Consider the following 72089-nt stretch of genomic DNA (forward strand, 5'->3'; position numbering starts at 1 on the left):
TACTTTGCCTTTTATTCTTTTGATTGATTTTCTCATAAATAGCCATAAAATCGTTCTGCTATTGGTCACTTGGCTTCCTTCAGTCTCTCTACAGTGATAAGTCTCTCAAAGTCATGGAAACAAAAAAAAGAATGCAACACTTTGCAGCTAACGGCCTTCATCCGTTTGGTGTTCACAAATAGCTTCAGAGTTATCAGAGCCGCTACAGTTCAATAACTAATCCACGGATCACGTACTCTGCGTAGCTAACAGTACTATGGACAGGTCAACTTTGCTCTGTGCAGGAGCGTGATCTTCTGTCCGTACGCATACGTAAACCTGTCTTGCAGCTTCTCCACGTCACTACAGAATACACGCAGATCACCCTCTTCTACTGGGGACCATTAACCAGGAAAGTGTTATTCGTCCTGCGGTCAAGACGCGGCCGCCGTCCATTGCAGGTTTAAATACGAAAAGAAATTAAAGTCATTAGCTGCTATGGGCACTGATTTATACCAATGAGACAAGTTGAAAATCTGTGCCAGACTGGGATTCGAAACTAGTCTCCTGCTTATGAGGCAGATGCGCTGACCACTGCGCCATCTGGACACCGTGGCCACTGCTACTCCACGGACCACCCTAGCACGCTTCCATTCACCTCCAGATTCTCAATTTATACCACACACCACCGATGTAGTGTCTCTGCTCATTACCCTAATTGCTCGCAGCATTTCATTGATTCCCGTAAGAGTTCGGGTCTAGTGTGCATCTGCACTGAAGCGATCGTTGTCCTTAATTGTGTATATGTGGTGTCTGTTCTTTCGGACATGTACGAACCGGAAACAAAACGGCAATCCATGGAGTGTCACCGCAATCACATCTCCTCCGAATAAAAAGTTCAGAGTTGCACCATCAACTGGTAAAGTCACGGCTGAGGTCTCCTTGGACTCTGTCCTCTCATGGTGCAACGATCAGCTCTGAATTGTATAGTACTAGCCTCAGGAAGTTGAAAAGTTGACTTCAGCGTCTTCATCGCCACAAAAATGTAAACGAACTTCTCCTCCTCCAGAACGCAGCGCAAGTCTGTGCACCCAAGAGGAACTCACAAAACTTCATTGGACTATTTGTTCTCATCCACCCTACAGGTTGGATCTCGCAGCTTCCGACATCCATCCATTTAGCCCAATGAAAGTGCACTTCGCGCGAAACAGTACCTCGTTGATGGGGAGGTTATTGATGCAACAAGACATTGGCTTCGACGTCGACCACCAGAGTGGTATCATGCGGGCAGACGGTCACTCCCAACAAGGTGGCGTTAGGCCGTCGCACTGAACGTATATTACGTTGAAAAATAGGGTTTTATAGCCAAAAGAATGGTAAATAATATGGTGTATTGGAATCCTGTAGAAAACCAACCTGGTTTCAGAAAGAAATGTGTTGCATTATTTATCGAACGCCCCTCGTACATTGTAATAAAGTGAACCAATATTCTATATATCATACACTGACACAAAAAAATCGCAACACCAAAAAGCAAGCCGGCCGGGGTGGCAGAGCGCTTCTAGGCACTACAGTCTGGAACCACGCGACCGCTACGGTCGCAGGTTCGAATCCTGCCTCGGGCATGGATGTGTGGGATGTCCTTAGGTTAGTTAGGTCTAAGTAGTTCTACGTTCTAGGGGACTGATGACCTCAGACGTTAAGTCCCATAGTGCTCAGAGCCATTTTGAACCAAAAAGCAATTAATGTAGAGTAATGAAATTTCGAGAGTACATTTGTCAAGATAGCATATTTAAGCGATTAGCATTGCAAGATCGCAGTCAATGTAAGCGCGACGTAAGTCATTGCAAATGTGAAATGCTGGTAAATTAATAACCGATGTAACAACTATAATGTTGAATGCAAGCACGCAGAAGAGCTTTCATTGTGTTGTCCAGGTGCCGGATGTCACTTTGTGGGCTGGAGTACCATGCCTGTTGCACTTGGTCGCTCAATAGAGGGACGGTTAATGCTGTTTGAGGGCGACGCTTGAGTTGTCGTCCGATGATATCCCATATGTATTTGGCTGGAGACAGATCTGGTGATCGAGCAGGCCAAACTCTGTAGAGCATGTTGGGTTACAACAGCGGTATGTGGGCGAGTGTTATCCTGTCGGAAAACACCTCCTGGAATGCTGTTCACGAATGGTTGCACAACAGATCGAGTCACCAGACTGACGCACAAATTCACAGACAGGGTGCGTGGGATAACCACTAGAGTGCTCTTGCTATCATGCAAAATCCCACCCCAGACCATAACTGGAGGTGCATATCTATTGTATCTAGCACGCAGACACATTGACTGCGCCGGGCGCGGTGGCCCAGCGGTTCTAGGCGCTTCAGTCCGAAACCGCGCGACTGCTACGATCGCAGGTTCGAATCCTGCCTCGAGCATAGATGTGTGTGATGTCCTTAGGTTAGTTAGGTTTAAGTAGTTCTAAGTTCTAGGGGACTGATGACCTCAGATGTTAAGTCACATAGTGCTCAGAGCCATTTTGAACCACATTGATTGCAGGCCCTCAACTGGCCTGCTTCTACCCAACACACGACCGTCACTGGCACTGGGGCAGAAGCAGCTTCCATCAGGAAGCACAACAGACCTCCGACCTGAGCTCCAATGGGCTCTCGCTTGACACCACTGAAGTCGCAAATGGCGGTAGCTTGGAGACAGTGGGACGCACGCTACAAGGCGTCTGGCTCGGAGCTGTGCTCGAAGAAACCGAGTTGTAACAGTTCGCTGTGTCACTGTGGTGCCAACTGCTGCTCAAATTGCTGCTGCAGGAGCAGTGCGATGCACCAGAGTCAGACGCTGAACACGATGGTTTTCCCTCTAGATAACCCCACGCGGTCGTGCAGGGCACGGTCTTCTTGTGACCATACTTTCTCGTGACTGTCACTGCCAGCGATCACGTGTAGTGGCTACATTCGTCCCAAGTCTTTCTGCTATATCGCCGTAGAAACATGTGTTTGTAATGGCTTCTTTGTCGCCATACGGCATTCTTGACTAACATCATGCCACCACTCCCAATCTCAAAGGTAACCAAAGTTCACGTCTGTTGCAGCCTGTATTTAAAGCAAACCTGACTTGCATCCTCATTGTGCGCTACTAGCGCCGCTCTTAAGTGACTGGCGTCAAGTTGGAGTAGACATTATCTTTCAGATGCAGAAGTAAGTCTCGTTTATGTCGCACTGCTCCCTCTTGATCCTGCGATTTATTTTTCCGTCAGTCTAGTTCCGCCTGAAGATTGGAAAATTGCGATAATTTGTCCCATACACAAGAAAGGAAACAGAAATGATTTTGGAAATTGCAGAGGAATCAGTTTGCTGAACATAACATACAAAATACTGTCAATGACCATTCTGGAAAAACTTAAACCTTACGCAGAAAACATTATTCAAGATTACCATACTGGATTTCGAACAAACCGCCCACAACTGATAATTTGTTTACTCTATACAAATCTTTGAGGAATACTAGGAATTTAACAAAAACATCCACTGTCTCTTCATTGACTTCCAGCGAGCCTATGACAGCATCCACAGAAGTAGCCTCTACAACACAGTACGAGAATTTAGTATAACCAGTAAAATCATTAGGATGTTACAACTATGCATGGATGGCTCCCAGGGAGCAGTGAAGTTCAGAGGATCCATATCCCCCACCTTTCCAATTAAACCAGGCTTACGATAGGGAGACGCTCTTTCATGTGTCTTCTTCAACCTTGCATTAGAGAAAGTGGTTCAGGAGAGTAATTTACATCTATACGATGGTCTCCGATTCGAACACAGTGAAGTAAAACTCCTGGCTTATGCAGATGATATAGTGTTGCTGAGTGAAACTGAAGAAGAACTGAAGGACATGTACAGATCTCTCAGGCACAGTGCCAGCAAAATCGGGCTTTTGATTAACCAAGAGAAAACCGAATATATGGAAATAGGTCGAGTCATAAACCCAAATCCTTACTTTGAAATTGACCAACATTCTAAATTCAGAAAAGTTCTCCAGTTTAAATACCTTGGATCACGTTTCAACAGTAAAAATATCATAACAATGGATATAAATGAAAGAATAGCCTCAGGGTCAAGATGTCTGTACTCACTAAGCAACCCACTCAAAAGTAAAGCTTTGTCAGTCACCACAAAGATGAAGATATACAGCACTATTATCTGCCCCATAGTACTATATGGTTCAGAAAGCTGGACGCTTACAAAGAATGAAAGAGAAAAACTGAATGTTTTCGAAAGAAAAGTAATGAGAAATATCTGGGGACCAGTGTTTTAGAATGGCGCATGGAGAATCCGAAAGAACAATGAAATTTATCAGTTAATGAAGCAACCCTCTATCATCCGGAAATTAAAAAGTAGGAGACTACAATGGGCTGGACATGTGGGCAGAATGGAAAACAACAGGATCACCAAAAAAGCATTTGAAGGGACTCTCCAGGCAACAAGACCATTGGGCCGACCTCGTACAAGGTGGAAAGATGACATAGAGAAGGACATCGCAGCATTAGGAATTTCCGCAGGGTGGAGAGAGGCTGCGAGAGATAGAAGGCGGTGGAAGCAGATCGTTGGTGCAGCGCGTGGTCTACAAGGCCTGTGATCGCTGAGAAGATAGATAGATAGACTAGTTCCGCTCGGTCTCCTCTCGGTGGAAACCAAAGACCCCACCGTTGTGCTGACCAAGTGTATTTTCGTACAGCACAACAGTTGGCAATGTGCGTATTTCCACTATCCAGTTTTTAAATACAGGGCTTGTTCGAATTAGCGAGCAACGTAGTCTTAGAAATAGCACCTACAAGACAAAAACGAACTTAAAATGTAAATGTGTAACTGTGGCGCGACGTTCAGCACTGTGTTACAGAGCGTCACCGTCGCAGTGTGGTAGGACGGATATATTTTTAACCCGTGATCACCCGAGAAATTTCCTGGAAGGCGTTTGCGTTCTAGCGGCGTCAACACGTGGCGCCGGGTCGCGGCTGCCCCGTCACAAATAAGCGCGGCGCGTTTGCGCAGCGTTACTGCCTGTCGGTCAGGCAGGCGCCAGCGAGCCCGGCCGCTCCCGGCTCCGCAATATAACTAGGAGCGCGCCGTCTATCCGGCACCGCGTAGCACTCCGCCCGCGCGCAGCAGCCGCCGCCTCGTCACTTTCGCCGCTCCGGGAGATGCCTGCACGCAGCTAGCCGGCCCCGAGTCGGCTGCGTTTCTCCTGCCACTGAACAGGTCAGAGGGCGCAGTCTGCGCTGTCGGTGCTCGGTATTCGCTGGAAGCTCTTCGAAAGTGGTCTTGTAAATAAATGTTTGGATGCTTAAGTTCTCCCAACGTTATCCGAGGCTGCAGGATGAGTTTTCACTTTGTGTTGCGCTAGTCTCAATCTTGCTGAGAGCCTAAGACAGTGTGCTGGACCCAGGCCGGTTTAAGGACCAAGCGACACAAGCGGCTACTTGGGGCGCTAAGATGAGAGGGCCGCCAGAGGTGCCTACTGCAAACATTTTAAAGGTGTTATTAACAGTTCAAGGGAATAGAGGGGAGATGTCAAATGTCGTTTGTGTGCAAAAATCCTATCGAATCGGATATGATCCGACAGGGGCTCGAAACTGGAACTTCTGCAATCGAAAAAAAAAAAAGAAACACAGTCAAGCTGCAAAAGTAGCATAGGCCTAATTGACGCGTTTCGCCTTTTCGAGGCATTTTCAGAAGTCGTAAAGGAACTGAGGGTTACAATTTTGTCATAAGTAATCGAAAATTGTGGTGTGCACCTTCGGCATTGTGGTACGCACATTCGTCCGAACGTGCACACCAAAATTTCGACTGCTTGTGACTAAAGTGTTACGCGCAGTTCCTTTACGACTTCTGAAGATGCCTCAAACAGACGAAACGCGTCATTAAAACTTATACTATAAATACCTGACATTGTCAACTGGAGAGCGATCTGTTAATTCAGAATAAAGACAGCTTCTGATATGAAGTTTCTTGTTGCCTGAACCGCGAATATGCACTCTGAACTACTAGTTTCAACAGGACTAAGCGCCATCTTCAGATACACAGAGAACAGATTATGCAGTGGTACTGTGCGATAAACCGCAAATTTGTATTCCTACCATCTTCATGGAGAGCTGCATCAAACCAGTCTCAGGACTGAAGACTACAACAACAACAACAACAACAACCATCTTCATGGACTCATAATAAAAAGAGAGTTGCCGGTAGCCAAGTCAGAAACATGCGGCACTTCTTGATGTGTTGTACTTGTATGCCTCTGTCTTCCCATGAAGGCACAGCTATATTTTTTTAATGTTCCGCTCTCTTGAGTCCGTTACTATGGTACAGAAACGAACGTGTTGTTTATCACACACTATGATTTCGCAATCCGCTCTCTGTACATCTGAAGATGGCAGCTTAGTTTTGTCGAAACTAATAATCCAGTGTAGATACTCCTGGTCAAGGCAATAAAAACTTCATATTAGAAACTTTCTTTACAAATGGTAAGCTATTTTTGCAAGCTAGATTGCTTTTCCCTACAGAAAATATATCACGATTGCTTCACCCTGGCTATAGAGTGGGAGAATTGATATGACCTTTGCCTTTCACTGCCAAGTGCTCTATCGACTGACCTATTGGAAACCGACTCAAGCAGTACCCACACTCACAGCTGAATTGTCAGACGGAAGGTTTTGGAGTAAATAAAGCTGTTAGGGTAGCTCAGTATGTAGTGCACTTAAGTCCGAAAGGGAGAGGTCCTAGGTTCGAGTCCCGATTGAGCACGTAGTTTCAACCTCCCAGATTGTTTCATATCAACGCATATTGTGTTGCATTGTTTCCATTCTGGCACAGCCACGTGTCCGCAATATCCTCTCTTCCAGTAGTGCTAGTCCCGAAAGTTACGCAGGAGAGCGCCTGTGAAGTGTGTAAAGTAGGAGAGAGGTAATGGCGAAAATAAGGTTCTGAGGGTGAGTGGCGTTCAGTTGCGCTTGGGTAGCTCAGTCGGTAGAGCACTTCCCGGCGAAAACTAAAATTCCAGCAAGCGGTTTAAATCAGCCACGAAGTTTCTTCTCCAAGGTTGTTGTAGAGGTCTTAAAATCTAAAGATTCCTCTTACGCAGCTCTCCACGACTGTTTATCCTCTACAGGCCTCTTCCCCTCTTCGTATCTTCTACAATTTACAGATTTGAATTTCCTTACTTTAATCAAACCTTACTTTGCCTTTGCAGTTTTTACCCCTTACACTTTCCTCTGTTACTTAGTTAGTATTGCTTGACGCAAAATTGTAAGTCCCTTTGCTACTCACTTACCTCCACATTAATTGTCCAATAATCAGTATTCTTCTGTAACACAACATTTCAGTTGCTTCTATTCTCTTCTTGTCTGAACTGATTATCGCCACGTTTCATTGCTGTATAAGGCCACACCCCATACAGATACCATCAGAAATGAATTCCTAAGCCTTAAACTTACTTTTACAGGTAATAAATTTCTCTTCTCCAGGAATGTTTCTCTAGTTTTTCTCAGTCTTCATTCTATATCCTCTCTACTTCGGCCATCGATAGTTATTTTGCTGCCCAAACAGCAAAACTTACGAACTGCTTTTAAAGGCTCATTTTCCCGTCGTATTCTGATTTACTCCGACTAGAGTCAGTTAACTTTGTCCTACTTTTTTTCTCCTGCTCGATCTGTTTATAGGTCAAATAACACTGGAAAGGCGATTCAATACAACTACACTCTGTACTCAACTGCTGATTCCCTTTGATGTTATTAGAAACTTCTAACTGCAGTCTCGTTTCCGCAGAAATTACAGATAACTTTTCGCTCCCTTTATTTTATCCCTGTTGTCTTCATTATTTCAAAGAGTGTATTCCGGGCAATACTGTCGTACGTTTTCTCTAAATCGCAAAATGCTATGTGTATCTACTTCCTAAGTTTAGGTGTACGGTTAGTATTCCTTCACTTGTTCCTCCATTTCTGCAGAACCAAAACTGATCTACCCTGAGGTACGCGTCTATCATATTCCGATTTATATGTAGATAGTTCGAATCACTATTTTGCAGCCTGCCGCTGTAGCCGAGCGGCTCTAGGCGCTTCAGCCCGGAACCGCGCGACCGCTACGGTCGCAGGTTCGAATCCTGCCTCGGGCATGGATGTGTGTGATGTCCTTAGGTTAGTTAGGTTTAAGTGGTTCTAAGTCTAGGGGACTGATGACCTCAGATGTAAAGTCCCATAGCGCTTGGAGCCATTTGAACCATTTGAACTATTTTGCACCCATGACTTATTCAACTTATGGCATGGTAATATTCACATTTGTCAGCACTTGCCTTATTTGGAATTGGAATTACAACATTCGTCTTTAAGTTTGAATGTTTTTCCCCTAACTCATATATCTCCTATACCATGTGAAATAGTTCTGTCACGGTATGTTCCCCCAAGGATCTCAATAATTCTGACAGAATTTCGTCTACCCCAAGGGCCTTGTTTCAACCAAGTCTTTCAGCGCTCTGTCAAATTCATCTAGCAGTATCGTAGTTGTGTATCGTCTCCATCTATTTCCTCTACCTCTAGTAGATATTGTCTTCAAGTTTGTTTCCTTCGTATACCTTTCCTGAGTGCTCCCAACTATTTGTTGCAAATTTTTGAGAAGGATTTTCCATGGCCTAGGGGTTGAGTCTTGGGCTCTTTGGCAGAACAGCTGAACATATTCCCGCATATACTTGTGTAACACAAGGTGTCCCTAAACTGACTACCCTTTAAATTAAGACAGGTAGATAATTTTTGAGAACATGTCTCGTGGAGAGCAGCGGTTCCTTAGCACTTCAAAATTAGCTAAAACGGCCTCGTCCGCAAGAAACCTTTTGTTTTTGTGGTTACTGGTTTCGGTCAGTTTTTGACCATCTTCATGCCTCATACCACGATAGTAGGCGGTGGCGGTGAACGGAGCAGATGTTAAGACTCCACGAACGTCAACGCCTGAAAGCAGCTAAGCAGTTGACGTTCTTAGAGTCGTAAAGTCTGCTCCGTTCACTGCCACGACTACCATCATGGTATGAGGTCTGAGGATGGTCAAAAACTGACCGAAACCGATAACCACTAAATGAAAACAGTTTTGGTGTCGCGTACATCAAGGTTTAGGGAGTAAGGTGTGATAAGTGTTCAAAATGTCCACCTTCCACCGCAACGTAGGGTCTACAACGTCTTGAACATAGCGACATACTAACTGTATTATCCGTAACCGAATATTATTGCACATGTGCTCAATTTGCTTTCTAAGATAATCGACTGTTTGTGGTTTTGTGGGGTCACTGTATTCTTGGCAGTACCACACAAAAAAAACAAAAAAAAAAGGTTTAAAGAGGTTGAACCCGGAGATGGAACCAGATACAGCACTTCTTCTTCGTCCTATCTAAACCAGAAAGGAATGTTCGACTAAGAAATTCTTTCACATTAAGTTGAAAGTGAGTGGCACCCCACCGTGTCTAAAGTAATGATTTTCATTGAAACGGCTTTAAGACCTTTAGTTATCGTGTGCAACATTTTACGTAAGAGTCGCGTGTGATAGTCCCTTCAAAGATGTGCCGTCTGACTAACCCCCTGGAGTCCACCTGCTTAGCTGAATGGTTACGTGCTTGCCTCCTATGCAGTGAGCCCGGGTTCGATTCCTCGCCGGGTTGGAGATTTTCACCGCGTGTGGATTGGGTGTTGTGCTGTCCCCATCATCACTTCATCCTTATCACCGCCACGCAAGTCGCCCAATGCGGCGTCGACTGAAATAGGATTTGCACTCGGCGGCCCAGCTCCACCGAATGGGGCCTGCCGGCCAACAGTGCCACCCGCTCATTTCCATTTTCAACACTCTGGACAGCAGACCACGACAGACGAATACTCCTGGTGATTAACATGCCCTGCTTCAGTTACGGATAGATTTTCGCTGGTGTAGTACAAGCAGTTATGATCGATGATTCTTCCGTTAAGTTTCAAATACGCTTAATCCAATCAAACTGCTAGGTTGAGGAAAAGTTCATGTTCTTCACATTTGATGAAACACTCACAAAATTCAGTTGGCCTGTCGGTATGATCGTCGCTCAGACCATGGATAAGTTTCGGAATGTATGATTTCTGTTTCTGAGCCCAGAAATTAACGTCAACACTGGTTTTGTGGTTTTGATGATTTCAGTCTAAAGACACTGGGCGTTTTAGGGGTCTGAGTGTATGCCAGAGTCGCAACAGGAACAGTTTCGTTGTTTGATGAATGTCTCTTTTTTCCACTACGTCTCTTCTTCACAACAAGCACAGCTCCATCGACTTCAAACCTGTTTCTGTTTCTTGTAGTTATTAACCACGAGGTTGGTGGTGTTGAAATTCAACTCTCCAATGTCATATAACCTCACTCACATTGTCCGTTTTTCCAGTAACACTTTAGCAGAAAATTCCGTTGTTCAAACGGTAAGTGAATTGATGCGTTGCTGTTTTCTACTGCCTTCTGAATTAGGACCCACAAATAATTATTTTGATTTACTTTAATGAAAGTGAGATATAGTTTAAACGTGTACAGGCCACATTATTTTGGGAAACCCAGTACACCTAGTTCTACTGTAAACAGTTATCTATGGATGTTTTCTGGCTTTTCATTCTCGGTTCCACTTGAAGATAAGCTAGAGCTGGAATCTGGCCGTTACTGCTAAACGAAGTTCTTATTTTACAAAGCATCCTGGTTGAAATTATTTCCTTCTTCGGGCGTAAAATTGCGCATGATGTACACGAACCAAGTGGTAACAGTAAAAATGGAAAGACAATAGAGAGAAACTGTGATTGATAAAGGCTCGGATGTCTCCTTTTCCCCCACTGTTCAGCCAGTACGTCGAAGAAGCAAGGATTAAAATAACAGAAAATCTCAGGACTGAAATTAAAACCGATGTAAAATTATATCAGTGAGAAGAGTCATCGGTGGCATTCCTATTCTCAGATAAAGTAAGGCAGATTTACGGGATTTTTTGAATATAATGAACAGTCACGAGAGCACGGAATATGGAATGTGAATATACCGTAGAAAAACGAGAGTAATGAGAATAAATAGAAATGATTGTGGCGGCAAACTTAAGATTGAAATTAGGGATTGTTCAATGAGGACCTTAGCGACCTTGGAAGTAAAACGTCACTTGCCGAACGGAGCACGAGGGAGTATGATGCAGGCTAGCGCTGGCAACACAGCGTTCCTTGCCCAAAAAGAATGGTTCTGTGGTCCGTGCGACAAAAGAAAAATGTTTATAGCTAAAGTGACACTGATGCAGGTTCTTCGTGCGTCTACCAGAATCCATTGCATAACTCGATTTTGTGTATGTCTCTTTCGTAATGCCTGTGTTGCTGCAGCCCTATGGAGGACTATTATTTTCAGTCATGTAGCTACGGTACCGTCAGCAGCGATTTGCACGTCACAGCTGAAAGCCAGAACAGCGCTCCCGGCTATAAGCGGTCTTCCTTTGGTGTACGTAGTACAATATCAGACGGGGGCCTTAATTTGAGGAAGATATTTCTGAAAATATATGCCTGGAGCACACCACAGCATGGAATGAAATGGAGTTCTCCGCAAAGCCATTGAATAAAACGAGAAAAACATCAATTAGAACAGCAGATGATACTACAGGATGACGTGTGTTAAGCTATCAAAGAATTACTTCCATTGTAACTGAAGGAGTCGTTGAGGGAAACGACTGTATAGGAAGCCAGAGATGGTAATATATCCATCAAATTGTCGACAGCAAAAATAAATAAATAAATAAAGACATCTCTGGTGTTGCCATGAATGAGACACGACGTCGTTCGAGACAGACGTCAAGGAAAGCCCATATTTTGGCATGCGGACCTTGATTAGACTCATACTCCTCTTGAACGTCAGTCCTGTAGCCTAAACACTGTACCTCAGGACAGTAAGACCGTCTGCAGTCAAACCAACCCTCTTGCTCATTAGCAAAGCATCCCCAGATGTCAAAATAACAATGGCAGCAGGAATAGAAAAGAAAAACAAGAAGTACTCGGGCTTTATCATCTTTCTAGAAGTTTGAGTTTTGTTACATTACTCTTGATTAAATGCTGTAATCAAGTTAAAGGTTGGTTTGAACACCACACTGTTTTCCTAGGCGTGCTCCTACAGGAGCTGGTGTGCTCTTGCCTTCCTCTGACTGTTCGATTGGCTTACCATAACCTTGTAGTGGGTCCTATAGTTCAACGTGGTCTCCGAATTCCGGTGATACTAGGCATTTTTCTCATTAATAAACGTTGCTACAGGCGAAGAGGTGATAGTTGACAGATTAAATTCCTAGGAATGATCGTGGATTGTTCCCATAACCTGTGGATTCATAGTTTGTCTCTATAGCATTAAGAACCGAGCCACACCACTCTTCTTAACTAGAATTAAAAGTGGAATGTACACCTAAGTGCGACAAAAGAAATGTAAAACTTAATTCAGTGTGATAGCTTTAAGTCGTCGTGTGACTAGGGCCTCCCGTCGGGTAGACCGTTCGCCTGGTGCAAGTCTTTCGATTTGACGCCACTTCGGCGACTTTCGCGTCGATGGGGATGAAATGATGATGATTTGGACAACAGAACATCCAGTCCCTGAGCGGAGAAAAATCTCCGACCCAGCCGGGAATCGAACCCGGGCCCTTAGGATTGACATTCATCTACCGGGGGCGGACATAGCTTTAAGTAATAAGTACATACATTAGAATTATTTTATTTGTCAGTGAAGCCTGTTATTGTCACGTTTTTACCAAGACTAAATTTTGTCTAACACATAGAAGTACGACTTGGTTGACTGCATAACGGTACCCGGCTATCACGAAAAAATGCGGTTACACTAAGGAAAATGAGATGGTTACTGTGGCGATGTGTAGAGCACAGATCAGCATTTCTTGTGCAGTAACCAGAAATAAACACAAATTGTTAATGATTTATTCTACACAGGCGACATGTTCTCGGTCGAGGCTGATGGTTGGCTCTGAGCACTATGGGACTCAACTGCTGAGGTCATTAGTCCCCTAGAACTTAGAACTAGTTAAACCTAACTAACCTAAGGACATCACAAACATCCATGCCCGAGGCAGGATTCGAACCTGCGACCGTAGCGGTCTTGCGGTTCCAGACTGCAGCGCCTTTAACCGCACGGCCACTTCGGCCGGCAGGTCGAGGCTGATCATCGAGTCTTATTTTACATTACATCTACATCTACATCTATACTCCGCGAGCCACCTTACGGTGTGTGGCGGAGGGTACTTATTGTACCACTATCTGATCCCCCCTTCCCTGTTCCATTCACGAATTGTGCGTGGGAAGAACGACTGCTTGTAAGTCTCCGTATTTGCTCTAATTTCTCGGATCTTTTCGTTGTGATCATTACGCGAGATATATGTGGGCGGTAGTAATATGTTGCCCATCTCTTCCCGGAATGTGCTCTCTCGTAATTTCGATAATAAACCTCTCCGTATTGCGTAACGCCTTTCTTGAAGTGTCCGCCACTGGAGCTTGTTCAGCATCTCCGTAACGCTCTCGCGCTGACTAAATGTCCCCATGACGAATCGCGCTGCTTTTCGCTGGATCATGTCTATCTCTTCTATTAATCCAACCTGGTAAGGGTCCCATACTGATGAGCAATACTCAAGAATCGGACGAACAAGCGTTTTGTAAGCTACTTCTTTCGTCGATGAGTCACATTTTCTTAGAATTCTTCCTATGAATCTCAACCTGGCGCCTGCTTTTCCCACTATTTGTTTTATGTGATCATTCCACTTCAGATCGCTCCGGATAGTAACTCCTAAGTATTTTACGGTCGTTACCGCTTCCAATGATTTACCACCTATGGCATAATCGTACTGGAATGGATTTCTGCCCCTATGTATGCGCATTATATTACATTTATCTACGTTTAGGGAAAGCTGCCAGCTGTCGCACCATTCATTAATCCTCTGCAGGTCTTCCTGGAGTACGTACGAGTCTTCTGATGTTGCTACTTTCTTGTAGACAACCGTGTCATCTGCAAATAGCCTCACGGAGCTACCGATGTTGTCAACTAAGTCATTTATGTATATTGTAAACAATAAAGGTCCTATCACGCTTCCTTGCGGTACTCCCGAAATTACCTCTACATCTGCAGATTTTGAACCGTTAAGAATGACATGTTGTGTTCTTTCTTCTAGGAAATCCTGAATCCAATCACAAACCTGGTCCGATATTCCGTAAGCTCGTATTTTTTTCACTAAACGTAAGTGCGGAACCGTATCAAATGCCTTCCTGAAGTCCAGGAATACGGCATCAATCTGCTCGCCAGTGTCTACGGCACTGTGAATTTCTTGGGCAAATAGGGCGAGCTGAGTTTCACATGATCTCTGTTTGCGGAATCCATGTTGGTTATGATGAAGGAGATTTGCATTATCTAAGAACGTCATAATACGAGAACACAAAACATGTTCCATTATTCTACAACAGATTGACGTAAGCGAAATAGGCCTATAATTATTCGCATCTGATTTATGACCCTTCTTGAAAATGGGAACGACCTGCGCTTTCTTCCAGTCGCTAGGTACTTTACGTTCTTCCAGAGATCTACGATAAATTGCTGATAGAAAGGGGGCAAGTTCTTTAGCATAATCACTGTAGAATCTTAAGGGTATCTCGTCTGGTCCGGATGCTTTTCCGCTACTAAGTGATAGCAGTTGTTTTTCAATTCCGATATCGTTTATTTCAATATTTTCCATTTTGGCGTCCGTGCGGCGGCTGAAGTCAGGGACCGTGTTACGATTTTCCGCAGTGAAACAGTTTCGGAACACTGAATTCAGTATTTCTGCCTTTCTTCGGTCGTCCTCTGTTTCGGTGCCATCGTGGTCAACGAGTGACTGAATAGGGGATTTAGATCCGCTTACTGATTTTACATATGACCAAAACTTTTTAGGGTTCTTGTTTAGATTGTTTGCCAGTGTTTTATGTTCGAATTCGTTGAATGCTTTTCTCATTGCTCTCTTTACGCTCTTTTTCGCTTCGTTCAGCTTTTCCTTATCAGCTATGATTCGACTACTCTTAAACCTATGATGAAGCTTTCTTTGTTTCCGTAGTACCTTTCGTACATGATTGTTATACCACGGTGGATCTTTCCCCTCGCTTTGGACCTTAGTCGGTACGAACTTATTTGTAGCTGAAGTTGTATTTTGTTTTCCAAGCTCGGATAAACAACGAAACGGAACAGCAAAAGTCACTGGCAAGCTACTGGCCTGTGGCGAGTCTCAGAGATAAAGGACTTTCATGTAGGCGCCGGCCGCGGTGGTCTAGCGGTTCTGGCGCTGCAGTCCGAAACCGCGGGACTGCTACGGTCGTAGGTTCGAATCCTGCCTCGGGTATGGGTGTGTGTGATGTCCTTAGGTTAGTTAGGTTTAAGTAGTTCTAAGTTCTAGGGGACTTACGACCTAAGATGTTGAGTCCCATAGTGCTCAGAGCCATTTTTTTTTTTTCATGTAGGCACCATACAAAAATACGCTTGAACAAGACTGACCAAGTAGGTGTCTGAGCCTTCCTGAATACAATTTCATTGCCGTAATATTCACGTGGAGTCCGGATACAATTGCTGAGAAGACAGGTGCCTCTTCAGCGATCACATTTTACTTAGCTCCCAGATTTTGGCTCTGATAACTAGGAAGAAAGGTCGATGTATGCGTTTAGAATATAAGATGTGGATTGTTGCTATGGTGGGATAATAAAGCAACGTAATGCCCTGTCGATGTGTAAGTAGTAGAGACCGCATCGAACAGCGCAGGTGGATGCGTTCTTGGAACGAGAGAATATTCGGTGAATGGAGCAGCCTGCCCGTTCCCCCGATTCAAACCTCATTGAACATGTGTGGGATCCGTTGGGAGTATTACGACTCATACTAATGAAGCATCCAGCAGTTGTTAACCGCGCTGGCGGAAAAGTGGAATTGCCCTACCACAAGAACTCCTTATCGAGCATGTGGCCAACGTGGGAACAAGAAATATGAAATTACAATGAAATCCAGACTTTTAGCTGCTTACAGGGTTTGATAAATATCAACGGGGACAGTTGAAAATGTGTATCCCATCCGGGACTCGAACCTGGGAGCTCCTGCTTAGATGGCAGACGGTCTATCCGTCTGAACCACCGAGGACACAGATGATAATATGACTGCAGGGACTTTATCTCTGGCACGCTCCCCTAAGACCCACATTCCCAACTTACTGTCCACGCACTACGTATGTAGTGCCCCTGCCCAATACGCTGATTACTCGTGGCAGTCAGTCTACTGATTCCCGTAAGATTTCGGACAATGTAAGTGCATCCGCACTGAAGAAGATCATTGGCCGGTAAGTCTTATCTACATGAAGATGGTATCTGCTCCTTCGGACGTGTCCCAGAGAACAGATATCATCTTCATATGTTACGAAATATGTCCTGCCTTTTGAAATGTTCAGGAGATTATCATAAATCTTGGTGACTTCACTGTTATTATTGTCTTCGTATAAAAGTGTCATTTCTGTTCGTCTCATCGCGTATCTTCTGTCCTGTACTGTAGCAGTTATATCTATGCGTGACCCAAGTTTCCTCGAGCTATGATGCTTAGCGGCGACACACTGTGAGAGTTACTTTCGTTCTTCAGTTTACCACACGGTGTGCAAACGTACTCTAAAATCTATCCCCGACGGATACAGCCTTGTACCGATACTATAACACCCGTCGTCTCTTATTAGCGATTAGGAATCGAGAAGCGTATTATTAATGGTTCAAAGTTAACAAACATCGCGAGGTGGCACGTTTCGTCTGCGCGAACGAAATTTTTATTCCCTGACTTAGCGCTTCATCATGACGGGCGAAGAAAGGTAAGAAAATCGATATGTGACCTAACTTCGTTGCAAGAGACGATAACGAGAGGACATGTATGAAGTAAGTGCAATGAAACAATCATTGTTACGCCCCATATTGTACAATTAGTGTTTTTTGAGATTCACAAGCGATGTGTGATAATGTTATTAATGTGGATTTTCGTAACATCCATAATACAGTCTGGTGCATTTCAAAGGTAATTTTGCGTATTTGCTTTTGATCTAAAGATTCTGTGATGAACTGTTAGGTAGGACAAACCTGTATGGACTTCAAACATTTGGTGGTCGATGTTTGCTGTAGAACGTGCTTCAATAACACGGTCAAAAGCAGAGAGAAGGCTTTCTCTGGTAAAACGAAGTCATTCCACTCACAGACAATATCGAATGACGAAATGCGAATGGTTGTATCCCAATTCGAGAAGATCCTATAGAAGTTTTCTTTCTCTTACATTTCAAGAATTTTACAGTCGACAGTCGGAGTCGGTAGCTACTTGTACACGACGAGAGTAACTTGTCTACGTGTACTAAACTACGTACGCTGTGGGAGTAGTCGACACCACTCTGGAAAGTGATAATGTCCTTCACAGACATACAAACAGAGACACTACACACACTAGTTCAATAACAACGAGTTTAATATTACCTGCTTAAAAGCAGTAATTTCTTCTTTTGAGCCATAATATTATAAAAATGATGACCGTGACAATATTAGTCATATTCTTTCCTAGTCCATTTGGCAAATGGAGCAAGAGAAAGACGACTATCTACGTGCTTATGAGCCTCGATTTCTTTATCGTGCCAACAGCCGTGTTGCGTGTGTTACATTTAAATGGACGTACTAGAATACAATGCCGCCATTAATTATTTGTAATGGCAACCAAAGAGGCCGTCCAGAATTGCAGTTCGGGGATTACATCAACTCACTGGTAAATCTTTGGACAAGCTATGCTGAGCTGCAAGGAAACGACATCGCAGAATAAATCCTCGTTGTACCCAAACCACTGTCTTTTGTCGTGCGGCCCAAAAATTTTTACTTATCTTTGCAGTTAAACAGCAGTGTGTTGTCTTTTTCATTGTAGCAAATTGTGGACGTCGATTGTTGAATGTCTGTGAAGTTTTACTTAATGAAAGCTACCCCTGTATTCGACATCGTTAATGGACACCTGTAGGATGGTGTTGGACTGTAGGTTAGCCAGTGTAATGCGAGTGGTGTAAGAAATGTTTACAAACTAGTGTTTGGCTGGCAAGGAGAGGAATGCTATAGCGTAAGGTGCCTTGTCACCAGATTTAGCGCTAGTGTCCTGGATTAAATTCCAACTACCTTTGCAGTGTTTCGTGAAGTGAGAGCGTGTGACACTTCCGACGGTGATTCGGTCGATTAAACAGCTGACCAAACACTTGGAATTTCTCAGCCAACAATACTGTACACCGCTTGCTTTCTTTAGCTGATTAGAGCTTGCTAGGTTGTTCAAATGGACACCAGGTAGCTGAGTGTGTGTGTGTTTATGTTGGTTGCGCAGGCCCGGCAGTCACTCTGGAACAGGCCGTGAGACGGCACCTACAGCGACCACGGGCCGCTGACGTCTTCACACGGCAGCATGGCGAAGCGGGTTGAGGGCTCGGCCCCCGTCAAGGACCGCATCCACTGGCAGCAGGTGGCCGCCGCCACAATCGGTGAGTCCGTCTGCACAGTCCGTCACTCGTTCCAGGGACACGAATGTCAAGTTCCTCTCGTGGGGATATGGATTTTATTTTCTTAATTTTGTTTTTGGCTATGCACCCATTCAGCCAACTCAGGATGTTTTTGAAGACCGTTATCGTTAAGTCAGCTTTTCATCGTCTTTAGCCATCTGACATCCACTGCCGGGTACAGTCCACCTCTAGGCTTTTCCTACATCTACATCTACATACATACTCCACAATCCACCATACGGTGCGTGGCGGAGGGTACCTCGTACCACAACTAACATCTTCTCTCCCTGTTCCACTCCCAAACAGAACGAGGGAAAAAATGACTGCCTATATGCCTCTGTACGAGCCCTAATCTCTCTTCTCTTATCTTTGTGGTCTTTCCGTGAAATATAAGTTGGCGGCAGTAAAATTGTACGGCAGTCAGCCTCAAATGCTGGTTCTCTAAATTTCCTCAGTAGCGATTCACGAAAAGAACGCCTTCTTTCCCCCATAGACACCCACCAGAGTTGCTGAAGCATTTCCGTAACACTCACGTGATGATCAAACCTACCAGTAACAAATCTAGCAGCCCGCCTCTGAATTGCTTCATGTCCTCCCTCAATTCGACCTGATAGGGATCCCAAACGCTCGAGCAGTACTCAAGAATAGGTCGTATTAGTGTTTTATAAGCGCTCTCCTTTACAGATAAACCACATCTTCCCAAAATTCTACCAATGAACCGAAGACGACTGTCCGCCTTCCCAACAACTGCCATTACATGCTCGTCCCACTTCATATCGCTCTGCAATGTTACGCCAAAATATTTAATCGATGTGACTGTGTCAAGCGCTACACTACTAATGAAGTATTCAAACATTACGGGATTCCTTTTCCAATTCATCTGCATTAATTTACATTTATCTATATTTAGAGTTAGGTGCCATTTTTTACACCAATCACGAATCCTGTCCAAGTCATCTTGTATCCTCCTACAGTCACTCAACGACGACACCTTCCCGTACACCACAGCATCATCAGCAAACAGCCGCACATTGCTATCCACCCTATCCTAAAGATCATTTATGTATATAGAAAACAACAGCGGACCTACCACACTTCCCTGGGTCACTCCAGATGATACCCTCACCTCCGATGAACACTAACCATCGAGGACAACGTACTGGGTTCTATTACTTAAGAAGTCTTCGAGCCACTCACATATTTCCTTCCATTACTTTCATTATCGGTTCACCTGATTTCTGCCCTTTACGACGATTTACATTACTTTGAATGAAACCTTCCACACTAATGAGGCACTGCAACCTGAAATGAAATGCTACTAAACGTAACTTGGATAGTCAGGCACAGCCAGAATATTAAGTGACATAATCCACATTTTACAAGGGATTCCAGTTATGAAACTTCCTGGCATGTTAAAACTGTGTGGCGGACTCGGGACCTTTGCCTTTCGCGGGCAAGTGCTCTACCAACTGAGCTACCCTAGCATGACTCGCGCCCCGTCCTCACAGCTTTAATTCCGCCAGTACCTCGTCTTCTACCTTCCAAACTTCACAGAAGTTCTCCTCTGGTTTGCAGGAGGGCTTCTGTGAAGTTTGGAAGGTAGGAGACGCTGCATTGCGTGCACTGTTCGAATACTCGAGCCTAAAGGCAACCACACCGCAGCCGGTGAGCTGCGTACTCCGATCCAATTGCCGGCGCGGAGCACTTTGTGGGGCATTGTTCGTGTCTACCTGAGAACGCACAGAGTGCTTCGGTTGTTAATATCTTTTATTACTTTACAAAAGTTATAGTTAGATTATTTTATCAAGTACATACTAATGAGTTCATTGAAGAAAGACTTTTCACCCTTCTACATTTGACATTTTGTTCAGCTGATAAATAGTACTGAAGCTGTAAGTTTTAGCTCGCAAGCCGTATTTTGGCTGCCAATCCACTGGCTCCACGTCAGCTAAAGCAGTTGCTCACTGTATTTAAGCATCGTATGCAAACTCACACGTAACAAAATGGTTCAAATGGCTCTGAGCACTACGGGATGCTGAGGTCATCAGTCCCCTAAAACTTAGAACTGCTTAACCCTAACTAACCTAAGGACATCACACACATCCATGCCCGAGGCAGGATTCGAACCTGCGACCGTAGCGGTCGCGCGGTTCCAGACTGAAGCGCCTAGAACCGCTCGGCCACTCCGGCCGGCTACACGTAGCAAATCACCTTGGATGCAAATTGCGATAAAATGTTCTGTCTGACGTCGCTCCCGTGTTCTAACACTTTGGACGACAGTAAACAATGACGGATGCAAGAGCCAGATGTTTTACACCCGTGTGTTTCGAAACGACACGTACCGATACTTCATTATATCGTCCACTAAGTCTTTCTTTATCTCCAGGGATCTAGATTTTGCTTGGTCCATCGACGAGTACTAACCCATCCGTCTGGCTAAATATTCCACTCATGTACATATCAGGTTAAATATGAAACATTTTCGATTCCAGTCTACTCCCTGATTCATTTGTTTTCTCGTATATCTTATTGATTCCTAACAATCTACTTATTTCTCACTAAAAACCTTAGTTTTTAAGAAGCTTTCTCTTGAAACGTCCATATGTAGCTGGCCTAAGTCAAAACTGATTGTAAACGTTTTACTTCAGAATGCTAGAAACTTAATTTTGAAAAACGCCAGCTTCAGCAGACTCCCATGGAGTAAGCGGTCTGATGATAACAGGAACAGTGGTCGTAGATGGTCACTAGTAAATTAAATGAACATCTTTGTAAGGTTGGGACTGTTTAATTATATTAAAAAAATTAAAAAATGTAAACGGAATCGCTGGCATCCAATAGAAATAAGATAAAGTACTTCAAAAAAATTTAAAACCTATTAAGTTTAGAAAAATAACTGGAAGCCATTTTTGCTCTTCTCCTGTTCGACCAGTCGTTTCTTTCAAAAACACTACTAAAATTCAACAACTGGTTCTACGACTTTGTTATTCATTTATACAGCTTCCTTTCTGTTGTGTTGATTGTACATTTGTTTGGGCATATGAGGATAGACACTTTCAAACTCGGTTTTAGAAGGTATTCCATTATTAATTTTTTTTAATTTGTCTTTACTATGAACAGTACAATGTCACCAGAAGAACCAAGTCGATTCAGATATATTACATCGTCTGATATTCTTTATTATTTTTCGCTGTTTAGAGAACTGAGTATTTCTTCTAGGGACAATCAATATGTATTTTTTGTAATATGAATAACTTGTATTTATATTTTGGAATTTTGACAGTGCTGGTAAAGTATATTGGGACGGGGAGCTCTTACGGAGTTTGGAGACACACTTTTGTGAGTTTTGTTCTAACTCTTAGTTTAATAGTACGGGATCCAGTTACGTTAGCGATAGGAATTTGGCACAACAGGTTTGCAGCTGTTACTCGTGGTAGAGTTGGAGAGGACCACAGCTGGGACAATGGTATGTAAGTAAGGGAAAGTGAAATGAGCGTGGTTCTTGGAGAACGTGAAGGCGACATTTAGGTAACGTGGGCCAGTGTGGAATAGGTAGCTAGTGTCTCTTGATGAATGATAGGGAGTCATTCGAAGAGATCTGCATTACGACGTGCTATAAACCGTATGATTTTCCTGTAGTGAGGGAATAAGATGTAGCAAGTTGTTGGCGTAGAATAGCGTATCTGTGGAATGGGTAGGGACAGTATTTCTGTCTTGGAGAAGAGTATTTTGACTTTCAGTTGTAGGTGCAATTCAGAGGGGATAGTTCACAAATGCTACATTGGCATGTATACTGCAAGTTAGGATATGGTTTGTGGATGAGACTACACCTGCGCTGCGGACTCAATTGCGGGGGTCTTGCTGTCTCATTATGTACAGTACATGCTGTAGGTAAGGTATTTGTACTTAGTGTATCCCTCCGTCTGAAAAGTCCCGAGACTGCTTCTGCTGCTGTCGTGTAAGCGGCCTCAGTGCACTAACTGCGGTGGCAGCTTGAACTAAAAACTGTTAACCGGAGATGAGCACGGGACCAGTCAGTTGTGTGCAGACAGGTTTACTTAAGGGATGTGCGACCGCTGTGTGATCGTTGCTGTGTCGTTAATTGCAATGTAGGAACATTTACCAGTAGTCTTCAAGACACTCTAGAGAATGTTTTGAAGATACGGCAATAGAAAAAATGGCTCTGAGCACTATGGGACTCAACTTCTGAGGTCATTAGTCCCCTAGAACTTAGAAAAAATGGTTCAAATGGCTCTGAGCACTATGGGACTCAACTGCTGAGGTCATAAGTCCCCTAGAACTTAGAACTACTTAAACCTAACTAACCTAAGGACACCACACACACCCATGCCCGAGGCAGGATTCGAACCTGCGACCGTAGCGGTCGCAGAACTTAGAACTAGTTAAACCTAACTAACCTAAGGACGTCACGCACATCCATGCCCGAGGCAGGATTCGAACCTGCGACCGTAGCGGTCTCGCGGTTCCAGACTGCAGCGCCTAGAACCGCACGGCCACTTCGGCCGGCATACGACAATAGAGTTTGGAGGATAGTCCTGTAACATTAACGTAGACGAGCTACGAATTTCAGTTATCTTACTGTCCTTCATAATAGTCACCTCCCATAGCTACGCGCCGCTGAGCTCTGCGATACATGTCCTGGAAACATTGCACAGTGTTCCTTTGGGATGATGTCCCAGACCCGCATCACCTTTCGTTTGATGTCAGGAATATCGCCAAATCTCTTTCCTTTCAATGCGAGTATGAGTCGAAGGAATAGGAAGAAGTCTGGAGAATTGAGATCCGGCGAGTATGGTGGGTGTTCAAGTTGCACCACCTCCTTTTTTGCCAGGGACTGTTTGAAGATATTGGCTGTGTGTGGCCGAGGGTTTCCGTGAACAAAGAGCCAACTTATTCTCTGAGATAGAAATTCCTTGTGGATAATGCCTTGACTATCGAAAAAGATTATGAGCACCGCTTTTTGCGTGATTTTTCAGCTCTGACCTTTTTCCGACGAGGTGATGTCGGAAACGCCATTCCATGCTATGTCGTTCCGTTTCAGGGTCGTACCGGAGACACCAGGTTTCATCCTCAGTGACAATACGATTCAAGAAATAGAGTGTCGCATCCACCGTTTCGACAAATTCCTGTGAACCCTCTAAACGTGCCTGCTTCTGGTCGTCGTTCAAGTGATATGGCAGAAGACGACAACAGGTTTTCCTCTTCCCTGGGTAAGATTTTGTCGCACGGATTCACAGTTCATCTGCAGTTCATCCACTATCATGCACACAGTTGAGCGACGGTCGTTCGTGTTTAATGTCCTCACTTTTTCAGTGTTTTCGTCACTGACGGCGATCGCCGGTTGTCCGATACGGCGATTGTCAGAAACACTTTCCCAGCCTCCTCGAAAACGGACGAACCACTCGTACACACACACTTCATGGACACTGCTTGATCTCCATAAACACATACCAGCATTGCAAGCGTTTATTTCAGTGTCTTGCCAAGTTTAAAACAAATCTTTAAATTGATCCTTCGGTAGTTCACTGTCCTGTTCTCAGGTCAGAACCAAGGACTAAACATGCACTTTGTCCAACAAGTCCAACACGGAACACACACGACGCTCAAATGAACTACGGTGGGGGCAAGTTGTCAATACAGGCCGCTACGTAGGTGAAGCATTGTGAGTCGCCAGTTTTGCCCGATCGACCGTTCTGACTTCATTCACCAAACTTTATTGTCAGAGATTGTAGAACGCTTTGTAACATGACTGTCACTTATCACTTTGAGATTTAGTTTCAGCTCTGTTATGATTATCTGATACCTCGATGTGTGAGCTTGGTACGTTTTGCTGGAGCAGAAAGTATTCGATATCTCGCCAGAAGGAGTGAGTATGCATGGCTCGGCGGTGCTCTAGAGTCGGTAGGGGGCTGTTCACAATGTGTCAAGAAAAGCAGGGAACGAGCATCTTCTGCGTGGCAGCCACTTTTTGCAGAACTGATCCTGTTTCCCGAAATGCTTGCTGTGGGCAGTTTCAGGTACCAAACCAGTTGGCTCTGGTACGTTGCCGCTAGTCGGCACAGATTTCCGCAGAGGGTGCTCGAGGGTGAGGTTTGCCTTTCTGTCTGCAGATCTAAGAGGAGCGTTTCCCTAGCGAGGGAAAATTCGTTGCTTCCTTACGAAATTACTGGCTTTCCAATCCAGAAACGTACCTCTGCCCCTAGACGCGGTGCGGACAGTGCAGGCCAACGGAGAGAGACTGTTCGAAACGAATCCAAACCTCATCAATCGTTATGATGCTTGTTGCAAAATTTGAGTGGGGAGTTTCTGCTGCTTTTCCCTGTTTTCAACGCGGAAAAGGAAGCTTATTCGTCCACCACAGTGGCAGGAATGTACAGTCTTTCCCCTGTGTGGAGCTTGGGAACTGGGAGAGTTCAGGAGAGAAGAGAGCTGTGTACTGTTCACTGTTAGCTGTTCATTTCATTAGGTGTCCGTCCCCCGGTAGCTAAGTGGTCAGCGCGACAGACTGTCAATCTCAAGGGCCCGGGTTCAATTCCCCGTTGGGTCGGAGATTTTCTCCGCCAAGGGACTGGGTGTTGTGTTGTCCTAATCACCATCGTTTCATCCCCATCGACGCGCAAGTCGCCGAAGTGGCGTCAAATCGAAAGACTCGCACCTGGCGAACGGTCGACCCGACGGGAGGCCCTAGTCACACGACGTTTATTTATTTCATTAGGTTAAGTAAAAAATTTTCTGTTCTCGATCTGAGTTACATTTGAGATCCCTAACGTCCCACAACTTCCCTGTGGTTAGGTGACCCTAGCATAATAAATAACAGCAGCTGCATTTCTAGGTTGTTTGCTTGATTGTGACGAGTTTCCGTTGTGTGCTGTTGTCAGGCACTGTTTGTAAAGATGTAAGGGATGCAGAGTTGGTGACGAGTGTGAAGCTCTCACATGTCTTTATAGCAGGGGTAGTTGGTGCACAAGCTACTTAGTCTTATTTAGACACTTTCCGGATCAGTTATTTGTGCCACTGTTCAAGTTGATTGTAGCATGTGTTCGATTTAGGAACATTTTGAATACTTCCCATTTCATGTCCATTATAATTATCCGGGCTGTTATGCCGTGGTCGGTTGATGAATTCTGTGTCGATTCCCAACGTTTCGTCTCCGACTGCGGGAGACATCTTCAAGGGGGTCCGTAGCTCGATGGAAGGTCCAACACACCCACTGGCTCGCTACACAGAATTCATCAACCGACCACGGCATAACAGCCCGGATAATTATAATGGACATGATATTTCCGGCCGTGAAAGTCTACATTTTAGTAACTTTCCATTTCGTTTATCTGGGCACTAAATCAACTAATTGCACACTGGTATATGTTTACTTTGCAGTACGAGGCATGTAATTTTCAACGTGACGCATTAAAACCATTATCTTAATGTTTCTCAATTTTTTGTGAATTCAGTTTTGAAACTTTTTGCACTGATGGGCATGGTTGGATATGGAGTCAAGTAGGTTCTTGTGGTACCTACAGTGGTAAATAAGAGCACAATGGATAATGATTAATGGGAATGTAGAAACATACGGACGAGTAAGGCTGGAGCAACAATATTGTGAATAGAGAGGGCTTTCCCAGTTTTGAATTCGTTATGAAAGTTAACTTGCTACATAACTTTATCACAATAGGTTTGTTTAGGATGCATCAGATGAGCTGGGTTGCTGGGGAGATTGTGGACCTAGATAAAGGATAGGGGCCTAAAGATCTTGTCTAGCAAAAGTTGTTTCAGTGAAACAATTGTCAGACCGTCAAGGAAGTGAAACTGGACCAGCACATGACAATGTTGCAGTCCTGCGTGGGGAAACAGTGTCCACATAACAGAGACTGATGTATAGCTTAATTAAGCCATAACACCCATCACTGATAATGTTAGATCTACACCCATACAATCGTTACCTGTCCTAGCAAATTCTGCTCTGCAATATGTAAGGAGGGAAACAGCTAAGATAAACTTGTTCAAGAACCACATCTCATAAGAGCTCTCCTTTGTACGATGCCGTGCAAAATCCACCAACAACTCGTCGGAAATCAAGCAAACCTCAAACAAACATCCACCCAATAGGTCTCACCTCTTTCCAGCTGTGGATGCGAAAAACCGACCGATTAAAACCAATACAGGTATCTTAGTTTTGTTCTGAATAATCGGTATTTTTCGTTTTTAGTTTGCTCTCGGTTATAGCATGTGTTTTTTTTTGTGCTAACAATTGAGCAAAAAATCCGGAATATCAGTTAGCCTTAGCAGCAGTGCTCAAATTTTTCGTTTTTAAGTAAACCTTCCAAAAACTGGATAATTTTTATTTTAGGATTTGGGCAGGTTTGAACCGTTCTGCTATTAAGGAAAATCGGAAAAGCGATCAGTTGTGTTTTAATAACAATGCCGGCAGAAACGACCAACAAACACATAGCATAAGAATTGGTACAGCATTTCAGAGACATTACTTTCCCTGTTGCAGTGTGTCGTGTCTTATGGTACGCTTGTACGTGCAGAGTGCAAAACTTGTCCCTACCTGGTCTACGTGGTATTTTCTCGCTGTCATCGCTGGACATCAGTTGTATTGCAGAAGAGCAACTACCCTAGGCTGGCAAGATTCTTACGAAATGATGTATCAATGAAGTACAATTTGCTTTAAGGATTTCATTTGCTTTCAAGATTTGTTTGCCATTTATATGAAATAATAAAAGAGGAACGGGATTATGGCAACAGCAATAAATAAAAAATTTAACAATAATTCAGTCATACTACACAATAAAAATGTAGCTGACCTGCTGCTTGTGTCTACATAATAAGCCTTTATCTCCTTGTAGCGCCTGAAAGCGGACAAATTAACACGATAAACAGAGTTCTTCAGCCTCATTTTTCACCCTTTAGCACTCACTATTCGTAATGCCCCAGTAGTGGTCCGATCCCCGATGACAACATGATTTTCGAGCAGAGTTTCAAAAAAATTAGAATCAGCATGAGAATACTGGTGAAAATATCTTCTTTTTTTGCGGTGTTCAATCACTTATCACTTTTCGATAAAAGCGGTGAATGGCGGACGGTCTAAATTTCCATATTTTGATTCAAAGTATCTTGGAACTCACAGTGTCGAAATTTTTCAATCTTCGTTCGTTTTAAATATGAAGATAGTAACTGTTCTCGAAAGAACAGATACCATTGATGAACGTGCAGCTTCTCAAGAATAAATAATGATTAATTGAAACCCTCATGTTCCGAGAGGTGTTGTTGATATACCTCCGTGGGGACAGCTGAAAGTCTGTGCCCCGACCGGTACTCGAACCCGGGATCTCCTGCTTGCATGGCAGATGCTCTATCCATCTTTTTTTTTTTTTTATTAATCTCATTTTGTTCGTTGTATCTGCTCGGGGCGGCCGTCGCAAGACACCCGTTTCAGTTCGTCGTTGATCCATTAACTCAGTTTTTTTATTACAGAGGGCAGCTAACCCTCTGACCGAACACGCTGAGTTACCGTGCCGGCAACCATCTGAGCCACCAAGGACACAGATGAATAGTGCGACTGCAGAGACTTATGCCTTGCACCTTGTACGCTTCCCGTGAGACCCACATTCCCAACTGCCAACAATCTACATACTTCCTAACAGATATTTGCCCATTCACTCATTACTCGAGCGCGCTAAGGGGACGATTCCCGTAAGAGTTCGGGCAACCTGTGCGCATTCGCACAGACGAAGGTCAATGGCCGGGTAGTCATTCTATCTGTATATGTAGATAGTAACTGTCAGGAACATTACGTATGTAGATTGTGGACAGTTGGGAATGTGGGTTTCACGAGAAGCGTGCAAGGGATAAGTCCCTGCAGTCTCGCTATTCATCTGCGTCCTTGGTGGCCTAGACGGATAGAGCGTCCGCCATGCAAGCAGGAGATACCGGGTACGAGTCCGGGACGGGGCACACATTTTCAGCCGTTCCCATCGAGGTATATCAACAACACCTGTCGGCAGCTGAGGGTTTCAATTAATTATCATTTGTTCGATTTGTACATTTAGTACAGGAAATAATAGGAATAAAAATAGAAAAAGCCTGTTGTTTGAGTGGTTTTAACAGCAGGTTAAACTCGTCTGGAAGAAACCCGAGATAATCTAAAACCTATGTAATCTGTTGTTGTTATGGTCTTCAGTCCTGAGACTGGTTTGATGCAGCTCTCCATGCTACTCTATTCTGTGCAAGCTTCTTCATCTCCCAGTACCTACTGCAACCTACATCCTTCTGAATCTGCTTGGTGTATTCATCTCTTGGTCTCCCTCTGCGATTTTTACCCTCCATGCTGCCCTCAAATACTAAATTGGTGATTCCTTGATGCCTCAGAACATGTCCTACCAACCGGTCCCTTCTTCTAGTCAAGTTGTGCCACAAACTTCTCTTCTCCGCAATCCTGTTCAGTACCTCCTCATTAGTTATGTGATCTACCCATCTAATCTTCAGCATTCTTCTGTAACACAACATTTCGAAAGCTTCTATTCTCTTCTGTTCTAAACTATTTATCGTCCACGTTTCACTTCCATACATGGCTACACTCCATACAACTACTTTCAGAAACGGCTTCCTGACACTTAAATCTATACTCGATGTTAACAAAATTCTCTTCTTCAGAAACGCTTTCCTTGCCATTGCCAGTCTACATTTTATATCCTCTATACTGCGGCCATCGTCAGTTATTTTGCTCCCCAAATAGCAAAACTCCTCTACTACTTTAAATGTCATATTTCCTAATCTAATTCCCTCAGCATCAGCCGACTTAATTCGACTACATTCCATTATCCTCGTTTTGCTTTTGTTGATGTTCATCTTATATCCTCCTTTCAAGACACTATCCATTCCGTTCAACTGCTCTTCCAAGTCCTTTGCTGTCTCTGACAGAATTACAATGTCATCGGCGAACCTCAAAGTTTTTATTTCTTTTCCATGGATTTTAATACCCACTCCGAATTTTTCTTTTGTTTCCTCCACTGCTTGCTCAATATACAGATTGAATAAAATCGGGAAGAGGCTACAACCCTGTCTCACTCCCTTCCCAACCACTGCTTCCCTTTCATGTCCTTCGACTCTTATAACTGCCATCTGGTTTCTGTACAAATTGTAGATAGCCTTTCGCTCCCTGTATTTTACCCCTGCCACCTTTAGAATTTGAAAGAGAGTTTTCCAGTCATCATTGTCAAAAGCTTTCTCGAAGTCTACAAATGCTAGAAACGTAGGTTTGCCTTTCCTTAATCTGGCTTCTAAGATAAGTCGTAGGGTCAGTATTGCCTCACGTGTTCCAATATTTCTACAGAATTCAAACTGATCTTCCCCGAGGTCAGCTTCTACTAGTTTTTCCATTGGTCTGTAAAGAATTCGCGTTAGTATTTTGCAGCCGTGACTTATTAAACTAATAGTTCGGTAATTTTCACATCTGTCAACACCTGCCAGTATAATCGATAACTGGGTTTCAGCGATAACTGGCATCGCTAGATCGAGCAAAGAGGGTTGAGGGATTCCAACTATCCCTTCAAATCTGGGTTAAGCTGAACTGCTTGAGGAAGGGTCAAGGGGGGAGTGATCACACCTTGAAGAAGTAGGGTTCCGGTTCACCTGCCGACTGCGGCTGCAGAGAGAAGAAGCACACAATAGAACTATTGTTAACGAGTGCGTCTTTGGAGCGTCTGACGACGATCTTAGGACACTATACTAACAAGGAAACGGCACGAGCGTGGGGTCGGGGATTTGGCCGAAATTTTGTGTGGTGAAAGAGGACCCCTAACACCTCACGTGGTTAAAATAATAGGACGGACTACCCGGAAAATCCCGGGAAAAATCGATCCAAAATTTCTTAAGTGCCTTATGAGTATAAAATGTACGTTCATTGCCGAGCCGCCTTCTGGCCTAGAAGTTAACGGCTCGGCCTCTTACGCCAGAGGGCTCGGTTTCTATTCTTCCTCTACCACTTTTTTTTCTTATTTCATTCTCTTTTGCTATTCCACCAATTATTCAGAAAGTTTTTAAACCTATATTATCTTTAACAAGTTAGTTACATTATTGAATAAAAATTATTTTCTTTTTGTCCAACAACACAATTCATGGCAGTGGGTTTTCCATTTTCCATTGTAAAGTGTATAAGGAGAATCATTGGGTTTTTAATCAGAATAACAAATCCGATTGGGAAACATTCAGTTTTTATACATATAATAATTATAAACAAGAACCGTAGTGGTAATTATTGTAACAACAAACAAAGCAATAATTTTTTCGACATCTTGCGCAACATATAAAAGCGGATTTTGTACAATCACAGGGCGTTTGCAATAAATCTGTACAAAAATATGACCCATTAACATTTACGAAAATGTTTTGTGTTTCTGATAATTTTGAGGCAAACCAGACATATTGAATCATGTCTCGGAACATTGGTGACGATAACTGATGGTGAATTACAGAATGTATTTTTACGCAGTCTTCAAGGGAATTAATTTCGCGATTCTCCTGTAACAATGCGCTGCAATTTTGCAAGCAACAGAAGAAAAGAAAAAAAAAGTGCCGAGGGAGGAATCAAACCCGAGACATCTGCGGTAAGGGTCCGACCGCTAACCATGTAGGTCAGACGGCGGCTTGGCAATGGGCTAACATTTTATACTGATAAGGCACTAAGAAACTTTGGATCGATTTTTCTCGGGATTTTCCGAGTAGTGCGTCCTAATATTTTAACCACGTGAGGTGTTAGGCGTCCTCTTCCACCACACAAAATTTGGGACAAATCCTGGACCCCACGGTCGTCCGTCTCCTTGTAAGTGATAACGAGTGCTATGGACTGGATGTCAGATTTGGACATTTTCATTTCACTAAAGATATCGTACTAGCAAAACCACATACAGTCCGAGTGTACCTCTCTGGGCGTGACACTCGTGTGTTCGGATGCCGGCAGCTAACCTGAGCACGCTGTGCGTGGGCTGCGCCATGGGCTGGACGGCGCCGGTGCTGCCCGAGCTGGAGCGGCTGCTGGAGCAGCCAGGCGCCGGGCTGGTGGAGGGCGAGCCGCTGACCGCGGCGCAGGGCGCCTGGGTGGGCGCGCTGCTGCCGCTCGGCGCGCTCGCCGGCTCGCTGCCCGCCGGATTCCTCACGCACCGCTACGGCCGACGCCTGCCGCTGCTCGCCTTCGGCGCACTGCTCTGCGTCGGATGGCTGCTGCTGCTCTTCCACGAGTGGGTCAGTACCACACACACACACACACACTTTGACAGGTTGGATGGGTTGACAGGGCTGGAAAAAAAAGTTTTTTTTTTTTTTTTTTTTTTAAACACCAGTCGGTTAATCCTTTCGGTGCTGTGGACGTACATACACGTCCTGCTACCCCTGCTACCCCGCTACCCCGTTCCCCAGGTGCTTGGGCCAACGAGAAATACACGACCTGTAACGAACTTGTGACGTCACACTAGTTACCTTGTCTTGCCCACCGGACATCAGCGTGTAACTGAAAAGATACTCGCTATCTGTCGTGTGCTGTCGACAGCGTGCATGCATTTAACGGCGCAGTCAAGAATTCTTAAACTGGTCTGAAAACGTTACTCGCTTCCTGCTGGTACTCGGAAGACCTGCAGAGCCGTGTGCTGTGACATGCGCGCCACAGACCGTCTTCCTCACGCCCCTCGCCAGCTGCTGTGGATGTGCATACGTGAGCTGCTCGGGTTTTCCTACAGAGCAATGGACGTCTGTTTGCCTCCTGCGCAGTCGACTTCTCACTGCTGCCGAAAAGCTACTTCCATAACGCGCTGAATAAAAGAGTTTAGAATGTTTATCATACAATAAATGTGCCTCACAAAGAACCTCTTTTCAATATCTTGAATTGTTTAACGAGATATTACTATTGTTACGAACAGACGATTAGCAATGCACAGAAATGTGAATGAGCGCGTCTGGCCACGGCCGTCCATCGGGTATTAAATCCAGTAATTCGAGAACGAAATGAGGTATCATTCTGTTCTCAATTTAAATAATATTCTGGTATCATATCTACATTTCAGTCGCTGCAGTGTATGAACTAAGAACATCCATACTCAAAGTCTACACAGGCCGCCATTGTGGCCGAGCGGTTCTAGGGGCTTCAGTCTGGAACGGCGCGACCGCTATGGTCGCAAGTTCGAATTCTGCCTCGGGCATGGATGTGTGTGATCTCCTTAGGTTAGTTATGTTTAGGTAGTTCTAAGTTCTAGGGGACTGACGACGTCAGATGTTAAGTCCCATAGTGCTCATAGATATTTTCAAAGTTTACACAATGCGTTTTTACCTCTGCAAAACCTTTAAAATTTTGTGCATTGTTTTACTTAAATTGACATATCCAGTAACTATGCTATATAACAAAAAGGAATTCAGTCCTTTATTGAGGGAAGATACCAGATTGTAAGATACGCAAAAATCAATTTTTTTATACAACATTTTTCGAAAAATCAGATAAGTATTTCATATGTGCCAAAACGCCGTCCCCAAGTACAGACACCAGCATTTGCGAGAGCAGAGCCGTAACAATAGGCCCCCTTAGCACGAAATGCAGAGAGCACATCTCTAACAGCAAAAGTGTTAAAATGAGTTTTTGTGGATTTCATTGGATTTTTGTCGATTTTCTTATTGATTGTGAAGTAAATCAAATGACAGCTATGCTTTGTGCAGCGTGTTTCGGAAATTCATTTAAAATGTATGGAGAAAAGTAGTTGCTGTATCACAGATGATGAAGATAGTATCATAAAAATACGACAGCTTCTAATAGATTTGTTAACATATGGCTGTTTGGCTGCTTTCGGTAATCTACGGAAAGAGTAAGTAACATATATGAGTGTAACGATGCCTTTTGGTGACGTCCATAATTACTTTTGGAATCACCATCAACAATAAGGTTGGGAAAAGAGAAAGAATGATCTTATGCCACAGATCCCAAATTTTACAAGATGCAATTATCTTCCAATATGATTGCCTACGCATCTTCATTAGTAATTGATATATATCTGTATAAAACGTAACAGAGCACTCCAAATAAATCCTTTGTGATATACTCAAGGGCTTGTTTGGGCAAATTTGGTTCTAAGCGCTGTGGGACTTAACATCTTAGGTCATCAGTCCCCTGGACTTAGAACTACTTAAACCTGACCAACCTAAAGACATCACACACATCCATGCCCGAGGCAGGATGCAAACCTGCGACCGTAGCAGCAGCGTGGTTCCAGACTGGAGTACCTAGAACCGCTCGGCCACAGCGGCCAGCTGTGAAAAATTAAGAAATGTTTTAGGAGAGAAAAGCAAGAAATTAGTGAAGCTCTATAAATTTATGCATGCTTCTGTAAACGACTAATTTGTACTCTTTTTGGAAGTACTAATGTTATTTAACGCGTTTCTTATATTACAAGTAAAGTTAAAACACAACCTTAATAAAATAAATTCTAGTTTCAGTAAATAGTTACCTTGAGTAACTATGATGGCTCTTTCTAATTTGTGTAAGGTTAAGTATTTAACATTTTGTACGTTAATTAAATTTTCATATTTAAATATACTTGGATTTCATTGCAGTTTTGGTGTTTTTCTTTAATTTTTCTTTAATGGCCATAGTTTCTTTTGGGTCGGGTTAAATTACAACAACATAGTCGTGGTTTCTGTTCTTCCAGAAGATAGTGCAAGTTTCAAAATTTTGCGCATAAATAATTTAGTGGGAAAATTTCTATTTTAAATTTATGTTCCTTTTTAATATATATGTAATCGACCAGAAATTGTGATATTTCAATTCACAGTTTCATGAGTGTCAGAACCCGCAATCCTAAATTTGTTATACTGTTTCTTAACGTATTTCTTCGTATCTGCTCGATGTAATGGTTCACTTGGAGTAGCCAAGTGTGGGCGATTCGTTCTGGAAAAAATCTATGATCTACAACAGCACCTGTTACTCAATACGTCGCACGGTCCATGGGGATACCTGTCTTGCTGTACACAAGCTTATTTCCAGACTTCATGTGTGTGACATGGAAGTAAGATACCACACTTTGTCTGTCGTTTCGGGCGTTAGTTACGTGGGGCTGTTCGACATTCTGTATTTTCTTTCTTTTTTGTTAATAATCTCTTTATTCAAAACAAACAATTGATACCCAAATTCTACATATTCCTTACAATTACTGCAGCTGCATTATTTTACTACAGGTTGTGCGCTGTTATGTTATTATTCCACTATGCTATCATTACTGATTCTACATGTTACTTTGACTTTCTGAGCTACCTACAAGGTTAATACGTTGATGTCTTTTCCTAATTCTATGCTATCGGCAACGTTCCATGTGTGCGAGCGTGATGTACAAACCTACATTATGGGCCATGCCCACCGAGCTAATCCGAGTGGGCATGCCCCTGGCACACCGCTGGCCCAAGATCTTGAATTCGCTGCAGTTTTATACTGACAGTTTATCCTGTCTTAACCGACGCCTAACCTAAAATTCTTATCACTACTATCACATTTAGTGCTTTGTCATAATCGGTGTTTTACGCACCCTCCCCCTAAATCGGAGACGTGGAGGCTCCCAGACGTGAGGCGGCTAGCCAAGTCCGCGCCCCGGGAGATCAGGACATGTGCACGGAGTCTAGATTGGTGTGATAACCTAATTATGATTGTTCCTTAGGAATTCCCTTAAGACTTATTTGGGATTTCGTTTGAGAGTTCATTAAGTGTTTGGAATGTGTGCTGTTGCTTGAGCAGATCGTGCGTGTCACGATTGGGTAATTGTTGCCTGAGATGGTCTGGAGTGACCTCTATGGCGCCACAATCACACGATGGTGTAGCCCGCTTCCAGAACCGGTATAGATATGCCGGATACGGTCCATGTCCACTAAGAAAGTGCAGCAGTCCTCTGATTGGTTTGAAATACCTGAGCTGCTGGAGCTCCCTGATGTTTCGCAGCAACTTATAAGTTCTGGACCCGGTTTCATCCCCATCCCACTGCTCCTGCCATGGTTTCTCACCCCATCTTTTGATTTTGGCTTTGTCTCCTAGTGGACTCCCATTATTTGAACTATTTTCTCTCTTATTCTTTCTTTGCCCAGAACCAAGCTGCCTCCTCCCTGATCTTTATACCAAGACCCATTAACACTAACAGTACCCCTCGCCCCCCCCCCCCCCCCCAAGAGTTGTTCTGTATGTCCCTACCGAGCGCAGGAGCATATTCCGCTGCACCCTTCTAATTGCAGGCATGACCCTCGTGAGCCTGTGTGCCCAGATTTCCGAACCCTTCCTTACGATGGATGTTAGGATGCTGTTATGGTACAGCTTTATCAGGTCCACTGGCAGGTGGAAACGTTTATGACCAATTCCAGCGACCTCTGGATTACGGGCCGGCCGCGGTGGTCTCGCGGTTCTAGGCGCGCAGTCCGGAACCGTGCGACTGCTACAGTCGCAGGTTCGAATCCTGCCTCGGGCATGGATGTGTGTGATGTCCTTAGGTTAGTTAGGTTTAAGTAGTTCTAAGTTCTAGGGGACTGATGACCTCAGATGTTAAGTCCCATAGTGCTCAGAGCCATTTGAACCATTTTGAATCTGGATTACGGTGTCTGTTGTGTCGCGTAGTTCCACTTCTCGTCGACGACTACTCCCAAGTATCGGGCCTCGCGGCGCCAATGAACTTGTGAGCCGTCTGTTCTGACAGTGGGATTTCTGGTGGGTTGTCCTTTCAGTAGTAGGTAAATGGACTTGCTGGGTACTACCGTCATATTTTCCCTGCAGAACGACGCTGTCAAGATTTACATGGCCCTTTCCACTTTTGGCTCCAATTCTTCGCTAATACCACCGCCAACCAGCAGGGGGAGGTCGTCTGCGTAGGCTGTGACCTATAGCACATCATCACTATTGTTACATCTGTCCTGAAGAGGTTAAATGGTGACATCCCACAAGAGTGGCTCCAGGACAGAGTCCTCTGGACACCCCTTTGCTATCTTTTTACGATTTTCCCGCTATGGGTCGATAGCTAGACCTCTCTTTCTTCACAATAGATCCTAAGACAGCCTTATAGCGACCGAGGGCACTCCTTCTCCCGTAGGCAGGAGAAGAGCGAAGGCCACCACAGTCTGTCAAAGGCGCCACCGACATCCTCCATGATGCCGAATATGTACTTGTGTGCGACTGAGCCACAGACCTCAGCCGCCAGGGCGATTGCATCAGACGCCGATCGCCCCCACCGAAAGCCGAACTCTCTGTCATTCATCCCACACAGCACACGGTGTGCTCTCGGTCTGTCTGCCAGCAGCCTCTGAAAAAGATTCTCCAGCAGGTCCTGCAAACAGATGGGCCTGTGCGATTTTACCTCTCTCTGGTCTTTGTCTGGACCTTTCTTTATAATCGCCACATTTGCTTTTTTCCATATAGAAGGGAATTTCTTGAGCCTCTAGCACTCATTATCGAACTTAGTGAGAGGCGCAACCAACTAGGAGGAGGGGGGGGGGGGGGGGGGGGCGAGGCGAGGAATTGCACTACTTCCGCTATAATGCCGTCCGGGCCTGGAGCTTTGACGCTCTTTAGGGTTTTAATTCTTCATAGCACTGACTTCGGAGTTCCTGAAGTGATCGATTCCATATTCAAGTGAAAGTCATGGGATCCAAACCAACACAAACAGAGATGTCGCTGAATGAGAGAGACTGTAGCCTACAAAAAAGTGTCCGCTATTATCGACGTTTCAGGCAATTTTTCTAAATTTTCGTCCACCTGCCTGCTTAACTGAGTGGTAACGTGTTTGCTTCCCATGCAATGGGCTCGAGTTCGATTCCCAAATTTTCTCCGATCGTGGACTGGGTGTTGTGTTGTCCTCATCAACATATTCACCGACAGACAAGTCGCCGAATTTGGCGTCACCTGAGATAACACTTGCAACCCACGGCCGAACTTCCCCCGATGGAACTTACTAGCCAACAATGCCACACGATCTTTTCATTTTATATATAAATTCTCGACTGTGTGTGGGAGAATCCACCCAAACCCTCGCGATTAACTGTCCGAACAGGCCTTGAAGGCCCAGCGGTAACGACCTGCCGCCGTGTCGTCCTCACCCTAAGGTGGCACCAGATGCGGCTATGGAGGAGCATGTGGTCAGCACACCACTCTCCCGGCCGTCTTCAGCTCTCGTGACCGGTGCCACTACTTCTCAACAAGTAGCTCCTATATTGGCCTCGCAAGACCTAACAGCAAAAACTTCGAAAAACACGTCTGCGTCTACAGTTCTCCACAAACACGGACGTTTCAGTAGAATTTTGGATTCCGAGAAGAGCCTGTTCTGTCGTCAGGTTTCGTTGCTGATGGTCGGTCGGCTGGTGTGCGGCCTGGCGTCGGCCGGCGTGACGACCATCGCGCCGCTGTACGCCGAGGAGGTTGCGGCGCTGGAGGTGCGCGGCGCGCTGGGCACGCTGCTCGACCTCATGCTGGCCGCCGGCCTGCTGCTGGTGTACGGGCTGGGCATCGTGCTGCCCGTGCGCTGGCTGACGGCCGCCATGGCCGCGCTGCCGCTCTGCTTCTGCGTCGCCTTCTTCACGATGCCGGAGTCCCCCGAGTACCTGCGCGGCCGCGGCAAGCACGACGAGGCGCAGCGGGCGGCCGCCTGGCTGCGGCTGGACCACGGCTCTGCCGAGCTGGTGCCCGTGCTGACGGAGACGCAGCAGCTGAAGCAGCAGCAGCGCCACCGGGAGGGGCAGGGTCAGCGCTGGCAGGAGGCGCAGCGCAGCGCCCAGGCGCTTTCCGAGAAGAAGCCCACGGCGCGCGCCTGCATCTTGGTCTTCTCGCTCATGGCTTTCCAGCAGCTTAGTGGCATAGACGCCATACTCTTCTACACCGTCGACATATTCCAGGTTATTATATTTACAGTTTATATGTTTGCGTAACTTCCGAAACATATTGCAGATTTTGCGGGTTGATTTCAGTTAATTTGGCAGATAGAACCCGTCTAATATTTGCCGTTTTTGGCGAGCAGTTCCGTCTTCATGCTTCCATGATGAATTTCCATAATTGGAATCGTAACTTGCTACTTACGTATAGAACAACAACCAAATATTTGTGATAGTTGTACGATAGGAAGAACACGAAAAACGCGGAATATTTAGACTTAGAGGGCAGTGAAGCACACAGAAGAGTAATGAAAATTCCACTGGATGCAACAACTGTCCACATCTGGGTAAACTGGAGACGTACAAAAAACAATGTTTCAAATGGCTCTGAGCACCATCGGACTTAACATCTGAGGTCATCAGTCCCCTATAGCTTAGAACTACTTAAACGTAACTAACCTAAGGGCATCAGACACATCCATGTCCGAGCCAGGATTCGAACCTGCGACCGTAGCGGTCGCGCGGTTGCAGACTGAAGCGCCTAGAACCGGTCGGCCACACCGGCCGGCCAACACAACAAAATCTGGCGCTGTTGTTAGATCGGTTACTGCTGCTACAATGGCAGGTTACCAAGATTTAAGTGAGTTTGTACATGGTGTTACAGTCAGCGCATGAGCAATGAGACACAGCATCTCCGAGGTAGCAATGAAGGGAGGATTTTCCCGTACGACCAATTCACGAGCGTACCATGAATATCAGGAATGTGGCAAAACATCAAATCTCCGACAACGCTGCGGCAGGAAAAAGATCCTACACGAACGGGACAAATCATAACAGGAGAGAATCGTTCAACGTGACAGAAGTGCAGTCCTTCGGCTAATTGCTGCAGATTTCAGTGCTGGGCCATCGACAATTGTCAGCATGCGAACCATTCAACGCAACCTCGTCGACATGGGCTTTCGGAGCCGAAGGCCCACTCGTGTACCCTTGATGACTGCAAGGCACGAAGCTTTGCGCATCGCCTCGGCCCGTTTACACTGACATTGGACTATTGATGACTGGAAACGTGTTGCCTGGTCGGACGAGACTCGTTTCAAGTTGTATAGTGCGGATGGATGTGTATGGGTATTGGGACAACCACATGAATCAGTCGACCCTGCATGTCAGCAGGGGACTGTTGAAGCAGGTGCATGCTTTCTAATGGTGTGGGGCGTGTGCAGCTGGAGGGATACGGGACCTCTGATACATCTAGATACGACTCTGACCGGTGACACATACGTAAGCATCCTATCCGATCACCTGCATCCATTTATGTACATTGTGCATTCCTACTGACGTGCACAATTTCAGGAGGAAAATGCGGCACACCACACGTCCAGAATTGCTACAGAGTTGTTCCACGAACACTCTTCTGAGTTTAAGCACTTCCGCTGGCCACCAAACTCCCCTGACATGAACATTGTTGGCCATATCTGGGATGCCTTGCAACGTGATGTTCAGAAGAGATCTGCGCCATTCGTACGCTTACGGATTTACGAACCGCTCTGGAGGATTCACGGTGTCAGTTCCCTTCAGCACTACTTCAGACAGTAGTCGAATCCATGACACGTCGCTTTGCGGCACTTCTGCGTGCTCGCAGAAGCCTACACAGCTTTACGCAGGTATACCAGTTTCTTTGGCTCATCAGTGTATGTAACCTACCACAAAGTAGGCAGATCACCACCGAGAACCAAGTAGTGTGCGGAAACTCAAGATCGATGTTGAGTCTCTGACCGGAAACGTGTGACAGAGTTAATGTTACACACTCATTACCAGTGAACGAATTCAGAAATGTCTGTACAGCAATGAGTAACAGACAGAATTCCAAACCTAACTTGATATGCAGAAAGCAAGGTGACAATAGCGACATTCTATCTATCTCCTGAAATTTTGAGATTGTAAACGCATAATGTCGACAATTGGTCACGATATATGGGCTGACAGTCATTCTGACGTCATCATGTGAGTTACACATTGGAGATTGCTATTGCACGTCGTTGTTTTATACAGGTCGTTCTGAAATTCCCATTACACACTTCTAGGACATGCCCGCGGGGCATGATGGGATTTAGTATGTGCATGCATGGTCTGATTTAGCGACGAAGCCACATTCATGTGGATGGGCTAGTCTATAAGCAAACTTGGCGCATATGGAGACTGAGAAACCGCATTTCGCGATCAAGAAGTACCTTCACCGTCACTGTGTAATGTGCAGTGTCCAGCCACGGAATAATCGGTGCGATGTTCCTTAATGGCACGGTGACAACCGAACGGAAGGTGATTTAATCTCCGTTATCCAAAGTGACTCTGATTTCGACTAGATATGGTTCATGCAAGATGGAGCTCGACCCCATAGAAGTAGAGGGCCTTTGACGTCGTGGAGGAGCACTTTCGGGACCGCATTCTGACTCTAGGGTACCGAATGGCCTCTGGCACGGGCCTCGATTGGCCACCAAATTCTCCGGATTTGAACACATGCGACTCCTTTTTGTGAGGCAATATTAAAGATAAGATGTACAGCACTAACCTCGAAACCATTTCCGAGCTGAAAACATTCAGGAGGTCATCGACAGCATCGATGTCCCGATACTTCAGCGGGTCACGCATCATTTCGCCATTCGTCAGCGTCACATCATCGCCAATGATGGGACGCGTACCGAACATGTCATACCCTAAATCAGAATATATGCAACAACGTTTACATGTTGAATAAAGCGTGTGCACGCCATAGTTTGTAACTAATTAACGTTTTTCTTCATATCGTTTAGTAATTTTTACCTCCTATGTACATACAGGGTGCCTCTCTGATGGTATTACAGACTTTCAAGAGTGGTGCAGACGGATAAACGTACCAATTTGAGGTAAGGGTCCATGGTTTGGAAACGAAAGAGTTGAAAGCTACAATTAAAAACCATTCTACTACCTCTGACAATGTAATACATGAACCGGTGCCGTTTTCGCTAAGAATGTAAGGTGTGCAACTTTCAGTATGGATGAAAACAAGTAAAAATATTCAGTAAATTATGACTCTGAAATGCTGTGAGCATTTGTTCATCTTCGCTAAAGTGAAACGCATCTCGTCTATTGAACAAGTGCTCATACCTCGTAAGATATGCAATATAGAGCCCATGTTTAACAGACATTTTTTCTTGTTTTGGTCCATACTACAACCTCTGATCGTTGCCTACCCTACAATCGTAGCAACAAGAGTAACGGTGCACGTATTCCACTGTCAGAAGTATCAGAACGGTTTTCGCTTTTAACTTTTGATTCGTTCGTTACCGGTACAGGGACCCTTACCTCAAACTGACACATTTATTTTTCTCCATCTTCCTTGAAAGTTTCTAACATCATCACGGACAGCCCTACTTGTACATACATTTACAGTCCCCGGCGCTTATGACGTTGACGCTCCGTGACGCTCTGTAGCGTCGTTTGATGACGTTTCCGCACGTGCTTACTTTTGGAAATATTATGTACCCTCTCCCCTCTACAAGTCCTAGAAGTTTGCAATAGGTATGCCCTAACACCGTGTTCAAAATACTAGCGCCGAGGAGCATGAGCTTAGTCTTTTGTTGTTTGACCGATCTCTGTCGCATCCAGCAGCCTCAATAAAATGTTGCTCCAGAAGCGTGCGTTACAGTAGTATTGTGTGGATAGCCTCAAGCGAAATGCGTAGCTACAGTGGTCAAAATAATAAAATTAACTGTCGCTAGGCATGAGTTTAGGAGTAAAATTTTATTTTTATGGATATATCAAGGAAATCAGCGGTATCTATTACTGTATACGTTAAACGTTGCCATAACGATTTGTGCGCTCTTCCACGTATTTCCACACATTCCTTAATAACTGAATCTCAGCAGGATCTCTTAATAGCCGTGATTTTCGCTTCATAATAATGCATGAAGTGTTCCGCCTAGATACAGTGCTCAGCTATATCGTTCTTAACCTTGCTATGAAAGGCGAGTATGGTGTTAATGTTACAAGCAAATTTCATGAATTGTTCACGTGATCCGCATAAAGTAGGTTTTGCCATATCGACATTGTATTTTCTAGAGTCCTGTCTTCCGCAAGCCCACATCATCTTTTATCGAGCAGGGAAGAACAAAGACCTTTGTAGGTGGGCTAGAGATTACTTGATGCCTAATTTACCCGAAACGTTAGGTTAATATGCGAAAAACGCCATGTAAACGAAAATCTTGGATACGGTATGGTATCTCTTCGATTCATTTATTAAGGTATGTACAAAATACGATTCTAGAATGACCTCATTAATCATGATGGTGGCTTTCAACTTGTATAGGCGTGGGATTCGGTTATTTGTTTAATATCCTCGCAAATGCAATTTTTTTACCAAATACCATGTGCAGAGACAGTTAATGTTGTTATTTTGACCACCAGATCTTAACTCTGTGTGCCTACGGATGGACAGGGAACGTGCAACCAAAAACTCCGGTACGAATTCCCACTTCGCCTCAGATGGAGTAACATTTAAGAGAGGACGCTAAACCGGACAGAGGGCGGTCATGCAGTCACCACGTATGTGCACGTGACACCATGCCAGTTGCTGGAATAAGGCCTGCGATGGACACCAGAAAAGCTCCACTTTGTCTTACCATAGACATGGGTGTCACACATAACCAGTGAATAACGGTCGCTCTATTCTACCAATTGTACCCGCTCTTTAAGAGTGATCCACTATCAAATATCGCAAAACTGATTATTTTTAGTGCTACCACGTATAGCGCGGAAGCGTGGTGACTGGCCGCCGACACACACTTTCGAAGAATGCTATATTTAGAGGAAAGTTTTCCACCACGAACGCTCGCTCCTAGAATCTCAACACTGTATACAACACTTAGTGCTATCACCCATATATTCGATCATCCAGATAAAATCCATCAGATTCTATACGGAACGTCTTCTTCAGCCCAATCAATTCATTAGGCGAATAAGTCCTAAATTTACTTCATAAACGTCCAAAGCTGACCTTTACAAGACCCTTAGGGACTCTTGCTTATTTACAAAGTACGCAGACGTAACACTCTACGCAGGCAGTCAAAGCCCCTGCTTATCTACAAAACCGCAGCACAATCTGAAGTCGCATGATTCCCTGTGGAGATGCTGGCAGTTTTATCTGGCCAATACGCTCAGCAATCTCCAGTGCGAAACTCACCTGGTAGTCAACCGGAATATCGTGATAAGGCGTCGACGTCATCCCGCTGCAATTGCGAAATCGCATGGAATACCCATTACTGTAGGAAGATTTCAAGAATCACATCGATGTTGAACTTTCGATCCACCACGTGGGCTGGATTTTTACCCCCTGAAGAGGGCCAAATGCCAAATGTGGTGTAATTGTAAAATGTAAGCTTTAACGGCCGGAAATGTCACAATTAATAAAATGTTCCGGGCTATTACGCCGTGGTCGAACGGATTTCACTTTAAAACCCGACGTCTCGTCTCCATATTCGCCTCCGAAGATCGTAGCTTTGTTGAATGTTCGATTCACATCCTGGCTCGCTACTGAGCACTACTGAGTCAGTAGTGAGCCAGGCTGTGAATCGAACATTCAGCAAAGCTACGAGTCCCGTTGAAAATGTCCTCCGCAGATGGGAACGAAACATCGGGTTTTAAAGTGAAACCCATTCGACCACGAAGATATAATAGCCTGGAAAATTTTATTAATTGTGAACTCTGGTGTACTTGTTGCGGTCATGGCAGCAGAAAGCGGAACAATGTTCCACGCAAATGCTATCTCCGTCACTTCCAGAATGTGCCTCCATATGGCTATGGTGACGAAATATAGTTGGACAAAAATATGGGAACACCACGCGAAATGTATGCGTGAACATAAATGCTGATGCTAGCTAAGCCTGTAGGATGGGTTTTTGTACCTGACTCGGTCTAAGGCGCTGCAGTCATGGACTGTGCGGATGGTCCCGGCGGAGGTTCGTGTCCTCGCTCGGGCATGGGTGTGTGTGTTTGCCCTTAGGATAATTTAGGTTAATTAGTGTCTAAGCTTAGGGACTGTTGACCTTAGCAGTTAAGTCCCATAAGACTTCACACACATTTGAACGTTTTTTTGTACCTGACCTCGAACGGCATCTGTGCGCTGTCGTCAATACGTGTGAGTCGTGATCCGAACTGCGCTCTCTGTAACTGTGAGTGTGTTACATCGGAGCTGACTGAATTTGAACGTGGCCGAATGGTTGGTGCTCGTATGTTGGGTGGTTCCGTGTTTGATGTTTCAGGAGACACCGTATCAAAAATGTGTTCCGCATACATGGGAAGCGATAAAACATCATCCGCTAAGTCGCAACACGAACAACAGTGCATCGATTGATCGCGACAGACGGTCATTGAAGAGGTTGGGTTGGGTTGTTTGGGGGAGAAGACCAGACAGCGAGGTGATCGGTCTCGTCGGATTTGGGAAGCATTGGGAAAGGAACCACCCTGGCATTTGCCTGGAGCGATTTAGGGAAATCACGGAAAACCTAAATCAGGATGGCCAGACACGGGATTGAACCGTCGTCCTCCCGAATGCGAGTCCAGCATTGAAGAGGACTATGACGAAATATAGCAGGACGACAGCTGAAAAATTCACTGCAGAGCTGAATGTCGCATTTGCGAACCCTGTCAGCACCAAAACAAGACGAAGGGCCGCGCGGGATAGCCGCGCGGTCTGGGCCGGCTTGTCACGATCCACGCGGCTCTCCCCGTCGGAGGTTCGGATCCTCCGTCGGGCATGGGTGTGTGTGTGTTGTTCTTACCGTAAGTTAGTTCAAGTTAGATTAAGTAGTGTATCCTTAGAGAACTATGACCTCAGCAGTTTGGTCCCATAGGATCTTACCACAACTTTCCATCAAATTTCCAATACGAAGGGAGCTTCATAAGCAGGGAATTTCAGGGAGAGTTGGAATTCCAAAGCCACACACCGGCGATACAAATGCCTGTAACAAGAAAACGTGGTGCCAAAGCAATAAAATCTTGGCTATGGAGCAATGGAAGAGAGCTATTTGCTCAGATGAGTCTTGTTGCACACTGTTTCCAAATTCTGACTGAGTTTATGTTCCAAGAGTGAAAATTGTTGGGATGTCGGTGATTGTTTGGGCAGCCATATCGTGGTATTCCATGGTTACCACGGTTTCAGCATTTTGGCTGATCAGATCCATCTCACGGTACAATTTTAGTTTGCCAATAGTGATGCTGTGTTCCAAGGAAACTTCAGAATTGGTTCTGTGGCCACAAGGATGAATTTTTGCATCTTCCCTAACCACCAGTGTCACCAGATCTCAATATCACTGAGCCTTTGTAGTCTACTTTGGAACAAAGGGTGCGTGATCGCTATTCACCTCCATAATTGTTACCTAAACTTGCCACTATTTTGGAAGAAGAACGGGATAAGATTCTATTGAAAACCATACAGAACTTGTATTTACCAATTTCTGGACGAGTGGAAGCTGTTTTGAGGTCAACGGTTTTACTACACGGTATTAGACGCGCTAATGTGCGTCTTTTTGGTGTTTCCATATTTTTGCCCAACCTCTGTTCAAATGGCTCTGAGCACTATGGGACTTAACAGCGGAGGTCATTAGTCCCCTATAACTTAGAACTACTTAAACCTAACTAACCTAAGAACATCACACACATCCATGCCCGAGGCAGGATTCGAACCTGCGACCGCAGCGGTCGCGCGGTTCCAGACTGAAGCGCCTAGAACCACTCGGCCACACCGGCCGGCCCCAACCTCTGTAAGTGTACCACCATTAGCCGTGCGCGGCATGATACGCTTCCATGTCGTCCTACTGATCTGCATTAGCAGATAAGTCCTTTTTCACGTGGAGTAGCATGGTGCTCCTTTTACTTCCAGTTTCTGCAGCACACATTCTGGTTGACTTGCAGGGTGACCACACCGGCGATGCAGTAATTCCAGTAATTATTTCCTTTCAGATTGGTGAACCACATACAGTGGCGGACATGTAATACATTTGTCAAGCCAAAACCTCTCTTGTACCACATGAGAAAATGAAATGTCGTGTAGCTAAGGCCTTCCGTTGGGTAGACCAGTCGCCTGGTGCAAGTCTTTTGAGTTGATGCCACTTTGGAGACTTGCGCGTCGATGGGGATGCGATGACGATGAATGAGACAACACAACACGCAGTCCCTCAGCGAGGTAAAATCTGCGACCCAACCGGGAATGGAACCCAGGCCCCTTGGCATGGTAGTCCGCCACAACGACTGCTCAGCTATCGGAGAGAATATCTATCACATGATCGAACTTTATGATTTGGAGCTCCTTACTGAACCATTCACGAGATCTATCCATCACTTGTCTCATATTTTCGTTGTTATGCCTCCCTTGATGAACCCAAACTTGTCACTAAGCGCTACTCCAAAGTGATCTCTGGAATCTGCCAACGTTCTTCACCAAACAGGCAGAGACAGTCAATCAGTTGTTCAAGGCACAGACTTTATTCTCCTTCCAGGGCAGCCATGTGGCAGTTGTGTGGCCAATCACGTTGCAATTCATGTGATGAGTACTGTTTCCATATGAATGATCAGAACGGGATGTTGAAATTGTAAATATCCTATTATGACAGTTTGTTACACGCTTTTAGTTCAGGTGTGGCAACGGCCTTGCCGCAGTGGATACACCGATTCCCGTCGTCAGATCAAGAAGTTGAGCGCTGTCGGGCGTGGGGGGGGGGGGGGGCACTTGGATGGGTGACAATCCGGGCTGCCATGAACTGTTGCCATTTTTCGGGGTGCACTCAGCCTCGTGATGCCAACTGAGGAACTACTCGACCGAATAGTAGCGGCTCCGATCAAAGAAAACCATCATAACGGCCGGGAGGGCGGTGTGCTGACCACATGCCCCTCCTATCCTCATCCTCAGCTGAGGATGACACGGTGGTCCGATGGTCCTGATGGGACAATTGTGGCCTAAAGACGGAGTGCTTTTAATTCAGGTTTAAAGGGACTTTATGGCTAAGGCGTAGGCTTCTGTGTACAAGTAGCGATCGTCATACTGTCAAACTGTCAGTAAAAGGCCCTCTAGGGCCACTACTTTTGTTTTCCCTTTAGAGGTGTTACTTTCGATGGGAGAGATTCTGCATTTGGTTTCTGGAAGACGTGCTTCATGTTATACAGGAAGCAGGGACCTCCATCTCCCCGCAGCTGTCGATGGTGATAACGGGTGCCATCCAGTTCGTGGCGACCGGATTCTCGTCGGTGCTGGTGGAGAACGCGGGCCGTCGCCCGCTGATGATCAGCTCCGGGCTGCTGATGACGTTCTCGCACTTGACGCTGGCGGTGCACCAGGGCTGGCCGTGGCTGCAACTCGCGGCCGGCTGGCTGCCGCTCGTGGCCATCAACCTCTTCCTCATCGGCTTCGCCGTGGGACTGGGCCCGCTGTCGTGGCTGCTGATCGCCGAGCTGCTGCCGCCCGGAGACAAGCGCTGGGCCGTCGGCGCCGCCACCTCCGTCAGCTGGCTCGCCTGCGCCCTCATGACCGGCTTCTTCGACGAGTTCGTCCGCCTCTTCGGCACGTCGGCCGCCTACTGGGTGCTGGGCTGCATCTGCGCCGCCTACACGGTCTTCGTGACGGCGCTGCTTCCGGAGACGCGCGGCCTCACGGGCCACCAAATACAGTGCCACCTGTCGAGGCAGGGCGGCACCTCCTGCTGCATAAGTTCCGGCAGCTGCGACAACGTACAAGAGACCGACCAAACGTCTGGACATGTCTAGCAGCCGGTGGCTTTCTCTCCCAGCAAGACTGAAAAGAGACTGTGCTGTTGTCCCCATTAGAACTGTTTGGAAACGAAAAGAACACTTCTGCCGCAGTTGATAGAGTAGTCAATGAATCATCAAACTCTCTCTCTCTCTATCTCTCTCTCTGTCTATACGCACACACACACACACACACACACACACACACACACACACACACACAATCTCCCATCACTCACTTGCGAGGTACATACACTGAAATTGGCTATCGGCAACTTACTATGGTACTATCTATTTTGGGTCGACAATCTTTTCACTCGTTTGGCGCGGTCTGCCACGACTTCTTCTTCTATGCTTATCTCTTCATCGTAGACTAGCACTTGCACTCAATATCCTCAACTATTTGTAGAGTGTATTCCGATCTCCTCCCCTACTCCCCTCTGCAGCTCCATCTATTTCTTGATGTATTGATACGTGTCCTATCATCCTGTCGCTTTTTCTTGTCTGTGTTGTCTATATGTTCCTTTCTTCTTTGATTCTGCGAACCATGTTCTTACGTTATCAGTCCAACTAATGTCCGCCCCCGGTAGCTGAGTGGTAACTGAGTGGAAGGATCAACAAACGGACATTAACGGATGTCACGTGACGTCCGCAACGACCAAACTCAACGATCAACAAAAAAAAAAGTGGTCAACGCGACAGACTGTCAATCCTAAGGGCTCGGGTTCGATTCCCGGCTGGGTCGGAGATTTTCTACGCTCAGGGACTGGGTGTTGTGTTGTCCTAATCATCATCATTTCAGCCCCATCGACGCGCAAGTCGCCGAAGTGGCATCAAATTGAAAGACTTGCACCAGGCGAGCGGTCTACCAGACGGGAGGCCCTCGTCACACGACATTATTATTACTTAGTCCAACTAATTTACAACATCCTTCTATAGCACCACATCTCAAATACTTTGAAGCTCTTCTTTTCCGTTTCTCCCACAACCCATCATTCACTTCGATTCAATGCTGTGCCTCAAACATGCGCTCTTAGAGATTACTTCATCAAATTGAGGTCGATGTTTGGTACGAATGCGCTCTTTTTCTGTCCTAGTCTTATTTTGATGGGCTCTTCGCTATTTCCGCCGTGTGTTGTTTAACTTCTAACATAGCAGAATTCCCTCACTTCATCTACTTCGTGGTCACAAATTCCGATGTGAAGTTTATCGCTTATTTCATTTCTGCTACTCCTCACAACTTACGTCTTTCTTCTGCTTGCCCTCAACCCACATTCTGTACTCACTATACTGATTATTCCATTCAACAGGTCTTGTAATTCTTCTTCACCTTCAGTGAGGATAGCACTGTCATCATTGAATCTCATAACTGGTACCCTTTCACTCTCAGTCCCACTCGTGAACGTAACTCCTACTTCTGTCACTATTTTTACGATGTGCAGATTGAACAGTAGTGCCGGAAGATTGCATCCCTTCCTTACTTCCTTTTTAATCCGAGCACATCGTTTATGGTTTTCAGTTCTAACTGTTCCCTCCTGATTTTTGTACATAGTGTTTTCAGCCATGTTTCAATACAGCTTGCACCTATTTTCCTAAGGATACGAAGATCTTGCTCCATTTGACATTGTGGAATGAAATTACAGAAAAAGTATCTAGACAACCGTCAGCGCCCACCAATGTTTCAGTGTGATGATGTGAAAAACCCTGTGGAGAAGAACATTTTAGTTGCAGTTGGTCCGTTAATCATTGAAATTATCAAAGTCTCTCTCTCTCTCTCTCTCTCCCTCCCTCCCTCCCTCCCTCCCTCCCTATCTACCTTTCTCCCTTCCTCCCTCCCTAAAACACACACACACACACAAGCAAACACTTCTGAGAACTCATTTTCCCTTTCGTTGCTATTGTGCGCATCGAAAAGACTGAAGACTGTTAATAGCTAACTAAAATATATGGGTAATAATTATTGCCCATTATTTAAGTGAGATGATATAGTGAAATGGCTGGAAAGAAGGTGCAGAGTGTTATTCCACTCCTACCGATTCAGCTTTCTACGATCTGTTTGATTGGACACTCGTCAATCCAGTCACTCAGGCCACTAGTTCCCAAGCTCCATTTGTGTTTTCTGTCCTGAAACAAATCCTGTGCTTGTGATACATATATAGCTGGACGCGAATTAGTTTCTATAATTTGTTAAGAAGGATAGACAGGATTTCATACAAGTTGACGATTATTTTTGTATTGTCATCTCCCAATTTTTCTTCTGATCTAACTCTCCATGTATTGTTGCATAGCTTTCTCAAACACTGATCTTAATCCCACCGCTTTGGTATCAGGGTATGTGAGTCTATACGAGTGAGGATAGGTTTTGTTTCATTTTTCCACAAACTCACTCAGAGGCAGTGTTCTCCTTTGAATTTGAATGCATTGGGAGCCAACTGCTTTAAGTAGTTAAAATTGTCCCATCGATTGTCCTTATAGATGTGTTTAGTGCGCATCATTCTAGTGAATATAAGCACTTTCAAGTTACATTACCGAAATTCAATCCTATTGTTTTAATTTTGTTAATAATTTCCAAAATCCGTCAAAATCAAAAACCAAAATTAATTACAAATACTGCAGTCAATAACGCAAAACTAGTCTGGGCCGTATATCTGGGTAACGGTATCTGCTTAAAAAGTACACGTACTCTTGCATTTGCTTTATAATAAATGAAGATGCCACATAAACTGTATAAAAGAGATACACACCAAACCCTTCACACAATTCACTTTTGTGTAGATGTATAGGATTATTTGCGATATCCTTCGCAAAGAGTATAGATTGTTGTATGAAAAATCGGATCACATCGAATTGACAAGGAATAGGGGCCCGTCAGAAGATGACTTTGTACCAGCAGGTCTCACTGTAATTATTGTTCGCGTCAGTGATTCATTGAAGTACGTCGTAAAAATTGTTGACTAACCGATGGTAACTAACGCGCACTTTATATCCAGTAAAGATACAAGAGCTCCGCTCACAGTACGTGGAATATTCGTTTCGTTTGCTTCCTTTACTAAACAATACATTGAACATATAGGAAAGACAGCTACTCAGGATGTAGAGTCATATATGCAGGCGGGCAGTGCACTCTTCTCCGTCGTTTAGTTTATCGGTTCCCATTTTTTTAAATTGAAATTTATGAGTCAACCTGCTTTCGAAGGCATAAGGGAGCGGTATCATATCGTGCAGATATAAAGAAATTACTTCTGTCTAATCCGTGATTAAGTCACCCACGAAATAAATTCTACAACCATTTAGAAAGTTGATACGTTTTATTGCTCGCACGAATATTGTGGAAAATATGTAGTTGTGTTTTTGTTCCATGCCAATACACGCTCGTATCTGATGGCTTATTCAGTCTGGCTGTGTGTTGCATAGTGTTCCCAGTGCCAACACTGCAGGCGAAACCAACGGGTTTACATTAAATAAACTAAGATTTATTTTTTCATACTTAATTTAAGCACACACAATATTAAGAAAACAGTGACAGCAACGTCTAATTTGGAATACCGCAGGATAAGTAACAGAGTGGTCAGCATTGCTAGGTTCAACGTCACAACAGCGTGACCAATTTAAAATTTGAAACACAAAATAATATTAAAGACAAGAACGTACAGATCTTCAGATGTGGCATGTCGTGGATGTCACACAGTTTACTGCTGTGAATGAAGCTGACAGTCACTGCAGTGGCTGATTTTGAGAAGCTACGATAAAAATCTTAAGAAGAAAGTTTCCTAAATATGTCCCCAAAAATTAGTGCAGTTAATGCGTTCAAACTTCAGCAATACATTCTAAACATAAACCGAAAGAAAGAATCTCCATTCATAAAAGCTAGTGTCTACAAAATCCTAATACTCCTTCAAAAGCAGAGACAGCAGCTGAAGCTAGTGAATTCATATAATACGCTTCCGTTTGATTATCCGAAAACGTACCCTACAGATGGCAACGGCTTGCCGCAGTGATAACACCTGTTCCCCTCAGATCATCGAAGTTAAGCGCTGTTGGGTTTGGCTGGCACTTAGCCCTTGTGAGGTCAACTGAGGAGCTGCTTGACTGAAAAGTAGCGGGGCCAATCACGAGAACTGACAACGGCCGGGAGAGCTCTGTACTGACCTCATGTCCCTTCGTAACCGCATCCGGTGGCGCCTAAGGGCTGAGGATGACTCGGCGGCCGGTCGGTACCGTCGTCCTTTCAAGGCCTGTTCGGACGGTGTTGGTTTTGTTTCTGCCCTGTAGATACCACTTCAAAAAATGTTCCGAGGTTACGAAGTGCTACGTCGTGAAGTATTACATTGATTTTTTATGCAGAATTGATGACATTTAAACGGTTATAGCAGCTGGATATACCGCTTAAATGTCAGATATACTTTCAGTAACCCAAAGTTTTATCTTATCTGATATTGAGGTTGTCAGGAAATCGTATGCCATTTACTTTATTTTTCTCGCACATTATCCAAATTTCTCTTGGTTCGCCTGTGAGAAGTCTGTCTCTTTGTATAGGGATTTGCTGAAGTTCTTCACTGCTGTGCTCTTGCTACAGCGCTGCCCTGGAGACAAGCAATGCTGGAACTGATTCTACATCTACATCTATCCTCTGAAAACCACTGCGAAGTGCATGGTAGAGGTTACGTCCCACTGAACCAATTATTAGTGTTTTCTTCCGTTCCAGCCACGTATGGAAGGCGGGAAGAATGATTCTTTAAATGCCTCCGTGCGTTTTCTAATTAATCTAATATTGTCCTCGCGATTCCTACGGACGTGATACGTAGAGTTTGCAGTATCATCATTTAATGCCGGTTCCTGAAATTCTGTTAGTAGACTTTATAGGGACAGTTTACGTCTATCCCCAAGAGTTTGCCAGTTCGCATTCCTACGCATCTCTGTAACGCTGTCCCACAGGCCAAAGAAACATGTGACCATTTGTGCTACCCTTCTATGTATACGTTAAATATCCACTGCTAGTTTTATCTTGTATGGGTCCCACACACTAGGCGAATTTTCTTGGATGGGCCACACGAGTGATTTGTAAGCAATCTCCTGTGTAGACTGATTACATTTTCCCTGTATTCTACCACTAAAACAATATACCTCTTTTACCCAGGACTGACCCATAATTCCATTTCATATCCCTATACAGCGTAACACTGAGGCTTTTGTATAAGTTGACTGATATTATAGTCATAGGATACTACCATTTTTCGTTTTGTGAAGCGCACTTCTTCTTCTACTTGTAACTTCTGCTTTTCTCTAGCTTGCAAGTAATTTTATATGCTCTGACAAAGAAGAAATATTCTTGTATCAAAAGCAATACCCTTTTACCTATTGTAAGGAAGTTCTTAATTTGCTTTGTTAATGCACAAATTAGTATTTCATCAAGTAAGAAACTGGAACAAAATACAAAAGATGATAGTTTATTTTTTTTCAGCAGATGAAGAAATTCAGCATAAAACGTTTGTTACATTGATATTACATATTAACTATATACAAGGAAGTGTAATTGCAGTGGGATAAATGCAGTAAAAAATCAATGAACAATAGATTTCTTAAAAATACACATCAGACAGAATATCATACACAGTACATGTTAACCTATCAGTCACAAAAGTGGTTCCTGAGCATATCTCATAAGTGTGTGCCTTTCTAGCTTTGATTAAGACGCAGACACTATTGTTCAAAACTTTGAAGGGTAAGAATATCAGCTTTTGTTCTCGTGTACAAATAAAACAATTTATGTGTTCGTTATTGTAATAGTATGAAAAACTAGACACGTGAAGTGCTTGTCAGTTAATTACATTAAAAATATAAAATAATTAAAGAACTAAATAGGAAATTCTTTCACCAAATCCCATCGTTCCCCTGGTTCCATTTGGTTGTTTTATATGATGACAAGTATATGAAGAATATACAAATGCCGAGTTAACTTATTGTGTATATCTCAATTATTTCTGTAGAATAGGGGAATTTGACTGGAGTGTAGAAAACTACACGCAACCTTTTAAATCAATAATGGGAAAATGTTCTCCTCTTCCATATATAGGTAAATACATCAGTTTGTAGGAATGGAAGAAGTTCTGAAGATTCTACAACATCTGACGCAGACAATGTACTGCGGCAGTTTCGAAGTGGTACACGTGGACGTGTTTTCTCACAAAGTGAAAACATAAATTTTGGGGTCTGAAACATATTTTTCATGTTAATCAAACGTTTTCGTGAATTCATTAGTTATATTTCTCCATGCACAGAAAATACCGATCGAGTTTTTAAATTCTGTCCATCCTTAGTCACGATGCTACATTTCAGAAAGTACTACAATAACAAAAGCTTACTGGAAATAATTATTCAATGTGATCGCCGTGTTTGCAGTGTAGATTCTTATCTGTCGTTATCAGACGTCGTACAATTATTTCATTAAAATTTATGAAAGCTTGGCGAGCCGTCACGTGGGCATATGTGTCGTCGACAACTAATAATCCTAACGCTTTTCTACAATCTTTTGTCAAATTTCTCTTAATAATAACAACCAGTTTCGTTCAAATTAAGAACCATCTTCAGATATGTGCAAAGAAATAAAAGATATGCTGAGTTTTATCTTACGGAACTAATTTGAAAACATATACGATAAATATAAAAATGTATAACAGACAACCTATCAGTTAATGTGCTGTGTGCACTTTCCGTAAATAACTAACTTACACACGTCATGAAGTCAGGAATACAAAGGAGTAGAGGCAAATATGTTAGGAGGTGTCACTCTGTCTATGTCGTATATCAAAATGATGAAGTAACTGCGTTAAAACTAAATCGTTGCAAAGATAAAATAAAGTATTGGACAGTGTAGAAAACCAGAATGGAAAAGAATCTGGCAGTTTACATCTAGAAGACTTTTTCATGAGACTTGGATATTGATGTACTTCTTTTGCGTGTATCCACCTCAGTTTTATTATTGTTATTAATATTTATGAAGCACATCGAAATAGTAGGTTGCTCTACGACTACACCTGGTATCGTATAGAAGTATATGTACGTCATATGAGTGTTTCACATTAGCTACGTTATGTCAGACTTAGCGTGACGTTTGAAATTTTAACGAAATTGTTAATCACTGTTAAGGAAAATGAGACAATAGATTGCAATGAAGATGTTAGTGTACTGATGTTTTCCTTATAACTGCCAATACAAATCAATCTCACCCGTCTTTTGCGTCTCGTGCAAAACTCCTGGAGACGTTGTGACACATGGATTATCGGCTTACGAGATTTCTGCACGAGGCATCAGGTTCTGAGAAGACATGCGCTGTGTTTCAGAAAACGTCACTTCGCTGTCAAATTTCAGCTCTTAGAATGTGTATTGGCTTAACTGGTTAAATATTGCTTCTGGAATATATCACCGATGTACTTATTATTTTTTCTAAACTGCTTCAATAATTTACCTTATATTGAGATTATGGTTCCCGTGTTTGAATAGGTGGTCTAGTAAAAGCTGATAAAACTATAATTCAAACACCTACTAAGATTAAAACACAGTTACTTTAGAAGAGATATTAATTCCATGTTAGTCGTGCATTAAACACGCAGATGAGATAGTATTGTCCATAAGTCGCTCCAGTGCCCGTGTGAAGCGTACGAATGACGATTTCAACGTTGGTGATACCTGTCAGGTGCGATCCATGTAAAAACAGTAGACAAAATGAAGGTTAGGATGTATGTCCCTTCATCGACAAAGACGTCATTATAGACTGAGCACTAGCTCATAACTGGACAAGAATGGAGAAGGAAATCGATCATGATCATATTTAATTAACAACTGTGACGCAAAATTAGAGGAAACCTGAATTAAAAGACCAGACTGGAATTTGAACCTCGCATCTCTCTAATATGAACATTTCAGTTGATTTAATGAAAGAATCCTTAAGTTAAACAGTACTGGAGTAGTGCTCTCTATGTAATGCCGTTCCTAATGATGCGCTTGAGAAGGAGTATTTGCTCCCAACTGTCTTGACATTCGGGTTGATATTTTCACATCAATATGATGTTCGACAGCGTCGATGGAATACAAATGATTAAAGCCTGCCTCTGAATTACCAGTGGCATTATATATTGCAAAATGAAGTGTGGGGTAAACCAAAGCATATCAACAAAAGTCTGAACTTAAGATTCTTTCTATTTAATACGTAGTTAATTACGTTTTCAGGACAATTTTAAATCAAACTTAGAACAAATTGATGCAGATAATGTGACATCGAAATTATGAATTAAAAATGGAGTAAAATCTCCAACTGTTTAAACTAATGAATAAAATTCTTATGATAATGGTAAAGGAGATATATTGTGAGAATGTTTCAATTCGAAATAAATTTACATGTTTTTCAAACTTTCATTAATGAGAAAATCTCCTGATAACGGCGTGAAATTGCTGGAAGAAAAGAGGAGATTCTACTTTTCCTGCAGGATGCTAATCTGTGAAACATTTAATTAGGCTGAAATATAAAATAGCTAAATGAAAAAGTATAATAAGTACAAGGATTAGCTTTATTTCTAATTCAGAACCTACAGACTAACTTATATGCAAACATTACTTGTATTTGGGCATTGAAGGATTTTGACTGCAAATAATTAAGGAGTAACGTTTGGTTCAACTGATTATTTTTTTTAACGAAACGTAATTTTAACTCACATAGGTGCGTTTCTACCTTTAGCTGATGTGTTAAGGTTGCATTGAAAACTGTAGGGTCTTAGATATAACATAACTCTGAAACACGCTACATTCAAAATCTGCGCAATAATCATTGCAGTTAGACTAGTACAGTTATTATGCTTATCCATTACGGATATTTTAGAACCGTGACTGTATATTGAATGTAAATAAGCTATACACAACTGCAACCAGTCACTTTTTTTTTGAATAATAATGCTTTATTCCATGAACCGGTTTTCGAACCTTTTCAGGTTCATCTTCAGATGGTTTCGGGAGGATCCGGGAAGTTACATCATTACTGGTAGTAGCATAATGCTAGGTGCTGGTTCATGGAATAAAGCATTATTATTAAAAAAAGTGACTGGTTGCAGTTGTGTATAATTTATTTACATAGTACAGTTATTACTCCGTTATTCTCACTACACTAGGTTACCCATTTTTGCTTAGGTTGAAAGTTGATATGAAATGTAATCTGCCAAGAGCAAGAACAATATTTTTGAAAGAGAAGAGTGTTTGTAAACATGGACCGAAAATTTATGTGCGACAAAGTTTTTCTGGAAGTAGGCATACTTGTCTGAAATCTAGCGTTGTATTGAAATAACATGTGGAAGATAAACTATTCAGACAAGAATAAAAATTAGCTTTTGAAATGTAATGTTATAGGAGAATGCTGAAGAATTGATTACTTGATCGAGTAACTGAGGAAAGGTTGGTTTTGTTATGGTCTTCACTCCGAAAACTGTTTTAATGCAGTTCTCCAAGCTACTGTGTTCTATCCAAACCTCTTCGTCTCTGAGTACCTCCTTTAACTTGCATCCCTCTGAATCTACTTATTGTATTCATCTCTTTGTCTCCCTCTGTAATTTTTACTCCCACGCTTCCCTCCAGTAGTAAACTGGTAATCCATTGATGTCTCAGAATGTGTCCTATCAACCGGTACCTTGAAACTTCCTGGTAGTTTAAAACTATGTACCGGACCGAGATTCGAATTCGGGACCTTTGCCTTTCATGGGCAAGTGCTCTACCATCTGAGTTACCCAACCACGACTCACGACCCGTCCTCACAGCTTTAATTCCGCCAGTACCTAGTCTCCTACCTGTGAGGACGGGTCGCGAATCGTGCTTGGGTAGCTCAGATGGTGCCAGCATGGTAACCCAAGGTGTTCGGTCAGAAGGTTGGCTGCCGTCTGTGAAAAAAAAACCGAATGAATGGGCGAACGAGGAACTTGAAGGGATGTCATTGGGGATCCGCCCCGAACAAATACAACGAACCATAACGAACAGAAAACGAGATCAGTTAAAAAAAATTGTAGAGCACCTGCTCGTCAAAGGCAAAGGACCCGAGTTCGAGTCTCGATCAGGTACATAGTTTTAATCAGCCAGGAAGTTTCATAACAGCGCACACTCAGCTGCAGAGAGAAAATTTCAGTCTGGGACAGATACCTTATTCTAGTAAGGTTGTACCACAAATTTCTTGTCATCCCAATTCTAACCAGCACCTCCTCATTAGTTACGTGTTCTGCCCATGTAATTTTCAGCAATCTTCTGTAGCACCACATTTCAGGAGCTTCTTTTCTCTTATTTTGTAAGCTGCTTATCCTACATGTTTCACTTCCATACATAGCCACAACAGACAAATACCTTCAGAAAAGACTTCCTAACATCTAAGTCCATATTCGATGTTAACAAATTTCTCGTCCTAAGAAACGCTTTTTTTGCCATTGCAAGTCTGCATTTTATATCCTCTCTACTTCGGCGATCAAAAGTTTCTTTGCTGCCCAAATGGCGAAATTCATCTACTATTTTAAGTGTCTTGTATCCCAATCTAATTTCTTCATCGTCACCTGATGTAGTTCGACTACGTACCATTGTCCTTGTTTTGCTTTTGTTGATGTTCATTTCATATCATTTCATTTCGAGTCTCGGTCCGGTACATAGTTTTAAACTGCCAGGAAGTTTCAAGCTATCGGTTGATAGGACACTGTTCATTCCGTTCAACTGCTCCTCTCAGTTCTTTGCTGCCTCTGACAGAATTACAGTAAACACGGAGAGGCATACACAGCAGTCAGGTGCAATCTCATTAACTTTTTTTACTTCTGCATATCTAGATTTCGGCTATAAATGGCTATCTTCAGTGCTAAAATACAAGGAACTTACGTAATCAGAATTAATTTATTTTTCATAGAATAATAAGTAAAACACCATGTTATCCAATAGCATCTATCCATTCTGGACGCTACACCATTTGAGTTACAATCCAACAAACTAGCGGCAGTACATGTTACCACACGATATTACGGGTGTATAGGCAGCAGAAAACCGAGGCGATTGTTTACAGCGTGTACAGCAGTATTTACGTCATATAGTGCAACTAACGCCTTCTATGTTACAAATTAACTAACACCGTTTCATTTCAATACAGTAGTTTAAAATCCTTTTTTCTGTTTAGTATCTAAAATCAAGAAGCGTATTCGCATATTACTTTGAAATTCAAGAAATGCCGACTTACAACGTGGTCGCTCATAACTTTGTTGCGAAGCGATCCACCAAAACCTAAGCAAAGGATCATTAATAGGTTCATACAGCTGTCTTATACATCGCTTTAAAAATAGAAATTTAAAAAATTAAATAATTGAAAAGATTTTGTTGAATATCGTCTTGATAAAATACAGGTACATACCAGCTTGAAATTCGGCAAAAGGTAAAACCTGGCATACTCACTCATATTATAGTGGTTAAATAATTCACTAAATATTTACTATAAAGAAATATAAACTCTTTACTAACAATTTTTATGAAGATCTGTAAATATCATTGTAACATAATGAAGATCAACATGACAAGGCGAGGTGCATTTAGTAAAACATGCACAGGCCCATTATTGCCGTAAAATTTCATACATAACTGCACTACGCTGTATGCGGAAAGACGATAAAACAAACTATCATTATAAGAATTGAGTAGGGACTCACTCGTTTGGTGGTAAAATAGATATAGTATTGCTTAGTACCGACAAATTGGAAGACAAAAAGATTCATTAATAATAATGAGTTATGTTCTCACATACTACCATGCCAAGTGTTGTCTTTATAAAGGCAGGGTGAAGTCCCCAAGTTAGACACCTCGTGGTTTAACTATTCTTGCCATGAAGCAGAAGATCGTCGAAAACAATTTTGATTCCATAATCATACCGTTACACTGTCATCGGCGAACCTGAAAGTTTTTATATCTTCTCCCAGAAGTTTAATTACTACTCCAAAATTTTCTTCCGTTTCCTTTAGTGCTTGTTCATTGTACAGATTGAATAAGATCGGGCACAGGCTACAAAATTCACTTCTTTCACAACTATTACTTCTCTTGCATGTCCCTCGAGTCGTACAACTTCCGTCTGGTTACTGAACAAGCTGTAAATAGCTTTCCACTGCCTGCATTTTACCCCTGCTAACTTCAGAATTTCAGAGAGAGTATTCCAGTAAACATTTTTAAAAGCTGTCTGTAAGGCTAAAAAAAGCTATAAAAGTAGATTTGCCTTTCCTTAACATTAAGAAAAAGTAATGAATCAATTCAGTGAGAAAACAAATTCATTCATTCGTCTATAGCGATCTATTCAAACCAAATTTCGAAAAGCCTAAATCTCAATAACCAATGCACGTTCTCTCGGACAAAGAGAACCGAGTTTCATACAAATAAATCCCCTCCACGTAACTATGTACAAAATGTTCAAATGTGTGTGAAATCTTATGGGACTTAACTGCTAAGGTCAACAGTCCCTAAGCTTACACACTACTTAACCTAAATTATCCTAATGACAAACACACACACCCATGCCCGAGGGAGGACACGAACCTCCGCCGGGACCAGCCGCACAGTCCAACTATGTACAGAATCACCAAAAAGCTCATTCATATTCTTCCGGTGGCGAAAAAAGTGTTTTTGTATGACAAAAATCTTGTCGGCACGTAGATGCAGTAGGTAATGTTCTGCGATGATATTCAAACTCCCTTGCGATAAAATGAAAGCTCCTCTGGAGATGTGGTAATAATCCACTTGCCAATATTTAAATAAACAAGTGGCAAATGCATGTTTATGAAATTCTAACGTTACACTTTTCAGCTCTAAGAAGACAGGAAAGAGTAAGCTAAAAGGCGGAACGATGACCCCTAAGAATAGTTAACTTGTAGTGACTTCAAGTGAGAAGAAGTAGGTACCAAAAAATCCGCAACGTATCCAACAAAAATCTGCAACGCATTAATGGGCAAAGTAGTCAAACCAGAAGTGCATTCAACTGAATGCTGTTGCAGAGATGTGGTAAATATTCACTTGCAACATTTAAGTAAGCAAGTGACGTATTTATATTATTCCATGTCTAAATATCATATTAGAAAATGAGTAACTAAAGGTACGAGATGAGTTTTGGTATTTGCGCAGTAAAATAGTTGATAATGGGTGTAGTAGAGAGGATATGAAACGCAGACTGGCAGTAGCAAGTAAAGCACTTCTAAAAAGTTGGAGTCTATTAGTATCTAATATCAGTTTAAATGTTAAGAAGTCTTTTCTGAAGCTATTAGTCTCAAATGTAGACTTATACGGGAAGAAACGTGGACGTATGCTGTTTAGACAAGGAGAGAATAAAAACTTTCTAAATACAATGCGAGAGAAGAATGGTAATGATTAGAGGAATACGTCGAGTCACAAATGAGGAAGCACTGGATTGACTTTCAGAAAAAAAGTTATGAAAACACTTGACTAAAAAAAGAGATCAGTTGATAGGATACCTCCAGAGGTATCAATAAACTTTCAGTAGGGCATTTTAGGGAAGCGTGCGTTTAGCTGGTTCAAATGGATATAGACTGCGGTAGTTATGCACAGATGCACAAGATACACTAGTATGGCGAGGTGTATCGCATCAGTACTCAGAATAGGATCACAACAACGTAACAACAACTCAAAACAGTCACGTACATCGAGAATAAACACGATTCTCAGCACATCTTTTAAGGATTCTTAGCGGAAAATGTTTCACTTCACAAAGTTTTCTGGTGTGTTTTCACTTCGTCTATCAGTGGTAAGACACTGCAAGAAAACTTTTCTGCCACACTCTAGAGCAGAATCAGCGGTAGTGGTTGCGCGCTAATAGAGGTTGTTACCAACTTAAAATTTTTATCATGTCTAATGGGAAGTTCCCTTGTTTGATGATCCGAGCATAGAGCTTATCACATTGGAGCCAGAAACTTTAAATATTTGTTTCCGGGACAGAGCATATAGACAGATACTGAATGAAGCTTCGATGTATCACTAGTGCTTGACGCATTCATAGAAAAATGGACAGCAATGGCGGAATGAAGCTTCGATGTATTATTAACCCTTAATGTATTCTCAGAAGAATGGACAACAGTAATCATGGTATTGCAGGAAGATATTTAAGTATGTGCTAATAGTACAATCACTAAAATATCTCTAGTTCTAAACCAAACAAGAATACTGGATCTCTCGAGGACAAATGAAGTTGGTTTGGGTGCCGAAAAAATTACCAGTAAGGAAAGTACTATATTAACGGTGTTAGATGGTTCTTCATCATGCACATATAAGTACCCGAAATTGGATAACTATAAAACACCGTTAGAGATTTTTTAGTATTTCTTGTATTCAAAACAAGACACATTACCCCCAATTTCAAAAAGATTGATATGGAATGATGACATCATCGTCCAAGATAAATATGGGAACATATTTAACAGGACGATTCCTGTAAAAGACTTTGGTTTCCAAACCAAACTCGGTCTCAAGATGGTTTTACTTGGAACAGGAAACGCAGAGAATTGAGAGAAAAGAGACATGACTTGTAATATACCGAGATCGGATATACCAAGGTCATGTGATATTTTGTACTTCCTATATACAGGTGTATATTGCGAAATAACAGTGTCTGGAAAATTAAAGAACTTACGGAAAAAAGGGAAGTGGTGGATACTGGATTCAAAGAATGAACTGATTCCAAAACGAAATTTTCACTCTGCAGCGGAATGTGGCTGATATGAAATTTCCTGGCAGATTAAAACTGTGTCCCGAACAGATACTCGAACTCAGGACCTTTGCCAAATGTCTAGAGTTGGAGTCTCGGTCTGATACGCAGTTTTAATCTGCCAAGAAGTTTCAAATAAATTGACTGATGTAATCACACTGACGGTAAAGAATAGCTGGTATATGGCAAGAGGAAAGGAGGAACGAAATGAAACTTTTGAAAAAGTACAAGTAAAATACTAGGAGAATATATTTTACAGCAAATGAACTAATAAGTCATGGGGACAATGAATGGGAGGAAAAGCGTATAATGACGCAGAAGAGGTAGTAAGTATAGGATAAGACAGCGAATGAGAAAACTGGAACAGCAGGAGAAACTGACAACAAAAGAAGCTGAAAAAATATGAAAATGTGCATGCACGTACACTTTATGTAGAGAAAAAAATAGGCAAAGACAGAAGTGTGGAGGTTGGAATAAGACTGGAAAATCAAGAATACGGACTGTGGAAAGCATACGCTGACATATAATTACGTAAATATTGTTCTACTTTGAGCAAAAACAAATACTTCACCTGTAACATCTAGACATGTTTCAACGAAGTTTTACCATCGTGAGTTGGTTCATTATTTTCTTAGTATTGCACATTGCAGTTTATGTAGATATCATTTGCAGTACAGCTGGAATATTGCTCCAGTCTCTTTTCCGCTTTTTCACCCCCTTATCTAAAGTGTACTTTCTACAGAAACGTAGCAGAACAAACAGGTAAATACACAATGAATAGAGACATGTGCATGTTAGAAAGTACAATTTACGTAGAGGCGTGAAAAAGCGGAAGCAGCAAAAAATGGACAACTGGAGCAAAATATCTGGTGAATTTAAATAACAGACAACCACAAAAACGCCAGTATGAGAAAAAGTACTAAGAAAGTAAATGAACTGATTACGAGAGTGGAACTTCATCGAAACATGTTTGTGTGTTAAAGAATAGTTTGTGTTTGCTCATGGCAGAAACATATTTCTGTAACTAAACTCCGAAGTGGCGAACTTCATGGGGTACCACCTACTACCGAGTCGGACATCATTTTACCCGGTATAGTGTAGCAAATCGATGTGGCATGGACTGCGGACATATTGAATAATGCTGCCTCTATAGCTGTCCATAATGGCGTCAGTGTTGTCGGTGCAAGATTTTGTGCACGAATTGACTACTCTCGAAGCTCGTCTGCTGCAATAGCCCATTAACGCCAGATTTCACCGCACTCTTCTAGTGGATACGTTCGTCGTATGTTCCACATTGATTACTGAGGTTATTACGTGCAGTGTTCCTTGTCTGTTAGCACTGACAACTCTACGCAAACGCTGCTGCTCTCTGTCGTCAACCGAAGGCCGATGGCCACTGCGTTGTTCATATTGAGAGGTAATGGTTGAAATGTGCTATTCTCGGCACACTCTTAACACTTTGGATCTCAGGGTATTGATTTCTCTGTCGATTTCCGAAATGGAATGTAACATGCGTCTAGGTCCATTTACCATTCCGCGTTCAAAGTCTGTTCATTCCCACCGTACAAATGGTTCAAATGGCTCTGAGCACTATGGGACTCAACATCTGAGGTCATCAGTCCCCTAGAACTTAGAACTACTTAAACATAACTAACCTAAGGTCACCACACACATCCATGCCCGAGGCAGGATTCCAACCAGCGACCGTAGCGGTCGCGCGGTTGCAGACTGTAGCGCCTAGAACCGCTCGGCCACACTGGCCGGCCCCACAGTACACCATAATCATGTAGGAAATCTTTTCACGTGAATCATCCGAGTAGAAATGACAGCTCCGCCAATGCACTGCTCTTTTATACCTCTCGTACGGGTTACTATCGCAAACTGTATATGTGCCTATGACTATCCTATGACTTTTGACACCTAAGCGTATATCTGAAAGCAAACATATCAACCACAAGACGAACAACAGCGCTTATATAACTCGGAAAAGATGCATTTGCACTCAGTAATTGTTAATTTGCTGGACTGTAGCTTTTGGTGACTAGAAGTTTTTCCTGTGACTTCGACCCCACATACTTACGAGGCTCATAACTCCTCTGCAAATCAAAAAGTTTGATCTTGGCCGTAGGGAAGAAGTAGCTAGCGCAAATGATCCCTTATCGGTCAGAGATTTGAGAAGGCTAACAGTGACTGTGAGACCGTGTTAAAAGCTATAATAGGGCAACTTTTGTGAGGCTGTGTTAAAATTTTCAATCGCGCAATATATAAACCTCGTAGGTTATCGTCGAATAGGTGTCCGGCGTCATAACGGTAGTTTCATACGTTAATCGTGGCAGTGGTGGATCTTAAATGTTTTCGCGGATGGTCAGGAAGCGGCCATTTCCACTCGCAGGGAGTGTAAGTCCCTGGCACTTGGCTACTGAGAGCAGGGCGGCGCTAGAGCCGGCGCCCCGTATCAGGGATACAAATCAGTTGTCACGTGGTATCTGCGGCGTACTGTCCGGCCAGACCTGGCGCCGTGATTACAGGCCTTGGCCGAGACCGCCGCACAGTATCTGCGCTCGGGGGCGATAACGGGCCGCCATAAAGGCCGGCGGCTGCTGGCCTCGACCACCCAGTCTTCACCACGGCGCCCACCATCCACCACCGACCGTCCCTCAGCATGCCTGTCAGGGAGAGGATCCACTGGCAGCAGGTGCTCGCCGCCACCATTGGTAAGTCTCTCACCACCCCTATTCTCTACAAGCCATAGGTCACCCGACTGGTTTGACTCTGTCCTCCATCCCTTCCCAAATTGTCGTAATATTTTCCAATCTACGGAACTACCATTCCCAATATCCTCTACAATATCCTCCTAGCTATCAGGCTTGCGATTGGTTTGACTCTCTCCTCTATCTAATCTAAGCTGTCCTAATCTTTTCATCTCTACCTGATTCCCATTCCCATCTTTTTCTTGTTCTAATTTTTCGTCTGCGACTTTTTATTTTCCTCTCCAATGCTCCTTCGAGCTATGAGTTAGCTAGATGTTGTACTACATCTTCCGCTTTGTCCGTCCTTCTCATAACGATCGTCCATACATTTGTTTACTCACAATGACTAATTTCTCAAGATGCCCAGTCGTGTTTTTATTAATTCATTGATTGGATTTAACTTTAGTTTTGAACAAAGTATTTGATCTGACGAACAACCGTCACTGAGGAACATATTTACACAACAGAAATCCGCTTCAGTTTCCAGTAATATCTCAATTTATTGCATGATCAGATTCGAAGCGTAAAGCCTCATCTTCAGGTGCCACCAAACAATTATGGGAAAATGAATGTGTGTCGATCGGGCCAGTCAGTCATGAGGCCTCACACCCACGTCATGCAAACGCGTGGCAGCGTAGGAATAGCAGCCACAGCGCCCACCTGGACAGCACGACACTGAAGTGCATGTGCCGACCAGACGGGCTCTTTGATTGCTTGTCCTACGCTGCCACGCGTTTGTGTGACGTGGTGTGAAAACTCCCTGATTGACTGGCCCGACCGCCACACATTCATGTTCCGATAATTGTTTTGTGGTACCTGAAGATGAAACTTTATGCTTCAAAACCGATCGTGCGATAAATTGAGAAATTACTGGAAACTGAAGCGGATTTTTACTCTCTTTACTGAATTTCGGACTTTAGCAGTAGTATGATGTGGGGTAATATATCCAGTGCACTCTGTTGAGCTATTGTGATTCCTGTCAAGAACAGGCAGTACCTCTCTCTTGGTAAATTCCACTGAGAACAATATCACTTGATGTTAACTAGTAAACATAATTATATCTAATCCTATGATATTTGAAAATGCGCTAGAAAATCTGACTACATGACGTCAGTGCGACAAATCAGAGAATTAATTTCAATGATGATTTAAAGACAAATTTCACATTAATCAAATGGCCCAAATGGCTCTGAGCACTATGGGACTTAACATCTGAGGTCATCAGTCCCCTAGAACTTAGAGCTACTTAAACCTAACTAACCTACGGACATCACACACATCCATGTCCGAGGCTGGATTCTAACCTGCGACCGTAGTGGTCACGTGGTTACAGACTGAAGCGCCTAGAACCGCTCGGCCACAGCGGCTGGCTCTTATTAATCACTGGAGATGGAAAGGAGCGGTGGGATGAGATGCATCTAGACGAAAAGACTAGCGAATAATACATACCACACGAAATGGACTTTTAATAAATCGAGGTATTATCTCCTTAAAGTTTAGGAATCATTTAATAAGCAAGATCGCCTTAACATTACGGTTTCTGAAGGCTCTTGACTTGCTAATCAGTTCCACTGAAGGTATTCTGTCATCAAAGCATCGTGCCATCAGAGAGATCGGACACGGTTCCCCTTGTCAACACATAAAAAAAGTCAAGCGCTCTCTGCAGCAATGAGGAAAAACACTAGAGGATAAGTTCGTTAGCCGGCCGAAGTGGCCGTGCGGTTAAAGGCGCTGCAGTCTGGAACCGCAAGACCGCTACGGTCGCAGGTTCGAATCCTGCCTCGGGCATGGATGTTTGTGGTGTCCTTAGGTTAGTTCGGTTTAACTAGTTCTAAGTTATAGGGGACTAATGACCTCAGCAGTTGAGTCCCATAGTGCTCAGAGCCATTTGAACCATTTTTGATAAGTTCGTTAATAATTCCTAAGAATCCGTGCGGTTTCCGCGAAAAGTGGCTTTTCATTCTGCTCAAGAGATTCTATAGAGCCAATCACCTAATCGTAAGGGGCGATGCTAAAGTAAAGCGAAATCACTCTTCTAAAACTAAGTTGAAAACCGATAAAAAATTTACACGAAACTCCCTTGATAACTGAACGTAATTACTTCAGAGATTACTTACATCGCGAAGCGAGAACGATTTACCAGATTTCCAGCCAATAGGTTTTATCCTAAATGCACTCGGAAGCAGGACATGTTACTCACTACAGAGTGAGACACCGACTCACCGTTAACAACCACTTTCTAAAACACTCCGATCACTGTGCTCTGGCGCAACCTCTCAGAGTGGGCGTGGTCGCAACCCAATCGTCGCAAGAAACGACGACGTGGTGCCAAATGCTTTGGCAAATCGGGTGGAAGGTAAAAATATCATAGCCCGTTATTCAGCCTTCCACCACCATACCGGACAAAATTTCGAACAAGAGTTCGCCCCTTGGCCTGAGTGATCAATCGTAAAACGTGCTTTTGAAAAGAGCGAGGTAAACTGTCTCCGGTCCAGTCATGCCATGAGTCAGTCGTGGAAATTAAAATTCAACGGACGTTAGTACACTTCCGCAACGAAAACCAAGGATGCTATACTGATTATGCGATCGTACATGTACCTTAAATTAGACACTCATTCGGGCGTCACAGAACCAAGCACGATTAGGATGTGAGTAAAGGGTAACAGAGGAATGTAATTAAAGATATTGCTTTCAGGAAAACTGCCTGAGAAGGAGACCTTTTTATTTCAGTGGACAGTTAATATGAACATTTAGTTCCCTATGAAGGAGAAGGTATATGGTAAATTTGATTTTCTGAATGTGCTGGCCTTCAAGAAACAAAATGACTGGTTGCCCTACATGACGCCACATGACATTCTGAAAACCGACACACAAGGACCGTTACCTACACTCAGGATTCAAATAAAAAAAAAAAATGTAGAACGAGCAATAAGGCTGATACGGAACTGCTCGATGTAGAATTAAAGTACATCAAAAACGGATTCTCGTTTGCTGAAAAAAAAGGGCGTTAAGACCACTACGTAAATATGATACTGATTTACAGACCGCTCTGAAATCCAAAGTTTTCTTGACATTCGACAAAGACGTCTCTGACTGCATAGTGATGAACTTAAAGAAACGGAATGTTGGCGGAGTCTATAAACCCCTGCCGAAAGGAACACCTTAGATCGGTCAGAGATACTCGAAAACACCTTGAAAAAACAGAAGTTTACAGGATAATATGTATTTCCGAAAACGTGTACATTGGTGCTACAGAAGGAATGGCTGAAAAATGAATTAAAGAAGAGGAATGCCCATTTCTGCCTTCTCGGTTGCAAGTCAAGTGTCTTAGCCACTGCGCTACCTCCCTCGTTAGTCTGCATCTTTTACAAACGAAGGTTTAAATTAACAATGACTATATGTTGAATATTTTCTCGAGAACAAGAACGCAACTGTTTCCGTAAGTGCTCAAAGCTGTAGACACTATAAGACTAAAAGCCTAGTTCTAAAGCCGTTCTGTCAGTTCTCTTTACTCTCGAAAAGATTTTTAGGGTTTGCGTTTCATTTTCTTGTTCCGTTTGTAGGACACCCGATTGTGAAAACCCCCGTCCGTAAAATAGTCGAAACGCAATGTACTCTACTTTCAAACAATAACTGTTTTGTGCCGCCCCCTTAGCTAAGTGGACACCACGTCTGACTGCCATGCACAGGGCCTGGGTTAGATTTGCGGCCAGGTCGGGGATTTTCTCCGTCCGCGGACTGGGTGCTGTGCTGTCCTCATAACCATTTCATCAGCCTCGAGACGAAAGTCGGCCATGTGATCTCATCTTACAGCTCGAACTTTTTTTCGTCATGTTCCAACGTCCACATTAACAAAAGCTTTATCACTGTAAATGTCTTCTCAAGAACTATTAATAACAGTTGTAAGAGGTATACAGTTCCATTTAAAGAACATACTTGCATCGATATCTCTGTTGATACCAGCGCTTAAAACATTAACAAAACAAAATAATACGTGCCCCTCGACGCTCTAACATTTTCCAAAAACCGTCTTTTGATATGTCTAGCCGTTCACGAAGTACAAGGGATGACACGACAAACGTGACTCCCGTATATGTCAAACAAATATTGCTTAGCTACAAGGGGGGCATTATCCAGCATGACTGCTTGCTTTTAATTTTGCTCGTTACCAAGTAATGAACAGCAGTACAGTTTTTTAAGTCGCACCCTACGTTTTCTATTCGGTAAGCACTCGCTCTCTTCAAGATCTGTTCACAAACTTAACACAGTGAACTTTTCACAAAAAAAGGTCACTTTTAAAACACAAAATTGACTCGGATTGTCCTGTACTAATACACCGTGCAGGAAGCCGGGTAGAGTTGAATGAATGACCGATGTGCATTTTCCCTTTCTTTCAATTCTTGCGGAAATGGCCTTGCCACAGTGGATGCACCGCCTCCCGTCAGATCACCGAAGTTAAGCGCTGTCGGACATGGCCGGCACCTGGATGGGTGACCATCCGAGCCGCCATGCGCTGTCTCCATTTTTCGGGGTGCACTCAGCCTCGTGATGCCAATTGAGGAGCTACTCGACCGAATAGTAGCAGCTCCTTTCAAAGAAAACCATCATAACGACCGGGAGAACGGTGTGCTGACCACACGCCCCTCCTAATCGCATCCTCACCTGAGGATGACACGGCGGTCGGATGATCCCGGTGGGCCACTTGTGACCTGAAGACGGAGTGTATCTGCATCATCTCCATTTTTACACTGCCAGACCCAGCAAGTGGATAAGTTATGTTAGTTTGGTGAAATCAAAACCAGTTTTGTCTTACGTTTCTAATAACGTAATATTTAAGTGCAGAAAAGGCAAAAATGCCATACTTCTGGGGGCGGCCATGGTGACACCTCACGTACGCCAGGCGTTGGCTCTGCCCACAAAAGCATGAAGCAGGATACAGCCGCACTTCTACGAAAACTGCTCACGGACGAACAGGTGTGGAGGAGAGAAAGACAATTGCCGAATAAAATATTAGCTGTTATTTTAAAAATTTGTACTGGGTACCTTCGGAAAGTTTGCTTGATACTTCTTTTTGTTTTGCTTCTGGGAATAAAGTTTTCTGGAACGGTGAAGGTAAATGGTATATCTTGTATATTGGCTGACCGTAGGATACAAAGAGTACTTCCGGCCAGTTCTACAAAGGCTATCATTGCTTCCAAGCTGTCTGTGTTTTGTACAACATTACTAACGCTTATTCTCCTGATAGACAATTACTAAACGGTGAAGTCGTTTATCGTTCATGGTCCCCGCTCTACACTGCTGCCAACTGACCAGGAGTATTACGTCAGACACAAGTACACAGTCTTTTATTGTTTTTTGTACCGTCTGCTCTCTCGTGTTCGTGGACTGCACAGCATCGCCCCTGCCACGTGTCCACAGCTAACCTGAGCACACTATGTGTCGGCTGCGCCATGGGTTGGACTGCGCCCGTGCTGCCGGTACTGCAGAGGCTGTCGGAGCAGCCGGAGGGCGGTTTCTACGAAGGAGACCCCGTCTCCACGGAAGAGGGATCCTGGATAGGGGCGCTGCTGCCGCTGGGCGCGCTCGTCGGCTCGGTGCCCGCCGGCTTCCTCACGCACCGCTACGGCCGCAAGCTGCCGCTGGTCGCTTTCGGGGCGCTGCTCTTCATCAGCTGGATCCTCCTGCTCTTCCACGAATGGGTGAGTCTCCTAGCTGCCGACACCGCACAACAACGCCTGCATTGCGAATCTACATCTACATCTACATACATACTCCGCAATCCACCATACGGTGCGTGGTGGAGGGTACCTCGTATCACAACTAGCATTTTCTATCCCTGTTCCACCCCCAAACAGAACGAGGGAAAAATGACTGCCTATATGCCTCTGTACGAGCCCTAATCTCTCTGTGGTCTTCCCGCGGAATGTAAGTTGGCAGCACTAAAATTGTACTGCAGTCACCCTCAAATGCTGGTTCTCCAAATTTCCTCAGTAGCGATTCACGAAAAGGACGCCTCCTTTCCTCTAGAGACTCCCACCCGAGCTCCTCAAGCATTTCCGTAACACTCGCGTGATGATCAAACCTACCAGTAACAAATCTAGCAGCCCGCCTCTGAATTACTTCATGTCCTCCCTCAATCCGACCTGATAGGGATCCCAAACGCTCGAGCAGTACTCAAGAATAGGTCGTATTAGTGTTTTATAAGCGGTCTCCTTTACAGATGAACCACATCTTCCCAAAATTCTACCAATGAACCGAAGACGACTATCCACCTTCCCCACAACTGCCATTACATGCTGGTCCCACTTCATATCGGTCTGCAATGTTACGCCCAAATATTTAATCGACATGACTGTGTC

The 72089-nt window shown here is 43.6% G+C and overlaps 2 protein-coding genes across 2 annotated transcripts in view; both read left to right on the top strand.

Moving 5' to 3' along the window:
• Positions 1-18479: 18479 nt before the first annotated feature.
• LOC126205078 (facilitated trehalose transporter Tret1-like) lies at positions 18480-54035 on the top strand. Its single transcript, XM_049938869.1, has 4 exons — positions 18480-18555; positions 31553-31833; positions 37924-38481; positions 47650-54035. The coding sequence occupies exons 1-4, from the start codon at positions 18480-18482 to the stop codon at positions 48244-48246; spliced, it is 1512 nt and encodes a 503-aa protein (XP_049794826.1). The 3' UTR covers positions 48247-54035.
• Positions 54036-65578: 11543 nt separating this feature from the next.
• LOC126237158 (facilitated trehalose transporter Tret1-like) overlaps positions 65579-72089 on the top strand; it is a 15269-nt gene continuing 8758 nt past the window's right edge. Inside the window, exons 1-2 of the mRNA XM_049947008.1 lie at positions 65579-65694; positions 71149-71429. Coding sequence (XP_049802965.1) covers positions 65643-65694; positions 71149-71429 — 333 coding nt within the window. The 5' untranslated portion in view covers positions 65579-65642. The remainder of the gene's footprint in view (positions 65695-71148; positions 71430-72089) is intronic.

This window comes from Schistocerca nitens, chromosome 1, assembly GCF_023898315.1.
Source record: "Schistocerca nitens isolate TAMUIC-IGC-003100 chromosome 1, iqSchNite1.1, whole genome shotgun sequence".
Classification (NCBI taxonomy): Eukaryota; Metazoa; Arthropoda; class Insecta; order Orthoptera; family Acrididae; genus Schistocerca; species Schistocerca nitens.

What these genes read in the sequence shown, in the direction of transcription:
- LOC126205078 (XM_049938869.1), top strand. Translation starts at nt 18,480, where the DNA reads ATGGCGAAGCGGGTTGAGGGCTCGGCCCCCGTCAAGGACCGCATCCAC. An exon ending in GGTGGCCGCCGCCACAATCG is followed by an intron (nt 18,556 to 31,552) that starts GTGAGTCCGTCT and finishes GGATGCCGGCAG; the next exon opens with CTAACCTGAGCACGCTGTGC. An exon ending in TGCTGCTCTTCCACGAGTGG is followed by an intron (nt 31,834 to 37,923) that starts GTCAGTACCACA and finishes TTCTGTCGTCAG; the next exon opens with GTTTCGTTGCTGATGGTCGG.